At 53.7% G+C, this 69,275-nt stretch overlaps 2 protein-coding genes and 1 long non-coding RNA gene across 6 annotated transcripts in view; 2 read left to right on the forward strand and 1 right to left on the reverse strand.

Annotated features, from left to right (window-relative positions):
- Positions 1-678: 678 nt before the first annotated feature.
- ITGA3 (integrin subunit alpha 3) lies at positions 679-30,883 on the reverse strand. 2 transcript variants are annotated; one of them, XM_078437290.1, is made up of 27 exons: positions 30,666-30,883; positions 30,011-30,218; positions 22,563-22,690; positions 22,155-22,234; positions 20,362-20,611; positions 18,902-18,988; positions 18,304-18,511; positions 17,650-17,846; positions 15,203-15,291; positions 14,939-15,075; positions 14,681-14,767; positions 13,630-13,697; positions 13,420-13,556; positions 12,486-12,635; positions 12,291-12,388; positions 11,810-11,957; positions 11,501-11,569; positions 10,769-10,848; positions 10,583-10,660; positions 9,928-10,030; positions 9,598-9,780; positions 9,277-9,399; positions 8,519-8,632; positions 6,990-7,088; positions 3,332-3,457; positions 2,800-2,943; positions 1,965-2,079 (listed from the first exon to the last, which is right to left on the reverse strand). In XM_078437290.1, exons 1-26 carry the CDS (start codon positions 30,766-30,768, stop codon positions 2,833-2,835), a joined length of 3,261 nt encoding a protein of 1,086 aa, XP_078293416.1. In that variant the 5' UTR covers positions 30,769-30,883; the 3' UTR covers positions 1,965-2,079; positions 2,800-2,832. The 2 variants fall into 2 exon arrangements, with proteins under 2 accessions (XP_078293415.1, XP_078293416.1); XM_078437289.2 differs by lacking the exon at positions 2,800-2,943 and having other exon boundaries at positions 679-2,079.
- Positions 30,884-30,983: 100 nt separating this feature from the next.
- LOC132687814 (uncharacterized) lies at positions 30,984-40,889 on the forward strand. Of its 3 annotated transcripts, none has more exons than XR_009614269.3 (6): positions 30,984-31,099; positions 34,769-34,963; positions 35,066-35,322; positions 35,498-35,655; positions 37,141-37,273; positions 38,042-40,889. It is a non-coding gene; the product is annotated as an uncharacterized LOC132687814 (long non-coding RNA). The 3 variants fall into 3 exon arrangements; XR_013552003.2 differs by having other exon boundaries at positions 31,055-31,261; XR_013552004.2 differs by lacking the exon at positions 37,141-37,273 and having other exon boundaries at positions 31,055-31,261.
- A 28,344-nt stretch (positions 40,890-69,233) lies between these two features.
- The window catches only part of DLX3 (distal-less homeobox 3), a 5,221-nt gene continuing 5,179 nt past the window's right edge, over positions 69,234-69,275 (forward strand). Inside the window, exon 1 of the mRNA XM_078436975.2 lies at positions 69,234-69,275. This exon is cut by the window's right edge and continues 475 nt beyond it. The gene's annotated coding sequence lies outside the window, so the exon portion shown is untranslated.

Below are 69,275 nucleotides of genomic sequence, written 5' to 3' on the forward strand. Positions count from 1 at the left end.
GGGGGCCTTAGGGAGGGCTTGGCCCAATAACGTGGGCCAAGGGGGCTCAGTACCAAAGCAGCCCTGGAGCAGTGGCCACAAGACTAGGACTGCAGGTACCCCTGCCCAGAGTCTGCGCAATAGATACTAGGACCTTTCCATCTTTCCAGTCTTGGGTCCCTGGCTCGCCCTCTGATCTACTCAACATGGTGCCTAGGGGCGGGGGTTTGGGTGCAATTGCAGCAGAAAAGCAGGTTCTTATCTGAATCCAGCCACTGGATGAAGGTTCTTGGCTCTCCGCCCTTGCACTCAGCCTCCCTGCACCAGTATCCAGGACTACCTGTTTCTATACAGCAGAGTAGCTTTCTGCCTCTTCCGGACCCTGCACATCACCACCTCTCCCTCCCTCCTCCTCCCCCAGGGCCAGCACTGTGCACCAAGAAGCCGTTTGGGATTCTCTTCAGTCTACTCAGGTCCTCTCCCTGACTTCAGGTTCTGGATCTCAGTTATATGTCCACGACCATCCCTTAGACCAGGACATCACTGAGAGCAGGGGCTGGTATGTCCCCCTCCCCACCTCTAAGATCCCTCCCCGCACCTGGCTTTGTCCGCCCAGGGGTCAGCTAGATGACATCACTATCCAACAGACCGAACTGGGGTTGGTACAGGGTGGGGGTGAATGGAGGCCGATGCAGTGCATAAAAACTGGGAGCTGTTTATTGGTCGCCTGAGAAGCCTATATACAAAGAAGGCACAAGGAGGGGGAGGGAGCCTCCCGCTACAGTACCATGGAAGGGGACAGGGACTGGAAAAGGGAACCGCCAAGAGGCAGGGGTCAGGAGAGGTTCCCTGGAACCGGCCTCAACTTCTAGACTGGGCCTCAGGACCTACCCACGGGGGAGGAGGCAGAGCTAGGTTGGCTCTGAGAAAGCCAAGGACAGCCAAGAACTCTCCTTCTAGGTCCCCTCCCCATGGTCAGTGAGGGCAGAATAAGTTCTGCCCAGGGGGCAGGGCCAGGGCTCCCTCCCTGTTCTACATTCAAGTGTCGCTCCCTCTGTGACCTTGCGTGTGTTGCGGTGGGGGGAGATGGTCTCTCCAGGCCTTCAGAGGCCTGCGCGGTAGTGGTGGGTAAGAAGTGGGATCTCCTCTACGTCCAACATCTCCTTGGCCCAGGACTGGTCCCCTCCTCTGCTGAGCATTCCACTGAGTTCCCAGGGCAGTCCCGCCGCCACGTGTCGAGCTGGCCAGCGGCTTTTGTCAGTCTTTGTTCCTCCAGACTGCTCTCCTCGCCAGTGCGGGCCGTGGCCGAGGAGAGAGGCTTCACAGAGGTCCGTGAAGGAAAGCCATCTCGGGGGCCTTCCTTCTAGCTCACTCTGCTCTTGGGTCTGAGCACGCCCAGTCCTGCAAACGCCACGGTGGGCAACCTGAGGCAGGCCCCCGCGCCCTCTGGCATGGGTGCCGGGAGCTGCTGCTGGGGGCCCGGCGCGCCGCTCCCTGTCAGTAGTTTTAGACTTAATAGCAGAGTCAATCCAGTGACTATGGCTCAAGATGGGTCCAGTGTGCATGGGGGAGGTGTCACCACAGCGGGGGCATTTTCCTCCTGGCTCTGGTGGAGGCCCTTTGGCTTCGTTTTGGCACAGGCAGAGGCAGGGCCACGCATGTCCACGCGCCAGCCGTGGTGCACAAGCACAGGCCACAAGCAGGGGGGCCCGCGTGTGTCCAGGGCCCAGGGCTGCGGTGAGCTTGGCGCTGCAAGGCCCGCGACCCCGGCCCTCCTGCGGGGAGCCCGTGGCCAGATAGCCCACGCGCGTGCTCGAAGAGGTGTGTGTGCCTGAGTCTGCTGCTGCCAGCCAAAGGCAGTGGCCCCTGTGGACCGTCCGGGGCATAACTTATGATAAATAGAAGGGGGCACCAGGGGGAGCAGGGGTGGGATCGGGGAGGACATCAGTAGTATCGGTCCCGACTCTGCCAGCTGGTGACCCAGTGCTTCTTGGTAGGCACGGTGCTCCCTGGAGGCGGATAGCGCTCCTCCTCCCGGATCCGCACAGCGTGGTACTTGGGCATGATCCGGTAATAGCGGGTCCGCTTAAAGAAGTCGCACTGCATTGGGGTGGGGGGTGGAGAAGACGAAGGGTATCAGCGAACCAGCAATCCGGGCCGCAGGAAGTTGTGCCCAGCCGCTTCCTCCCCCCACCCAGAGGCCCTCAAAGCCGGGACCCCCTGACCCAAACACATGCCATCTCCCTGCACTGTGACAGGGAGGGCGAGGTTGCCCACCCCACGCCCCAGAGGAAGGAGGAGCTGAGGAGGGCAGAGAGGAGAAGGGAGGCAGATGGAGACAGAGGTGGGGCACTGAGATTGTTGATGAGAGGGCCAGGATGGGTGGTGGTCTCCCCTGACCATGCCGTTGGGGCGGGGGGGCTCCAAGGAGGAAAAGTACTAGTTCCCAGGAGAAGGACTCTACTAGTCCCGTCCTTCTCAGGAGGTGTAGACTCACTCCGGAAGTTTGCTGTGTGGCCTAGAGATGGGGCCTCGCCTTGGCCTTGCTCCTTTTCCAAGAAAGCTTTCCCAGAAAGCCAAGGGGCATGGGGAGCATTTTACGGCCCCCTCTTGGGACCCCAAGTCTTCAGGGGAGGCAGTGAGAAGACACGATGAGCTCTCCCAGGGAGTGGAGGGAGACCAGTGGCCTGCTTTTAGGGGTGGTGCTGGGGACAGAGTGAAGTGCAGAGAGGGCCCATGGGGAGGAGGAGCGGATAGGACAGAGTCAGAGGCCCCGGCCAGCTGCGAGGCTCAGGGAAGAGGGCCCGGAGGCCGCGTTACCCGGGTGGGCCGGGGGGCGGGGGACTGCCCCCCTCAGTAGTCGTCGGTCAGCCTCTCTGTCTCTGACGGCTGGCTCTTCATTTCCGCCTTCTGCCTCTTAGCTTCATACAGGGCGCGAGTGCGGGCTCGCTTGAAGAAGCCGCACTGCGGAGGGGAGGAGGTGGGGATGGGCCATCAGGGGGAGCTGGGGGGGTCCTTGCCAGCAGCACTCATGGGCGGGGGCTTAGGGCTGCGGAGCCCGGATGCCTAGCCCCCCGGCCCCAGCCCCAGCTTGGTGGTGTGGCCGGAAGCCAGAGCTTCCTGGCTTCTCCTTTCCAGCTTGCAGGTCCCCCCCCATTAGCCAGGCAGGAATATCCTGGTGAGTGAGGTCAGGATGGGACAGGGGGTGCGACTGGCAGCTGGGGAGAAAGGTGGGGATGACATGGGGGAAGGGTGGGGGAGACGTGAGGAATGGGGTGAAGGGAGGGCTGGCGAGGGTCTGCTGGTGGGAGGTCCCAGAGTGGAAGTCCCAGTGGTGGTCTGGGGTCCTCACCTTCCAGAGCAAGAGGATGATCAGCCCCAGAAGCAGCAGCCCGGCACTCACGGCCACAAGCACCAGCCATAGCTCGATCTCCGCTGGCAGGTCCTCCACCAGCTCAGAGTCAATGTCCACGGAGAACTGGCGAGCGAGCGTGGGAAGAGGCTCAGCCCTGTGTCTGCCCTCTGGGGCCCCACGCTGGGCCCAGGACCCTGCTGTTTGACCTGCTACCAGCAGGGGGCACTCCGGGACCAGAGAAAGCCCCTGCCCGCCCACTGACGGCGGCAGAGGCCTCCATTCTCTCTGGTTTTCCCTAGGTGCAGACCGGCAGCAAAGGACCAGCGTCAGATCTGGGAGGCAGCCTGGAATCTGGGTTTGTAACCTACCCATCCTGGATGAGCTGTGTGTGTGGCCTTGGACAAGTAATTCCTCCCCTTGGAATGTACATTTCATGCTCTCTAATAGGGAGATCATCATGCCTACCCCACAGGACAGCAGAGCGGCCAAGGGCATGGGTTCTGGAACTAGACTACCTGGGTTCAAGTCCCACGTGTGCTATTCCTTAGCTGTGTGACCTTGGGAGAGTTACTTAACCTCTCTCTGTAAAATGGAGACTCTGAGAATGATACCTACTTCAAAGGTTACTGGGAAAGATTAAATGTGTTTGCCGGATACATAACCAGCACTCCACAAATATTTACAAAAAAATAAAGAATGCAGAGCTTATAGCACCATATTTCTTCCCCTACAATGTATATGTATATTATAATATAAAATTATATTACATATATTACAACATGTTATATAATCATACATTATAATATATATTATATACAATGTAAAGTATATATTATAAATTATACAATATTGTTATAATTATATATAACATTATATATAATATGATATATAATACATAACATTATAATATAATATACCATACATAGCATATAAATGTTATATATGGTATTATAGTATAAAATTATATTACATAATGTATATATATTTTTATATATTTATATTTATATATTTATATTACATTACTTATTTATATACATAATGTATATATATTTAAATAGAGAAAATTTTTTTCTGACTATGACTATATATCATTCTTTCTTTTTTTTTTTTTTTTTTTCAATATATTTCTTGGGGCACCTGAGTGGCTCAGTCGGTTTAGGGTCTGACTTTGGCTCAGGTCATGATATTGCAGTTGGTGGGTTCGAGTCCCGCATCACGCTCTGTGCTGACAGCTCAGAGCCTGGAGCCTGCCTCTGATTCTGTGTCTCCTTCTCTCTCTGCCCCTCCCCTGCTTGAGCTCTGTCTCTGTCTCTCAAAAATGAATAAACGTTAAAAAAAATTAAAATACGTATTTCTTTAAACGTTTATTTATTTTTGAGAGAAAGAGAGAAAAAGACAGAGACAGAGTGCAGACGGCGGAGGGACAGAGAGAGAGGGAGAGGCAGAATCCGAAGCAGGCTCCAGGCTCCAGCTGTCAGCACAGAGCCCAACGCGGCTCGAACCCAGGAACCATGAGATTATGACCTGAGCTGAAGTTGGACGCTTAACCGACTGAGCCACCTAGGCACCCATCATCTGTATTTAAACAAAAAATAATCAAAATAATTTTTAAAGAAATAATCATGGGGCAACTTATGGCAGTTACGCGTCGACTTCGGCTCAGGTCATGATCTCACAGTTAATGGGTTCGAAACCCGTATCAGGCTCTGTGCTGACAGCTGGAACCTGGAGCCTGCTTCAGACTCTATGTCTCCCTCTCTCTCTGCCCCTCCCTCACTTGCACTCTCTCTGTCTCTGTCTCTCTCTCTCAAAAATAAATAAACATTAAAGAAACTTAAATACAGATGATATAAAGAAAACGAAAGGTTCCCAGTAATTTTACTTCCTAGAAATAACTCTCCTCAACATTTCAGTGAACCTCTTTCCATATTTTTTAATACATATGTTGAACATACACACTTTTTTCTCCCACAGAAATGGGGTCTCTGTGTGCTGCACACTCTTCTGCGACCTGCTTCCTCTTTGTTTTATTATCATCATTTTGTGATGTCAATTAATAAAGATCAACCTCACCTCTTCTGAGGACTGCAGAGTCATTCTAGAAAATGTACCACAATTTATTGAACCAACATCCTAGCGAAAGACATGCAGACTGTTTCCAATCTCATGCCATTATAAACAACGCTTTAAAATATCCTCGTATATTTATATTCGCCTATTCATCCTGTTAGCTCTTTAAGACGTATTATCATGTGCTGCCTCAAAAGCAGTGTGCATTTTACACTCTAATAGATATTGACAAATGCATTTCCAAAAAGAATCCATCAATTTATACCCTGACCAACAGCATTTCCTTCTACCTCATCAGCACGGACAGCGTTATTCTTTTTAATCTTTGCCAATCTGATAGGAAGAAAAAAAAAAAAACCTTGCTGCTGTTATTTTTATGACCTCACTATTGAGGTGACTATTTCTAGTTCACCCTGTGTACACTGTCCATTTATCTTTATGCTGCCCTATTTACCTTTACATATTAAAAATTGGGCGCCTGGGCGGCTCAGTCGGTTAAGCGTCCGACTTCCGCTCAGGTCATGATCTCACGGTTTGTGAGTTCGAGCCCCGCGTCGGGCCCTGGGCTGACAGCTCAGAGCCTGGAGCCTGCTTCGGATTCTGTGTCTCCCCCTCTCTCTGCCCTCCCCCTGCTCACGTTCTGCCTTTCTCTCTCTAAAATAAATAAAAACATTAAAAAAAAATTTTAAATACATCTATACCAACACTTCACCATATGTGCTAGAAACATTTTTAAAAGCAATCTATCATTCGCCCTTTTAGTTTTTTTATCATCAATTTTTTTTAAAACTTCACATGGTCTAACTTGTCAAATACTTCCTTTGCTACTTCTGGGTGTAGTAAAATGACTCCCTCCCCCCATAACTAAAGATTACTGTTAAATTGTTCTCTGAGTTTTCTTCTGGCGTATTAAGTTTTATTTCCTATATTTAAATATCTACTCTAACTCAACTGTATAGTTGGTTATCATGTGAGGTAAGGGTTTGTCTTTACTTCCCAAATGGGTTCTCCCAACCCAGCTTAATAACCTAACTTCTTCCGCTGCTTAAAAGTGCCGTCTGCGTAATAACATAAATTTCTGTTCTGTTCCATCGGTCTTTCTGGCCCTTCCCCCACTACCTTAATTTATTTTAGGAAATACACCATAATATATTTAGCCAACCCTCCCTTCAGCTCCCGTGTGTATGTCCTCCACTAAATCCTTTTCACAACAAATTGTTAACAATTTTGCCTTTTTTTTTTTCCCCCTCCCCGATGTAGCTTGGAACCAAGCTGGAGAACTTTGTTCTCAAGTCTCCACGGGGATGGCAGGTCTCCCCAGAGAAGCTGTGCAGGTCCAGTAAGCTCAGGCAGGGGTTCTCAACCCTGGTTGCGCATTAGAATCCCCAAGGGGCCTTTTAAACATACCCAAACGGGGGCCCCACCCCCACAGACTCCGATTTCATTGCTTAGGGGTGCAGTCCAGACCCCAGGGGCCCTCCAGAGGATTCCCAGGTGCTGCCACGACTCAGAACCACACAGCTAAAGATGCGCTGTGCTCCCCTGCCCCGGCCAGGTACCCCTGCTCCCCAAAACGCTCACTCACCCACACGGTCTTGTTCTCCATGCTGATGGCCGGGATGCTGGTTCGGAGGAACAGGGTAGCCCAGCTGCTTACCCTGACCCTGTCAAAGTCTCTGTAATCCTGGAAGCAGGAGGAGGGGGAGGGATGCATTAAAAGAAGCAGCTGAAGCCCCTCTGAGCCTCCCTCTTGACCCCGAGCACCCCCCCCCCACCAGGGTACCCTCCCCCGACACAGCATCTTTAAGAGGCGCCCAAGGGACCTGAGAGCCAGGCGTCTCCACACAAATGCACATCACCCATTCATTTCTTTTTTTTTTTTTTTTAATTTTTTAAAGTTTTTTTTTATTTAGTTTTGAGAGGCAGAGAGAGACAGAGCACAAGCAGGGGAAGAACAGAGAGAGAGGGAGACACAGAATCGGAAGCAGCCTCCAGGCTCTGAGCTGTAAGCACAAGCCTGACACGGGGCTCGAACCCACAGACTGTGCGCTGAAGTCAGACGCTTAACTGACTCAGCCACCCAGGCACCCCTCACCCATTCATTTCTGCCTCAGGCCCTATGCCGGATGCTGCAGACAGCAGAGACAAGGAAGGTCACAGTCCAGGTCAGGTCTCTGGGCTAAATCTGGCCCGTCACTTGCTTTTGTAAATAAAATATTTTTGAGACACAGCCATGCCCATCCGTTTAGATATTGTTTATGGCAGCTTGTGCTACAATGGCAGAATTGAATAGTTACCGCAGAAACCGTCTGCCCCACAAAAGCTGAAAAGATTCATAATCTAGTCGTTTACAGAAAAATATGGTCTAGGTGGCCTGAGGAGGCCGGTACAGGAGTAACTGTAACCTAGAGTAGAACGTGACCAGTGGCATGTGCAGCTTCTGAGAAAGTTCTGTGGGTAGGGGGTGTCTGGGTGGCTCGGTCGGTTACCGATTTCGGCTGGGGTCACGATCTCACGGCTTGTGAGTTGGAGCCCTGACTCAGGTTCTGCGCTGACAGCCTGACAGCGCAGAGCCTGCTTGGGATTTCTGTCCCCGCCCCCCCGCCCCTCCCCCACGCTCCCTCGCTCTCAAAATAAATAAATAAACATAAAAGAAAAAAAAGTTCTGTGGGTGTCTAGGGAGAGCGTTTGCAGCTGGAAAAGTCAGAGAAGACCTCACTGGTGGTGAAGCATCTGGGGAGAGCCTGAGGGCCGAAGAGGAGTTTTCATGCAGCGACAACAGAGGGGGAAGGACCAGCACAGCAAAGGCGTGGACGTGGGAAAGGAACACACACACACCCCAAACAGAATGACGGACACACGAGAGAAGGTCGTTTTGGCTGGAGACGGACATTAGGTCATGTCCACAGGCAGACACACGAACTAACGCTGACAGGCATACAGTGACAGGTGTCCCATTCGCCGCATGTTAAATACGATGCTGTCACTGACGCACGCACGCACGCACAGGCACGCATGTGCACCTAAGGCCTTGCTGGGACCCTGGCCTCACCCTCTCCCTGATGCTCTCCCCACCCTGGTAGGGGGCAGTGACCTCCAGATCCAGGCACTGACCTCAATGAAGGTGCTGTTCCACACTCGTGCCTGCACCGTCACATTGGTGATGACGGGGCTATCGGGAATGAGGCACTCCAGCCACACACAGCGGGTGCGGTCACTGCCACAGCTCTGAGGTGGGCAGGGAATACAGGACATGAGACGGTCTGGGCCTCCACCTGAAGTCCGATCCCTTTGTGTACAAATGGGGCCCAACACCCAACACCCCCTTCTCAGCCCCTCCCACACTGAGCCTTTGTTCACGCCAGCTCCTGCCACCTGGGACACCACCCCCTACGTCCCCCAGCTAGTCCTCAACGTGCTTCCCAGGCCTGTTCCTCTCTCCCTTCCAGCAGAGGGCGCCCCGCACCACCCACATCTCCCTGCCGGACCGCACCCCCCCTCCCCCCCCCCCCCCCCCCCCCCCCCCCCCCGCCCTTGCCATTCATCCTGTCTCTCCCCATTCCCCAGTCCTCATGTCCAAGGCTTTAAGCCGCTATGTCACCCTCAACAGGATGGGGCTCTCAGGAATACGGCCAGTGTCTCTTCCTTTGGCCCACTGAATTGGCGGCAAGGAGAGTAGGATAACCACTGAGGCAGGAGATGAGTCTCCTCCCTCCGACTAGGGGCTCCTCAAGCCACGGGGTCACATCACCTCATCAGACTGGGGGCTCCTGGTGACTAGCACCCATCAGCCTTGCTTCAGTGCCCCCTCGTGCCCACATAGGCTGTGATGGGTGGGGATGGTCCCTTCCAACCTTGCCCTGGCCACTCACCAGTTGGGTCTCAGACTTGGCTTTCTTGGCAGCAGCCAGAGTGACTGGCGGGGGACCCTGGCCTCCCCCTGGGTCCAGCTGTCGTCGCCTGCGCTGTGGAGATGGCGGCCTGTCCCCAGGGACCTGAAGAGGGAAGAAGGGGTCGGCTAGGAAAAAGGGGTGGGAGCAGAGTAAGGGGGAGGGGAGGGGGAGAGGTAGGCTCCTAAAGGGGTATGAGGAGAGGGAGGGCAAGACGCCGCCCTTCCTCCCTGCAGCATGCAAATGAGGTGTAATGCAAATGAGATGTAAATGAAAGATCCCCGAGAGAGACGGTGTCCTTACCGAGAGAGTGAGATTCAGAGGGTTGACAAGGTCTCCAGGTGGTTGGCAGGGCCAGGACCCATTGCCGTGGACGGTGATCTCTGTAGGGTACAGCAGCCACTTGCCATTGATGACTTCGTAGGGCCACTCCAGCCCTAGGACCAGGGTCCCCAGGGCTGCCAGCCCTTCCCCCATTGGGCCCACCTGTGGGCACAAGGGGTGTCATGGCCACCGCCTCCTGGAAGACCACCTCCATCTCACCCATCCCAACCCTCACACCCTCAGACCCCAGACCCACCCCCCCACACACTTCCCAGCAGTCCCCGCCCAGGGTCCCAGTGGCCCCCTTACCTGGAACTCATACTTGAGGGGGCTTCCCACATCCTCCACAGTTTTCATGCCAGACTCGCCCATCACTGTTCCCCCAAAGAAGCTTTGTAGCCGGTGACTCACCCTAAGGGTAAGAAAGACGCTGGAGTGAGGGGGTGGGAGGGGCCCTGGCAGAGGGGCTGGGCACCGAGGAAGGTGAACCACAGCTCCTCCAACATCAGGCAGACCTGAGAAAAATCCCTGCTTGGCATTTACTAGCTGTCTGCTAGTTATGCCTCAAGTGAGTGATTTACGCTCTCAGAACCTCAGTTTCCTCATCTGTAAAATGGAGTTAATAACACTTGCTGTATCACGGGGCTGTTGTGGGAAGTCAGTGAGCTGATGTATATAAAATTCCTAGCACAATGAGCTCTCATGAAATGGTAGGGCCACACCAACACCTTAGCCCCAGGGTTGCTGATTCCTCCACTGCTACCTGCCTTGCAAGGAGACTAATAATAACAATAATAATAATAATAATAGTGATTGTTGTTGTTAAAGTAAGGGATGACCCAGGGGAAGTAGAGGCCTGAGGACACCAGGTCGGGAGAGGTGTGTCCGAGGAGCTTGGGAGCCACATTCAGGACACAGAAGCCCCAGCACAGGCACAGCAGGCTGGGGCAGGCATGGTACCCACATGCTGAGTGAGGCCTGGAGCGTGTAGTCCACCAGCAGGGTCAGGGTCATGGGCCACAGGTTGTCCTGGTGACTTGACCTGGGGAGGGAACGCAGGGGGTAGGGGAGATGTGTCGGCTGAGGCTGGGGCAGGAGGAGGCCCCAGGGCGCCTCACTCCTGACACAGACTGGTCTCAAGGTCACTCACGTGGAGAGCTGTAGCTGCGCCTGGAGTTCCCTCGTGTGCAGAGTCACTCCGATGACCTCGAACGTGATGAGCAGCTCCATCTGCCACGAGGGCCGGGAAGGCAAAGAGGGGCATTTGGGGCCGGGCAGGAGCAATGCCACGGGGGACAGAGGGACTGAACCCTACCCTAGGGAGTTGGTTCTCTGGCCGCCTCCCCCCCGTTGTGAGCAAGGGGTCTCCACCTGGCCACCTGTGTCCACTCTTCCGCCTTGCTAGCCTCATCCTGCTTCCCTTTCCCCTTCTTCTCTGTCAATGACATCTCCGATGCTTTCAAGCTACAAGACTTTCAGCAAGTTACTGTACTTTCTAAGCCTGTATTTTCTTTCTATAAAACAGTACCTACCTCCTCAGAAGGTTGTGAGAATTACAACCTAAAAAAAAAACCTAAAAAGGTTTTATTACAACATAAAAAAAGTGCCAAGTGTTGGACTCAGGGCCCGGCACATAGTAGGTGCTCAGCAAAATCCAGTTGCCTCACCTCCACCTGCTCTAGCTTTGTGTGTAGCTCCCTAGTGGCCCCATTTTTCTTAGTCTCTGGGTCTCTCCTCTTGCCCCCCTGTATCTCCCTGTGTCCTACCCTGGCTCTTTGCTTCAAGGAGGCCTGGGAAGCAGTCAGGCACAAGCAAGGTTAAGGTGCTCATCAGAGTAGCAGCCTGGGACCCACAGGGCTGGGAAGGTCTGGCTAGCACTCACCCTCTGGTTCCGTTTGAAGGGGTTCCCCAGCTCACAGACGATGGTCTCATTGGCCTGGCACGTCCCAGACTGAGGAAAGATGACAAATCAGGTCAGCCCCTTCCCTGTGACACTGGGTCTGATGCCGGAGAGGCTTGAGCACCGGGTTCCCCTAGCATTAGGGACGCTGCAAGCACCTGAGGAAGCCCAGCCCAGAGGAAAGAGGGTGGACACACGACAACTAAGAACACATGTAAACGACATGCATATAAGCATGCAAATGCTCGGCGGAGCCCCAGTGGGGCTCTTTGCTCCGCGGAGGGCACTCACGGGGCGCACTGAAGACAGCAGCAGGGCGGGAGGCACCTCCAGGGTGAGTAGCGCCTCGTGGGCGTCTTCCCCAGCCCGCTCCCTGCTCCGGGTGTTGGTCACGTTGATGCTCAGGTGTAGTTTCGGGACGTCTCTGCTGTAGTGCAGCCTGAGGCGGGAAGGAGACCAGGGTGAGCCCAGAGCCCCGCCCCAGGCCAACTAGGTCCCGCCCCCCAGGCCCGCTGGTGAGGAAAGCCCCTTCTCGGGACGGCAAGGCCCGGCCCTCTAGCCTCCCCCGGAGAAGAAAGCCCCTTTCCTGGCCGGTGAAGGCCAGCCTGAGCACCCCCAAGGTCAATTAAAGCCCCGCCTTTCCCTGAGGCCCCTCCCCTCAGATCTTCCGGGGTCCCTCTGATCTCTGACCTAAAGGGCCCCGCCCCTCATCTTCAGTTACCCAATGAAGCCCCGCCCCGCCCTTGGCCATTCAGCGCGGCCTGGACCGCACCTGCTCAGAGGCTGCCCCAGCTCCGACACGAAGGCCGCCTGCATCTGCAAGTTGCTGTCGCATATGTTGTCCTGGCCGCACTCCTTCTGGAAGTGAACCTGGAGGAGGCCGGAGGCGTAAGGGCCCACCACCCATAGCGCTTTCTCGCTCCACAGCCTTCCCGGGCCCCGCCCTTCCGACCCTGGGCCCACCCACCTCGGTGTGGTTCTCCAGGGCCTGTGCCTGGTTTAGGACCGGGTACGCGTCCAGGGACCGCAGCCCCAGCCGGGGGCGCTCAGGCATCCGTAAAGGTAAAGAGTAGTTCATGGAAATGATGATGGGACGGAGTTTGTCGCGGACGTTGTCCTGGGGAAGGCGGGTGGGTTGAGCCTAGGGCTGCACGCCCCTTCCCCGCCCCACCCCCCGGGTTGAACCCTCACACCACACTGAACCCTCAAGGGGAAACTGAGGCCCCTCCGCACTGAAAAACCCCGATGGGACTCCTCCTCCCCAGAGATTGGGGGGTGGGGGGAGTTGCTGAGCCTCCCTTCATCTCCGAGGTCCCCAGGTTGTGCTCTCTGTTTTTTTTTTTTTTTTATGTTTATTTATTTTTGAGAGACAGAGAGAGACAGAGTGTGAGTAGGGGAGGGGCAGAGAGAGAGAGAGAGAGAGAAGGACACAGAATCTGAAGAGGCTTCAGGCTCTGAGCTGTCAGCACAGAGCCCTACGCCGGGCTCGAACTCACAAGCTGTGAGATCATGACCTGAGCCGAAGTCAGATGCTTAAGCTTAACCGACTGAGCCACCCAGGTGCCCCCGTGCTCTTTCAACCACGATATCCTAGAGAAGGGCTGAGCTGGTCCCCCGCTCACAGGCCTCTTTTTCTCCCAGACACAAACTAAGCCAAGAGTCTCACACCCCTCACTTTTCTCAGGGGCGATGAGCCCTTTGGCGCCCATGCTCCCTCCGAGGGTCTCTCTCCCTATCATATGCTGCTCCCTGTACCCCCTGCAGACCAATGGCCTTCCAGGCCACCCTCCCCCTCCTCTGCCTCTGGGGAGATTCCAATCCCTCCCCCCTGACCTGGTGGGACTCTAGCCACCTCCTGCAGAGATCCTGGATCAGTGTCCCACCCCTCGCCCCTCCCTCACCATCAGGAGCAGTTCCAGCTTCTGGCAACGCGTGTCTGGCATGGAGAAGAAGCCATGGAAGACCGCTGACTGGCTGCGTGCAAAGCGAAGCCTAGGCGGCCGGCGGTCCCGGTCGGCCTCCAGGGTGTAGGCCAGGGCTGGAGGTGGATGGGGTGGTTAGCAAGCGGCCAGGTAACCACGCTCCTCCCCGCCCCGCACCCCCACACTCACTGATGTTTCTCCTGTAGTTGGGGTTCCCGGCACTCTGGTTGTAAGCAAAGCACAGCTCCACCTGCACGCTGTTGGGAGGCAGGAGACACATAGGAGGGCCTGCTCACAGCGGGACCCAGTTATCCAGGCCCTGGCTCTCACCCCTGTACTGGGCAAGGGGAAACCAGGGCCCTTAGAAGGAAAGGCAGGGACAAAACTGGGGAGTCCACACAGCTGGTTTGGGGTGTCCCTGGTTTCTTCCCTCCCCACTCCCATTAAAGCCATAGAACACAGGGTTAGAGGTCACCAGTTGGGAAACTGAGGCCCTGAGAGCAGAAAGAGTTGCCTGAAGTCACCCGTTGGTTGGTGCCCTGCCCAGTCTTGTATAGGACCTGCTGTCCAGATCTCTTTCTCCCACTCACCCCTGCTCTCTGCTCTGTGGCCCTTTGCCTTCTGATCCAGGCCTCATTCACGCACAGACCCCGGGGTCATCACCATTGTTATTACTGTCACCATCTTAGCAACTAACACGTTCTGAGCACGTAGGGTGTACAAGGTGCCGTGTGAAGGGCTTTGTGTACGTTATCTCATTGAATTATCACAACAGTCCTGCAAGTTGGTTATTATTGTTAACTTTGTTTTATAGGCAACGACTCTGAGACTCAGGGGGATTAACAGTTTGCCCAAGGTGGCTCTCTGTCCTGTCCCCCTAAGTGTCTCCCTCTCCCCTCCTCCTCTAGGAACCCACTCCCCAGAGCCCACCCCTGTATACCACTGCAGTGGGCATAGCTGGGATTTATTCAAACACTGCAGTCCAGAGCTCCCACTCCAAACCCATGCTCGACTACCTCCCCCCTGCCCCGACCAAAGTGGGTAATTTGCCTATTACCTCCTGCAAAGAAGTCGGCTTTTTAATGAGGTTGGATAGGAGGGGCAATGCTTACCCCAAGAACCAACCCTCTAACGGTGGGATATCAGGAGTTGCCAGGGGAGGGGTTTGGGAGCCAGGGTCCTTCCTGGCGTGCTCATATATAGAGAAGTGGGTGGACAGAGCAGGGGCCGAGAGTCTTACCAGGAGGTAGCTGTGCAGAGCGCAGGGTCCAGCACGGATGGCCTGGCTACCAAGGTCTTGTGGAGGATGTTGATGACCGGTCGCGCCCTGCAGGGAAAACACACAGACACCAGTGCCTCCTGCCTGCCCCCTGTCAGGCCAGGCCTGGGGCTCACACTTGCATGGACCCGGTGCCCAGAGATGGTGGACAGAGATGGGGCTCCACACAGACAGGGCTGGAGGAGAGAAAGGCCCCCATCTACCATTGCCCTGGCTTACCGCAGCAGCACAACATGGTCTGACAGGCTCCCCACTAGGAGGTCCGGGTAGAAGTTCTCATCCACGTCCATCCGTCCACTCAGTGAGTAGCCAAAGGTGGCCAAGCCAGGCAGTCCCAGCTCCTCCCCAGGGATCACCTGGGGGCAGGGGGAAGCGGTAGGGACAGGCTCAGGGTGAGCTCTGGGGAGTGGGGCAGAGGGGGAAGAGGGAGAAGGTGTCTGCGGGGAAGGAAGGCAAGCCCCCTTTGTCCCTGTCCATCCATACCTGCTGCGGCTCTCTGAGGAGCCCCCTGGAGCTGCTGTGATAGATGTACACTTTGCCCAAGCCCTCGAATGGGGCTCCCACAGCAACGTCTGGGGAAGAGAGGCAGGACGGTTGACTCTGGGTACCGTGGGCCCCCTGTCCCTCCAGCCTTGCGCTCCAAGGCCACAGGGGCCAGCATGAAACTGACCTCATCCTGCCAGGCGGTGCTTCAGAACATCAGGGAACAGAGCTCGATGGCTGGGGATTAAAACCAGGACCATCGTGAGCCCAGTTGCTTCCTTTTAAAGTAGGTCTAGGAGAGGCAAATGACTTACCTAAAGCCATACCGCCAAGTTAACGCCAACGGGCAGGCCTAAACTCCAGATTCCTGGCCTAGGGTTTGTTTTTCCTTGTTATAGTATTTTCCATCTCCTCTACCAGCCTCCCCTTCAGATAGCCGGTTCTTCTAATCGCATTTACCAGCAGGGCCACAAAAAGAAGGGTTCCCCATTGGTGACTTTGCCACGTAGTTATCAAGCACTGACCTCATTTAATCCTGACAAGAGTCCTAGGGGGGTAGGTACTCCCATCCCATCTCACAGGTGAGGAAGCAGACTCAGAAAACCCCAAAGCACACAACTAATGAGTAGAAAAGAGGACAGTTTGAGTCCCTGTCTGTCTACCACTGGGGGCTGGAATTTTATTTTTTTTTTAATTTTTTTTTTTTAACGTTTATTTATTTTTGAGACAGAAAGAGACAAAGCATGAACGGGGGAGGGTCAGAGAGAGGGAGACACAGAATCCGAAACAGGCTCCAGGCTCCGAGCTGTCAGCACAGAGCCCGACGTGGGGCTCGAACTCACGGACCGTGAGATCATGACCTGAGCCGAAGTCGGCCGCTTAAACAACTGAGCCACCCAGGCGCCCCTGGAATTTTAATCACACGATAACTTTTCTTGTTAAGATTCGTTAGACTTTAGACTTTTAAAATTCTAACCGGTATTGGGGCGCCTGGGTGGCTCAGGCAGTTGACCGACCGACTTTGGCTAAGGTCATGATCTCACGGTTTGTGAGTTCCAGCCCCGCGTCAGGCTCTGTGCTGATGGCTCAGAGCCTGGAGCCTGCTTCTGATTCTGTGTCTCCCTCTCTCTCTGCCCCTCCCCTACTCATGCTCTGTCTCTCTCTGTCTCAGAAATAAATACACATGAAAAAAAAATTTTTAATTCTAACCAGTATTTCCACAAATAAGCCCCGAATGTTTTACTATCTTAAATTTTACTACACTCTTTCTAGTTTGCTGTTTTTGATCTGACAAGGCCTAGGTACCCAGAAAGCGAAGCTTGTATGTAAAGTATGTAAAGGAAAAGTAAGTAGGTCCTGAGTAGAAACCAGACAACTCTTCTATCAGTAAATGCTTAGGCTTTGCTAACCGAACTTTCTAGCACCTATTTTGGCTCTTTAGAGGCTCCTCTGCCTTCCTTTCAGTTCTCAGGTATGTTCTGGGAAATCAAGGTTGTCAGAAAAAGTGGTTTCCAGATAAGCCAGGTGCTCTCATGGCAACCAGGCTCTTCCTTAATCTGTCCCCTTTCCTTGACACCCCAGGTCTAATTGGTCCCCAAGTCCCGTAGAGCACTGGATACCCTCTATATCTGGGCTCCCATTTTGTCCCAGCCCTTAACACCCCACATTTGACATAATACATTCCTGGGGCACTTGGGTGGCTCAGTCGGCTAAGCATCTGACTTTCGCTCAGGTCATGATCTCACGGTTTGTGGGTTCGAGCCCTGCGTCAAGCTCTGTGCTGACAGTTCAGAGCCTGGAGCCTGCTTCGGATTCTGTGTCTCCTTCTCCTTCTGCCCACCACCCCCCCAACCACTTGCACTCTGTCTCTCTGTCTCTCTCTCAAACATAAACATAAAAAATATTTTAAAAAAAGAATACATTCTTGATCTTAATACCCCAGCCTTGCTCTCCCCCAATCATTCCATATCACCCTCCAGAATCATCTTTCACGGTTCCAAGCTATCAGATCACATCCCTGCCCCAAAACCTTATCTGGACACCCCTCTGCCATTACCCACACGTAAAGCCCCAGTTCCTCCGCCCGGCTTTCACAGCGTCTACCCCGTCTCCACAAGGCCATTCCGGTCTCATCTCTGACGTGAACACCCCACATCCGCTCAATTTGGGCAGATGAGGGCAAGTACCCCATGCTCATGTTGTGCCCCTTCTGTTCCCCTCCATTGTGCACACTCAGCCCAGACTCCGATGCCCAGTGAGTGGTACATCCACTCCTCCAGGAGGTCCACCGAGCTTGCCTCTGGTGGCTCCCTCCGCACGGCCTCTCTCTATGACTGCTGTGAGCTCCCTGGCCCTGGGCCCCAGTCTCCTCTTCAGGCCCTGCCAAGGCTGGTATGCGGCTGGCACTCAGTCAGTGGGTGTGCTGGGGCAGGAGTGCTGGCTCATACCCTGGAATCCGTCCTGGTTGATGTCACCAATGCTGGCCACAGAGAAGCCAAAGGCAGAGCGACTGGGGCCGTGAAGAAGGAGGGAGGGGTGGGCAGGGAAGGAGGTGCCTGCCTGGTTCATGAAGACATAGACGGCACCCCCCACCTCTTCTTTCCGCTCAAAGTAGTACGGGGCGCCCACCAGGAGGTCCTGCCACCTGCACAGGAGAGAAGGAGGGGAAATGGGAGTGTGGGGTCAGCCTCCAATATACAACAGAACTCTTGTTTAGCAGGTACAATTGTGCCAGAACACACGGCTATACAAATGGCATTTCTGGTCACGTGAAGGGCATGGGAAGGCCAGCGTGACCCTTTAAGAGGAACCGTGTGTCCTGGAGAAGCCATGGAGCCGCAGATCACACCCAAACAACCCACATCCACTAGAACCATAAACTGACAAACGGAGATGCAGGTGTTGTGCAATTGACACGTAAATACCCGGAATCGCCTAGTGTCTAATTGCAACTCAACGCGCAAATTTGACTTGCAAATCCCTGTAAACAGCATGCAAACAAATGAACAACCGCAACCCTCCATTTCTCTGCCCTGTGGCTTGCACGAGCCTGCCCCCCTCACCATTCCCCCTGGCCCCCGAGAATGTCCCTGGATTCTCACCCATCATTGTTCAGGTCTGCCAGGGCAATGGCGCTCCCAAAATAGGCGCCCACCTGCGTGCCCTCCAGCACCTGCCTCCGCCGTAGGTCTCCGCCTGCTTCCTGGCTCAGCAAGAAGACAGCGCCCATATGTCGGTGCCGTGGGGCACCCGTCACAATCGTGATGTCCGTGGGGTGCAGGATGGCGCTGCCCACCTGTACTGTGTACCCTGGGACGAGGGGAGGGTGGTCAATCAAGGCTCAGTACACTTTGTCCCCTTCCACTCTGGACCCAGCCCCCCCAAATCCCCCAAATATCTTCTATTCCTCTATCCCAAGTTGGTAAAGAAAGTGGACTGTGGACGCCCAGCCTCCAATCCTGCCCGCACACTGGACTGTGACTTCCATGAAGGTAGAGACCTTGCATCTCGGGTGCTCAGAACAGGCCCGGCATACAGGCGGTGCTCAACGGGCGTGTGCTAGTTGAACTCAATGGCCCTCCTCACACCTGCACCGTGGCCTCGCTGTCGTACCAGGCACTGAAGGTGAGGGGCCAGCAGGCTAGGAACTGAGCCCCCTTCTTCCTCTACCACCCAATGAGCCACCACAGCTGGACTCACCAATATAGAGGTTTCCTTGGTCCTCTGGCTCCTTGTAACTATATTCGGATAAATCCCAGTCCTTCCGCTGAATCATGTAGCTGTTTCCTTCACAAGAATTTCCGGGAGGGGGAGGAGAGGAGTTTAGATCACCACTGTCTTCATCCTCCCTATCTAGGTCCCCCTGCCACCCCCACCCCAATAAGGACAATAATAACCCCTTCTATTTGTGAGCACTTTGCCATTGGCAAAACCCGTCCCCTTTATTTTAATAATTCTGTGAAGTAGAATGATGATGCCCGTTTTACAGATGAGAAAAGCAAGGCTCAGGGATGGGAAGCAGTTGCAAGAGACACGGCTAGAATCTGGTCATCCAGGCTCCTGGATGCTAGATGACTCTTCCCTCATTCTAGACCCTGAGGCCAGATGCCAGGCTATTATCTCCCGGTTCTGCCCCCAAACTCAGGCTGCCTCCCTGTCCCCTGCTCCATGGGTCTGCTGCTGGGGTGTAGCCACTGCCCTGCTGAGGTTCTAAAGGACCAGGGGGCAGGGGAGGCAGGACCAGAGGACTGAGCAGAGGCCTCAGTCTCAGATGAGTCGAGCTACAACCATGCCCTGGGCTACCTGTTGGTCAAGAGGAAGGCCTCTCTCTGCCGGTTGATTCTACCATAACAAGGACGCAGTAAGGACAGAAGCCTCACTGAGGCTACAACGTGTGTGGTAGAAAAGACATCTGCATATCCTGGGGGTGCCTGGGTGGCTCAGGCGGTTAAGCATCCGACTCTTGGTTGTGGCTGTTGGGGCTCAGGTCATGATCCCACAGTTGTGAGATCGAGCCCCACGTCGGGCTCTGTGCTGTCAGGCGGATTCTTGGGATTCTCTCTCTCCTGTGTCTCTGTCCCTGCCCCTGTTCACACGCGCACGCGCAGTCTCTCAAAATAAATAAACATTAAAAAATTAAAAAAAAAGAGAGAGATCTATATATCCTAAAATAAGTTGGCGGTTCTGTGAGACACTTAGTAATCTGCCCAGGGAAACAGGACGAGGGAAGTGGGTGGGAGAGGAGGGGCACTTAAACTCTTTGTTTTACCAAATCCTTCCGCCCCAGTCAGCAGTCGTACCAGGAGCGTGTTTTATGGTTTTAATAAGGTTTCAAATTCTTGAAGTGGAGTCAGATGGACCCGCGCCCCAGTCCAGGTTTCGTAACTTACTGTTGGCCTTGGGCAATTTACCTTACTTCTCGGAGGCTCAGCTTTCCATGAAATGGGTATAATGATACCTGCCTCATAAGAGTATTTTAGGATTACTTAACATAATACGTGTAAAGCCTCTGGCACATAGTAGGCGCTTTAAAATAGTAGAGGTGCTGGCAAGAGATCTCTTCTGCCCTCTGGTGGGGAGGGTCTGGGCTGGCTGTCCCGGGGTGGGGGGGGAGCTGGCTGGGAGTGGGTGCTCCTCCTTCCGTCCCCCTTGGTCCCCACCTTTCCAGTTATAGGCACCCGGAGCGCCGAAGTACACAGTGTTCTGGGTGAAGCCACCGCTGGTGCCCAGCTGGCACATGCCCGTCTCCAGGTAGTCCGTGTTGCTGTTACACATCTCATTGTGGTACGTCTGCCAGTCATCAGTGGGGTCCAGCTGGAGGTCATTGCCCCGCACATAGCACTTGCCCACCATGCGTCGCTGGTCCTCGGACCCTGACCACAGCACCTGGGTGTAGCGGTGGGCGCAGACCTGGGGACACACCCCCCCCGCAACACACACAGCCTGAGCCCGTAGCAGGGACCGAAGACCCGCTGTATCCTTGGCCCTGTGCACCTCTGGCTTTGCTAGGGAGGACTTGGAAGAGGTCTCCTGGCTTGTTTTTCTTCCCACAGTGACACCTGGACCTGCGTCTCCTTTCCGGGATTTGGAAATCTGCTCTGAAGGTTGGGAACACGTTTTGGAAGGCTGGGAGGTCCTGGGCGGGAGAGTGGCTTACAGATCTCGGCAAAAGGAAAAGGGGAAAGGATGAGGGGATGTGGGATCCAGGCTCTCGGGTCCCAGACAGAAGCAGAGAATACTCCAACCAAGGCTGTCAGGCTCCTGCGTCTGAGCTCCTCAGTACTGGGCTAGACTGCTCTGCCCCTGTCATACCCTCTCCCAGCACACTAGAGGGGCTCGACAAAGAGTTGTGGGGCAAATCGATGAGAACAAGGTGTTTGTAAAACAGCCAGGGGTCAGGTGAAATCCAGAACTAGGCCTGGGTCTCGTGTGCTTGCTTTCTGTGTCTCCTTCCAGCCATGGGCCTGAGTCACTGCTAAGCCTCTGGTGCCAGCAAACTGCGCGGCACACAGTAGGTGCTCACTAAACATTTGTGGCATGAACAGACGGGTCAGCGGACAATTGTCGAAGGGCCCAGGATCTAGGACTGCCTTAAATGGAATCCTAGACCACACCATCCATAACATGGTTCTAAAACGGCGTCTCAGTTTTAAGCTCCGACATTTGATGCAAACCCAGAGTTTAAAACAGTGTTCAAAGGTAACGGAAATTGCAACAGGGATGACTATGGGGGTGGCGATTGATTGGAAGGGGACATGCTCTCCGGAGTGATGTAAATATTTCTTTAATGGGTATCTGTTGACACAGGTGTTTAATGTGTCAAAACTCACTAAAAGGTAAAATCTGTACATTTCACTGTCTGTAAATTTCACATCAATATTTTTGAAAAAAAGAACGGTCTATCTGGGATTCAGAAATTGAGACCCCCCACCCCCACCCCAGGGACCGACACTGAAGAATGCAGCCAGGAATTGGCAAGTGACAGCAGGGAGTGGCCCCCAAACCCCAGCCGGGTGAGCTGGGGTCAGCAGGGCTGTGCCTCTTCCGCCAGCAGCCTGTCAGGAAGGAGCGGGCCCAGGCCGCACTGCCCCAGGCCTTCTCTGCCCTTTCCTCCTCACAGTTCCCTCAGCTCGTTCCCACGAAGGGTGAGCACCCCGGGGGGAGGGGTGGCGGTGGGGATGGGGGGAGAGGAAGTGGGTGATTCAGACAGGACCCAAGCCATGCCAGGCCCTAGGCGCATGCCAGCACCCCTCCCCCCACCCCACTGCCACATAAGAGTAGGATCGAAGGGACACTCAGGCCCCTGGAGACATACAGGCATAGAAATGGACATCTGCAAGGTCCCAGCTCAGTTACCCAAGACCCCTCCCCTGCCCTCTGCTTCCCTCCCCAGCTGCTGGGAAATGAAGGAGAGGGCTGGGGTGGGGGGAGCTGACAGTGAGTACCCACTTACCAGGACTCTGCCCGCAGGGCCCTGGCTGGCCACAGTCACCCCGAGCCACATGTCCTCAATAATGTGATGATCAGGGTCACCTGTCGGCATGGGAGGGATCATGAGCCGGGGCACTCATCCTCCCTGTGCCTGGAGCCTCCGAGGGCAGGGGTTGGTCTTTCTGGACCTCTACTCCTGCAGACAGCATCCCCCCCCGCCCCGTGTCCCTCCTCCAGCCCGCCATTAATTTCAGCTTCACAAATCCCATGTGGTCCCACTCTCCTCTAAGAGCTCCCTCCTCCCAGCTGGACAAGAAGGGAATAGAAACTGCCCAGGTAAGCCTGATAGCTCCTCCAGATCATTCTCTCTGTGCTACCCCCCTCCACCAGACCCCTGACCCAGCGCTGATCCCCAGAGCCTTCCCCTCACTTTTCTCAGAGATGTTCATCCGCACACAGTCATTCTTGTAGGCAGTGAGCGGGCACAGGTACACAGCACCGGTCCGGTTGGTATAGCCATCAGGCATGGCGAGGTCCCGGGGAGCACCAGCCAGGAGCCTGGGGGGCAAGGAGGTTAGTGAAGCCGAGCTCAGACTCCCCAAGGCCTGCTTCAAACAACTCCCTGTTCACCATGTTTCCAGAGCATCTGCTGGGTCCCAGGTGCCAGGCTGTGTGCCAGGATCTGGGGTCAGGAGATGAATGGATGCTGGCCCCCGCCCTCCAGGAGTGGCCAGTGCAGGGGAGTCCGGCAAGAAAACAGACATCTGAAGTAAGTGCCTCAGGAGACGAAAGCGGGGAGCAAATCTGCCCAGATCCAGTGTGGGGAGCAGTCAGGGAGGCACACAGAAGGGGGAGCCCGACCTGTGCTGATGACGATGAGGAGTCGCCAGGAAGAAAGGGAGGGAGGGCAGGCACTTCAGGCAAAGGTGTGACATGTGCAAAGGCCAGGAAGTATGAGCAAGCAGGGTGACTCAGAATCCACAAGGCTCCTAGTACAGCGGGGGGCAGGGGGCGGGGTGGGGCCACACAGGAGGACAGGGTGGAAAGGGCAGCCACAGAAGGATTTTTCTAAACAAGGGAGTGACAGGAGCAGATCTGGGTTTGGGGAGGAATGTTTGGCATCTGAGTGACACGGTCGGATCTGGCTTCTGGAAGGAATGCTTTGGCTTCTGAGGCGAAGGTAGACCGGAAGAAAGTCTGGAGGAATCCTGGCACAGGTCAACTTCCGGGGGGCCTGAGGGGAAACCATGTGAGGGGTGGGGTGGGCTGCTGGAGGCCTGGGTCCTTCCCCTCTAAATGAGGGTCTTCGGATGGAGACCGATGAGGACTTCGGTCCAGGGGCTGGCACCAAAGAATAGGAGGTAACGAGTGAATGCAGCAAGTGTCCCCTAAACCACAGCCAGATGAGCCGAGGTCAGCAGGGCCCTGAAGTGACTTGGGTGATACCTACTCTCCCCCCACACGGCACCACCACCACCTTGAGACGGGCATACAAGGTGCGGGGGGCTGGGTCCCTGACACTTTGGACAATGGGGCCGCAGGGCAGAGTTCTTGGCAGTGGGCACCAGCGTGGGGATGGGAGAGGACAATCACGTTGCCCCCAGCCTGCCTAGAATCCGTCTTTGGGGATGCTAACCGCAAGTTCCTCCAAGGGTGCTTTGGGCCCTGGCCACCCATCCCGTCCCAGAGAGGTGGCTATTGGAGAGGAAGGCAGATCAGCCTGGAAGCAGGATCTCAGAAGACGGTCCTTAGCCCACCAGCATCAGAAATCTCTGGCATGTTTGTTAAAACAGCAAAGCCCTCAGCCGACCACAGACTGTCCAAATTGCATCTGGGGGTAGAGCCCTGGAACCTGCATATCTAACATGGGCACCTCAGTTTGAGAAGACAGCTCTACGTCCCCCTTGTTCTTGGGGCATCATCTCCTGGCAGCCTCTGGACATTCGGCCAGGCCCGCCTCCCAGACCCTGATGGACGCAGCCTTCTGGGTGAGGGGTACCACCTAGGTACCCCTCCATCTGGCCCCGGCAACACTATCACCCTGAGGCTTCCGCCTCAGAACTTGGGCTCTGGGCTTCCTGCCAGAGTCTGGAGGTGCACAGCAACGGCCCCACCTGCAGCTCCTTCCTGGGACCTGTAAGCAAGGGCTGCAAGGAGGGGGCAGGGCAGGGCCCGGGCATGCCGGGACTGGGGTGCCTCCGCCCACTGATGTCAGGAATGCGCTGCCTGGGGGTGCTGGAAAGGGGGTGGGGCTTCTGCCTGTACCTCACTCCTCGGGCTCAGACCTCACCCTGGGAAGTGTGGCTGGGGGCGGGGGTGCGGCTTCTTTAAGCAGAGCAGTGCTAGGAGGTGCAGGCAGGAAGGCTGGCAGGGTACCAGGGTGGCAGCCAGGCCAGGTTAGTCATCCACTGTCTGGGCCGGAGAGGGTGCCCGGTGAGTCCGCTGCCTGACCACCCATGGACATCTGCCCCCGGAGCAACTGACAGGTGAGAAACAGAAGCAAAAGCCCGTGGGAAAGGAACATTCCAGCCAGCCTATGGGGAAAAAAAAACCTGACGGCCTGCTCACGGGGTTTGTTCCGCCTTGTGCGGCAATTTCTTTTCCCTCTCTGAGCTGTGAGTGCCTCATCTGTAAAATGGGGACAGCAGCTGTCCCACCAACCCTGGAGGGGGGACAAAGGGGTTCATTCTTCAAGAGGGCTTTCTGACTATGAAGTCATGGCCAACGTGAGCACTGTCCGTCTGACTCCTTGTGGCATCAGGGACTGGCCTTAACTTACTCCCAGGTGTCCCCCCTCCACCCAAGCACCCAGGAATCTTTGCCCCACCGGGTTTAGGGGACCTGGAACCAAGGGCAAATAGCAGACTAGTTCGGTTTAGAGGGAGCAGAGGTCGGGACCCAAGTGGCACTTCCACGGGGGTGGAATCACTAAGGTGGGGGTGGGGCATTCTAGCACGGTCGCTCAGGTTTGGCTGGAGGTAGAGGCTGAGGGATGGCTACCGTGACCTTGAAGGGGTAGGTCCAGGCCTCGGTGGGCGAGGAGTCCCTGGGGAGCCCCGGTTGCAGTCCAGGGCACGAAATGCAGTGGCGGTGTTGCTGGACCCCCGCTGAACCCTGACCAAGTTGTTGGGGTGGGGGGGTGGGTAGTGAGGTGGCTGAGGAGCCGGGTGACCGTGACCTCCTAGCTTTGCTCATCTCAGAGGGCATGGGCGGAGGGGCCCCTCCTCTTAGCCTCCTGGGGTACCGAGCAGGCAGAGCCAGGCACGAATGGCAACTAGATGGAAAGAAATCCCTTTGCCATCTATACCCGTTCGGCCCTCACCCTGCACCAGCCTTGTGCCCACTCATGGGCAGTGGGGCAGGGCTGGTGCCCTAATTCCAGCCCCACATCCTAGGCCCCTCCTTTCCCAGAGATTCCACAGGGAGCCCCCCCCCCCCAAACCCTTTCGAGTATTTTTAGCTCCTACTTGGCCTGCTCGGAGGCCCTTTAAGGCCCTCTGGCTCCCAGCCCGGGATCCAGTGGGTCTATAGCCAGAGGACTGGGAGTTGGATGGGGGAAGGCTTGTGCTGAAGGTCAGGTCCAGCTTCCTCTAGCCACAGCCAGGTGTGGGAGAGACCTTACTGGCACGTAAACTGAAGTGTGAAATACCATGCAAATGAGCACCTCTGCTACCTGCTTTTGGGTCTGGTCCAGATCAGTGAGTCCAAAAGCTGACCCCTCCCAGACCACCCCTGAGCCCACCCTCTGGGCAGCAGTCAGAAGAGAAGGGAAGCTAGAGGGATGCTTTACCTAGCTCTGGGAGCACAGAAGAAAGGAGGGAGATCGGACAGCCCCTCTCCTGGAGCCGGGCTGGGGCCCTCTGGGAACTAGGGGGTTGGATGAAATGACCTCTCAAGGGCTTTCAAAGAGCTGCCTCCTCAGCCTCTCCTTTGGCTCCAGCCAGACAGCCCCCTCCTGGCCTCTGGGGAGTCCCTCGAGCTCCAAGTCCCTTCAAAGCACTTCCTCACCCCCATCCCATCACTCTTCCCAGAGCGGTTCAAAGCTAATGCAACAGCCAAGCAGAAAGCAGCAGAATGGGAGGAAGCTGGGGAATGGGATCCAGGAGCAGTTAAGGCACCAGGCTGGCCCCCTGGGGGGCCCTGGGGTGGGCTGATGCTTAGAGAGACCGCCTGTAAGATTCAACTTCCCAGGCCCCTGGCTTCAGGGGGGGGGGGGGCGCTGGGGTGACTCAAGTGGGAAGCTTTCAGTTACCTTGGAGGAACCAGAGGGGCCAGCACTCAGACCACAGGCCCGGTGCCTTACTCCTCAGGCCGGGAAGCGGGTCGTGCAGGGCACCCCCTCCCCTTTGAGTCCCGCGGGGTGCAGGTGGGGGCAGCTCCCAGACGCAGGATCCCAGCTCTGCGCCCATCCTGCGGCCCGAATTAGCCATCTCCCCAGAGGCCGCTCCTGTGGCAGCTGAACTGTGGCCCTCTCCGTTCTCCCCCTATGTCTGCCTTACGCTGCCCCCTCTCCCTTCTGGTGACTCAGCCCTAGAACCAGAGCAATAAGCTGGAGGCAGCGAGACAATGAGAGAGGACAGGAGAAAGAGGCCTTGGCCTGAAACAAGGAGTCTTTCTCATTTCATCTCCTTCTTGCTGGCTCCTTAGTATTTTTTCCGTATTTGATTCCTTAGGGCGTTCTTCGTGCCATCTAACCTCAGTCCCCCGCACTGTGTCAGACATCCCCTTCCTCCTTTGTTTAGCTCCGGCCAAAGCCCTTCTACTTCTTTTTGTACCAGATCAGTCTTCCCCTGCCTCCTGCCCAATTTTAAACCTCCTTGGCCTGGACTGGTCACTGGAGAGAGCCAGAGGAAGAGGGTACCACGCGTGTAGGAATTCTCCCGCAGCCACGGCTGCTCTGCCCATTTCCTCTGGCACGAGGCTTGGAAGCTGCCAGGCATCTGCCCTGCCCCGGGACACATGTTTTAGGAGAGCACAGCAGGCAAGCCTGGTTCCTACCTACCTACCTCAGATATGACCTCATTTGCCGGGAGCCACAACCACCTCTGCTGCCCCAGGCTCCTCACTTCCAGGCAAGGGCAAAGGGGAGAGAGAGCCCCAGAGGTATCTTCCATAGCCCACAAGGTCAGGCCAGACCAGGACAACTGGATTCCCAGGAGGGAAGTACAGAGCAGGTGCAGGGGGCTGGGGGCAGGGGCCATCTCCCAGAGGAATAGTCCCTCTGCTTCCCCCGGGCTCCTCATGCGTCTCGCCAAGAAGCCCAAAGTCCTTAGTCCTTGGCCCTGCTCCACACCCCTCACTTCCAGAGACTGGGAAGCTGGGTTGGAGAGAGCTCTGATGTTGCAGGCGGGGAAATCCGGTCCAGAGATAAAGGTGAACAAAGAGGTCCACACCTGGGTTTTTAACCGCTTCTGGAATAAGGCCTTCTTTGAGAATATGATGAAAACCACGCTCCTCCCCTCCTTCTGCCCCCAGAACAATGCACAGGCACATGATATTTTCAGGGGCCCCTGCATCTCCCAGAAACCTTCTAGGAACCCCAGGCCAAGACTTTTTTCAGGACCATGAAACCTCTCCCCTTTCTGAGGGGCTTTGCAGCTAACAGAATATAAGACTTGACTTGTCGGTTCCCCTCAAGCAGCTGTTCTCATCTGGCTCCACAGCTGGCTGCAGCTAAACCCAGCTGGCCCGGCTGGCTCTCCCCAAGGGCCAAGGGGCAGAATTCAGCGAGAGGAGGAGAGATGAGCCAAGATACAGAGCCACCCCCGGGAAAGACAGGACATCCGAGAGACTGGCCCAGAACTCTATCTAGAACTACCTGCCTCTCCAAGGTGCAGTCGTTTTAGAACTTTCTGGGCTCCTGGCACGCCTAATGCCATCTCCAGCTGCCCAGGAAGAAAAGTAGAGGTCCTCTGCTCAGCCATCTTGGTCAGTGAGGGCCCGGCTCTGGCACAAGAGCCCTAAACTGCTCCTTGGAGATGTAGGCATTCACAGAGCACAGAGATATACACACTATCTCACGAAAGCCAAACTAGAAGTCATGTTGTTCTCCCCCTGACATGCAGAGAAATTAAGACTCAGATATTAGTGACAGATCCAAGACCGGAAACTGGCAGTGGGACTCTGGCACCTTTTCTCTCTCCTCCATGCCAAGTTGCCTCTTATAGGCCAACAGAAGCAGGAAGGAGCATATAGATCCAGGTCCAACCCCTCTTTGGGGAAAACTGGCCCAGAGAAGGGAAATATCTTGCCCAAGGCCACATGGGGGTGGGGATGGGGTGGGGGGGTGGGGCTTACAGAATCCATTATTTACTCCAGCTTTTCATTATTTAACCTTGCCTTCCTGATCTTCTCTTTACACTATGCTGCCTTATATCATGCAGATTCAGGATTGAAAAATCCGAAAATCTTTTTTGGGGCTGGGGCGGAAAGAGCACCAATATGGAAACTTGTGCCGATGGTCACTTAGGGTCTCCAAAAGACGAAGGGCTCGCCACGAGCAGCCCGAAGTTGCTGGCGCTGTGCTGGGAAGGGTGTGGTGGACTGGGCCCCTGCAGAAGCGACCTGGAGGCCAAGGAGGTAGGTAGACTGGGCTGGGGCTGGGCCGGCAGGGGCAGAGGCTGAGGCTGGGGCAGAGTTTGGACTTTGGATATTCCAAGCTTCCTCAAGTTTCTACTACTATGTAGCAGGCCCCAGCCAGCATTGGGAAAGGCTTCAAGAACACCCTGTATGTGCCTATGTCCTCTCACTCAGCTGGAGTTGGACACCAGGTGGGGGTAGATGTCTGGCAGGTCCCCCAGCCCAAAGAGGTCGGGGGGGGGGGGCTGCCCACCTGTCATAACTCCTTCCCTCCTGGGGTGGCCTCCCCTGCCCCAGCTGCCTTTCTCTCCCAAATGCCAACCCCAGCACCGGAGCCCATGGCAGAGAACCCTCCGAAACCTGCACACGCCCCTCTAGACGCGAGCGTGCACCACGGCAGGGGGGATGGGGGGAGGAAACACAAACAGCTGGATGCAATCTCCCTCTCTCCTCTCCCCTGTGGCTAGCTGTTCCCCCTCCTTCTCCTTACAGCTGTTGGGGAAGGCGAGCAGAAGAGAAAAACACTCTTTCCCTCTTCAAACCAAAACAAACACACTCAGGGTTGAAGATTCAACATGAATCTGTGGAATGCAGGGAAGATGTCTGGTGGGAGGGCGTCCCTGCTGGGGGTGGCTTGGGGAGCGGGAGACCAAGCAGGAGGTGGGACAGCTCCCTCGACTTCCCCATCCTCAAGGGGTCAGAGGGAGCTCCTGGACAGCTCCAAACGCCCACACTGGCCCATCACTTCACCCAGCAACTGCCCAGCAGCTGAGGAGGCCCTCCAGTCCGGCTCTGCAGAGGGAGGGTGTGGCTGGCATGGCCGGCCGACTAAAATGCGAGGTGTAAAGGCCCGGGAGGGCTTAAATACATACGCCCATGGGTTCTTCCCAGGAACGGGGGAAGAGGGATCCACTAGGTGTTTATTTTCCCCAGGTCCCAGCCCTGGAGAGAAATATTCGGTACATGAGGTCCTCGGTTTACAGAATGGGAGGGTGCCCAGGAAAGGGGGATCCCACTTCTAATCAAGAGAGGTGTGAAGAGCCCAGGGGCTGAGTTTAGGCAGGTTCTGGCCCGGTCAGCACTTGCCAGTGATTACCGACCCCATCCCCTACCCAACCCCTCCACTTCCCGCCAGACCTTGGCAACAGAAGGGCTGCCCGGGTCCCCGCCCCCTTAATCCCGGCTCCCTAGAGCCGGCGGCGGCCCCGCGGGCCTGGAAGCCCGGCCGCGCCTCGGCTAAGGATCCGCGCACCCTGCGCACACACTCCCTCCCACCCCACCCCCGCCAGCCTCACTTACAGGTAGCGCTGCTGCCGCTCCGTCTGCCGATGGAGGGCGACCGAGTAGCCGAAGAGGCTGCCCGGGTTCCTGGCCTCCTTCACCACCAGGAATCGGGTGTCCAGGTTGAAGGCGGAGGCGACACGGCCCCCGGCGGCCACCATCAAGGCGAGCGCGCAGAGCATAGGGCGCGGGACGCAGGCGGCGCGGCGGGGGCCGAGGCCCATGGCTGCGAGCGGGAGCGGGGGCCGGGGCGACAGCGCGTGAGGGTGCGGAGCTGGGAGTGAGGACCTGTTCACCTGCTGCCCGCGCCACCGCAGAACAGTCGCGCGGGCCGCGTCGTTGAGCGCCGCAGCGCCGCGCTAAGTTTCTGGCCCCCGGCCCCGGTCAGTCTCACGTCCTCTCAGGGTCTGCGCTCTCAGATTCCTCTCCAAGGTTCGCGGGTCGGTTCTCCCGCCTGCCCGGCCGCCGGGTCACCGTCCCCCCACCCCCCACCGCCCCGGGCACCCTGCCCCCAGCTGGTCCTGGCCGCGCCCCCTTGGCCGCACTGTGGCCCTCGATCCCGGCTCGGCGGCGGCTCTGGGCACGCAGACCGGTGGACCGCAAGGAAGACCGGAGGGAGGGGTTCCCTCCGCGCGCGCCCCGCCTCCCCACGCCCAAGCCCGCACCTCCCCACCTTGCGCGCCCAGCCGGGGCTCCGCTTTCCTTCCGGGGAAAGAGAAAAGGTCCCGGCTCCGCCACCGCCTCTTAAAGGGGCAGCATCGCCCCTCCCTCCTCATCCTCCCTCACCAGGCTCCGCCTTCTGCCCCAAACACCTGTCGGGAGCCCCCAAAGGCTTGGATTTCCCTTCCCCGCCCCATGCTTCTCCCAAGAAGCGTCACCCACCCCCCCCCACCCCACCCCCAAGCCCGAGCAAGATGGATTGGACGGGCGGGGCCGGGGGTGGGATTTGTCCGGCCGCTTTGCTCGGGTTGCTACTGCTGCTGGAAAGGCAGTTCCAGGCGCGGCCACCTCTGCGGGCCCGGCTGGAGAGCCCCGGCGTTGGCGTATCTGGGAACCGACGTCCGCGCGCCGCTGGCTGGAATGCGCCCGGCTCGCCTCCGCGGCGCTGTGAGTCCCCGAGAGGCGGCTGGCGGTCTCTGGGCGTTCTTCCTCGCACCCAGGCCCTTCGCTGTCCTTGTCGAGATTGAGTTCTCTTGCCTACCCGCCCTCGCCCACCCTGATCCGGGTGGGAGTGGTCCCTCAGCAAAGCCAGACGGATATTTAGCAGTGGTAATAACCAAGCATTGCTAGTTGTAGTAAAGCCACAAGACAGCAGTTCCTCCAAAGGGCTGAGCCTTCTCGTCTCCCTTATAAGCTCGTCGGGGTGGAAATGAGTCCCTTCTCCTTAGAATGCACTGTGTGGCCAGGGAGCTGGGCCCAGACCGTACACGTATCTCATCCACTCCTGCCTTCAGGGCCCAGCCCAGCAGAATCCCAAAGGTCTCCTTCTCCTACCCGGGCTCAGACGGAGTGTTTGGAGACTGGGCGGGGACGGAGCCCCCATAGGTGCGTGATGGGTGGTGCCAGGTGGAGGTAGGTGGGCGGGGCCCAAAGGTCTCGTTATCCTCAGAAGAATCTAACCGAAAGGGAACTTCAAGAGGTCACTATCTACTTTCTTGAATCTGACTCAGATTTCTCATATTGAAGCACAAAGACCCACTTCCGCTGAGCATTCTTTTCTCCAGGCTGAAGGAACGTTCTTATTTTGGCCCAGAAATTCAGGCCTCAGCACTCGCTCTCTTGAAATTTGACTTAGAGGGCCTATCTCTGAGAGTTTATAATAGTAAGAAGAAAACTACTATGTAGCAAATGCTCATGCAGCAGGAACTATGCTAAGTGCTTTACAAAGATTATTAAAGTTTTTTTTTAACATTTATTTATTTTTGGGACAGAGAGAGACAGAGCATGAACGGGGGAGGGGCAGACAGAGAGGGAGACACAGAATCGGAAGCAGGCTCCAAGCTCCGAGCCATCAGCCCAGAGCCCGACGCGGGGCTCGAACTCAGGAACGGTGAGATCGTGACCTGAGCTGAAGTCGGACGCTTAACCGACTGAGCCACCCAGGTGCCCCTACAAAGATTATTAGATTAAAGCTTCGCAACAATCTTCGAAGATTATCTGTTTTAAGATGAGGCAACCGAGGCTCAGAGAGGTTAAGCAACTTGGTGAAGACCACACAGCTCGGATTTTAATCCTATATTATCTGGCCTCAGAGTCCTCCTTGACCACTTATGCTAATCATTAACATTTGTACAATACTTGGGGCAGCTCTAGGTTTGGCCGGGGGGGGGGGGGGGGAGCCTGAAGCCTGTACAATTTGGACCCCTCTTTAAGGAGAGGAATAAAGAGCTGGGAGTACAAAATCAGATTCAGAGGCTGGAAAGGGGCTTGCACGTTATAGTTTATGAATCATTTCACATGCAGACTTTTATTTCACCCTCCTGGCCTCTCTGTGAAATCAGGATTATCATCCTCACTTGACTTATGAGGGAGTCTGGATGTCCAAGGTCACACAGCTCATTTGAGTCGGAGCTAGGACCGGAAGCCCCTGACCATACCTATGTCTTTAAGAGACGAGTCCCAGGCAGATGTTGGTCAGACAGCCAGATGCATCTAAATGAAAGCAGCTGCAGTAACAGCATTCTCTGTGATGTTCTGCGAGACGACATCCATCCCTGTCTGCCCTTAGGACAGCATCTGTTCCCGGGCTGTGACTCCCAGAGCCACCCAGCCTCTCCCCGTAGTCTGCCTTCTAGTCTAGCGTCCACAGGGCCATCTAAGGTCAAGGAACAAGAAGCTGACCGGGATGGAAGTTGACCAGTTACCTTGTTCCCCTTTGGGCTGGCTACTGGGTCCTCCACTGCATTCCTGGAGGAGGGGAGACGTCCAGGGCCAGGAGAGCAGGGGCCAGGGTGGCCGCTTAGTGTGGGCAGGGGTCCCACCTGACACAGCTTTGAGCGTCCTGTGATGACAGATGGGCTCTATGCTAGGCATTATCTCTTTGGCCATCCCAAACAGGAATGACCAGCATGTCCGATCCCAGGGCTGGGAGCAGGAAAGGGAGGAGGGATGGTGTTTCCACTCTAGGGGAGTATCCTGAGGGAATGTGGGAGCCAGAGCAGGGCGCCTGGGGGGGGGGGGGAACTCCAGCTAAGGAATGTGGGGGAGTGTCAGATAGGTCTGGGGGAGACAGAGCAGGGATGGAGGGAGACGTGGACACTGGAAGGGTCTCTGGGCTAGAGAGATGCAGAAAGGGAAACCGTAAGTTCATGACAAAGTTCTGAAGTCCTCTGGTTCCAGTGATGTGTCATCCACGGCTTCGTCTCATTCGTCAGTTGACTTTATCGTGTCGGCTCTGCTCTGTGGAGAAGGGGCCCTAGTAGCTACAAAGGTAGAGAAAAACAGAGACACATGAATGACATGCCTCAGGAGGACCCAGAGTCCATTTTTTAAACTTTTTTAAATGTTTATTTATTTTTGAGACAGAGAGAGAGAGAGCAAGCAGGGGAGGGACAGAGAGAGAACGGGAGACAGAGGATCGGAAGTAGGCTCTGTACTGACAAGCAGTGAGCCCGAGGCAGGGCTCACACTCACAAACAGTGAGATCATGACCTGAGTCAAAGTGGGATGCTTAACCGACGGAGCCCTCCCCCCCCCCCCCAGGCTCCCCTCGGAGTCCTGTTTTTGATTGGCTGCTGACAGCTTGCAAGCACCCCCTCTCCCTCTTCCCCTTTGCCCCACACCTGGACAAGCTGATAATAAAACTGGGGGGCTGTGTTCCCTCCTTTGGCATCCATGGAGGATTCGAACTCCGTCAGGCCTTCTCTGCTCAAACGCTCACTTTGATCTCACTCCCCAACCACAAGAAGGCAATCTCCTTTCCTTGCTCTCCCTGGCTGGTTCAGACCTTGCTCCACACGCCAGCCCTGCTCTCCCCCAGAGACCTCAATTATGTAAATAACAAACCTTTTCATGCCCTCTTGGCGTGTGTGTGGCGTCATCAGTCTTGAGATCAAGCAAAACCTTGGGTGGGGTCCGTCTGCCTCTGGGGGAGCCTGGCAACAAGCCAACTCTGGGTTGTGCTGTAAAGGCAGGGAGGCTTCTTGGAGGAGGAGTATCTGGACAAGGGAGAAGGGAAGGACTAGCAAGATGGGGGCCTCGGGACAGAAGAGGGCAGAAGAGCCGGGGCCTGGTTTGGGGTGAAATTTCCTCAGTCGCAACAATGACAACGTCAAGATTCTATAAAGGTGCCTCGGTTTATTTAGCGCTTGCTGGGTTTGCGCTAGCCTTCCTCTGGGTGACCGCCCCCGACCCCATCTCGCTCGCCCAGAGCCCCAGGCTTGCTCAGTCCTCACAGGAAGGTCAGCACGCAGATGGGGTGTGCACAGGCAGCTGGGGAGAGAGGTGGAGCAGAACTGGGGTGCCATTTGTGTGTGTTGAGTGCAGGCTCTTTTCGGCCTTCTCACCTTGGGCAAGTTACTTTCCTCCTCCGAGCCTCGATTTCCCCATCTGTGCAACGAAAGGGCTGGAGGAGATCTCTCATTATTCCCTCGCCGGCATCCCGTGTGTCCTAAGGCTCCTAATATTTGTTGAACTAAGTGGATGAGATCTCTGCTATTGAATTAAGACTCAGGTCTCTATCTCTGATCTGAATTGGAAATGCAAATTACTGAGGAGGGAGGGAGGAGCCGTGAAGCATGAATGGGTTTATCAGATTTCCTTTCTCCTGTGACCTAGATACCGGCAGGCGCCTGGTCCCCGGCTCAGAATCTGTCAGCCTCAAACATTCGTTGACAACCTACGATGGCCTGGCACAGAGCTGAGAACCTCCAGGGGTGTCAGAGACGAACCAGAACATCTTCCAGGGAGGCCTTCACCTTGACCCCCTATTCGAGCTTTCACCTTGACCCCACATTCAGAGAGCTCTCAAATGTAAACAGCCTAAGTCTGTACCATATTGTATTTTAGGGCTGGGGAGGGGGGGGGGGTGGACGGGCAATGGGGGTGCCACGCAGTCACTCTTGAATCTTCCAGGCCTTACGGTGACTTCCAGTCTGGGCTTGCAGTGTGATTATAGAAACCCGACGCACAGGTTTGGTGGAAAACAGTAGAGCTGAGGCCCAGAAGTCGCTCACTACAAGATAGTTGTGCTGCCTTGTTGATTACGCTTGTATTCCCAGCACCTGTGACGGTCACTCACACGCGGTAGTGCGTCTTCAGCCACCGTGTGTCCAGCTGAAATCAGTTGGCCACATGCTCCGTATGGGCCTAAATCAGAGAACACAGTAGAGGTGAGTGGGAGGCCAGCTCGGTCTCGTAAATATCCTCTTGCTCCTGTCCCCTCCCCCACCCTGGGATCCTGTTGGGACAAATGTCTTGGCTCAGTGGGTTGAAAAGGAAAGTCAGAATTCTGAAGCATGAATTGCTGTGCCCACTGACTCACTTCCTCCTCCCCACCCACTGCAGACCCAGCCGGGCCCTGAGTAACACAGGTTGCAGCCTTCTCCCTGCCTGTGCCCCTCATCCAAGCACTCCACCCCCCAGCCCTCACTGCGGACCTCACCCGTGAGTGGAAGGGCAGTGACGCCAGCTGCCCCTGATCTGAAATGCGCTTGCAAGTTTTGGTGAGCTAGGGGGCACGGGGTGGGGGTGGGGACGGGAACAAATTCTGCTCTCAGGACCCCGAGCCTGATGTGCAAGGCAGAGCACCCCTCTGGAGTTTGACCTGGGAGGCACCAGAAATTCCCCTCCTCATAACGGGCGCTCTCCTTTCCTGCCAGGATCACAGAAATTCTCACCATGATGCAACCTTCCTGTTGCCCTAAGGCCTTGTCTCCCGAACGTTCTTATTAAAAGGCAGGGAGCTCACCTGGCAGGGTAGCACGTGGGCTCCCTGGCAGGGATGGGGCAGGATGTTACCGCATCTCCCACAGAGCCCAGGGCCCTGGGTTATAAATGATTCAGGCAGCAGGAAGGTAGGGGGAGGGAGGGAAGAGGCCAGGGCTGGGACAGAGAATGATTTAATGGAGGGGGGTGTCAGGCAGGCCCCTGGCACTGTCCTTACTGGTTCCCAGTTAGCATGATGGGCAGTGAAGAAGGGATTTCACTTTCCTGCAAAACAGTGCCCCCGAGTCTTGGGCTTTTCCCTCTGGAGGTCCCTTCCCTGCCTTGTCCTGGGATCCTCTGATGGGAAGAAGAGTTGTAAGGGCTTGGGGGACGTCACAGCCACTCCTCGGTGGCAGAACTGCTCTGGGCAGCACTCCTGACCGTGGCTCGGAGGCGGAGCGCGGGCACAGCCCATCTGGACTGCCGAATGAGATGGAACTCAGGGGTACGGTGTGGGGGGTGGGGTGGGGGGAGACAACCAGATGTGCACAGGGACACGGGCCCAGCGAGGGGCCACGGGCGGGGCAGCCGGGCAGCAATCACAGAGGCTGCAAGGGACACGCTCAGGAAAGTCTTCGGCTTGCCGGCCTTGGAACTGAAGGCAACAGCTGGGTTCACTCACCCCTGGGAGTGAGCCGAGAGCCTTTGCGGCTTCAAAAGACCGATCCGGGGCGGATGCAGGGATGGACCCGAGAAAGGATGAGGACCTGCCCTGCTTCAGAGATGTACATGGACGTGAGAGATACGTGGATGGGGGCGGGGGCAGGAGCTGGTGGCGCGTCGGTGCAGGGGATGCGGGGAGAGGTCAGTAGCCAGTAGCTGGCGAGTCCGCGGGACCTCCGGGGCCTCCTAGGTGGAGGTATGTTCGGCGATCTGCCAGAGGCCCCGGGACAGGGGTGGAGGCACACAAGGCCAGAGTCCGGGAGGGCCCCCCAAAGTGGCGCGCTCCAAACCTTCCGGCAGAGGGAAGATCCTAGAGGCCTTTCCCCAGAAGCACTAGCCTCAGCTTGGATGTCAACCGGGCTCCTTGGGGTCAGGCTTGGCCCGCAGCAGGCTCCCCTGAGATAGTTCCCAGGGTCTCTCACCACCTGCACCCTGGACTCCAGGCCTCAGCTCTGTCCTTTCTTCCCTCTGGCCCCCTTCTTGTTCTAACTCTCTTGGTTACCACCCCAGAGGCCCCCGCTTCATTCATTCCCTGCCTACCCTCTTCTCTGCCCCCACAGACACCCTTAGACGTCCGAACAATGCACAGCTGTCCTTGCTGCCAGTGTGCCGGGCAGTGGAGCCCCTACCCCAACGCGCATCAGCCTCTGACTCACCTTTAGTCATCTCTGACCCTCATTTCTTTGCAAAGAGGTGACGGTCATGCCCAACTCTGGGAATAGTTGGGACATAACTGAGATCATACCTGAGGCGCCTGGCATGGGACCACCCCCTGTGCCCTTCCCTTCTCTTCCCTTGGACAATCATTACCTGGCCCCCGGGCTTTACTACCCTGACCCTATTCAAAACTAACCTTAGACAACTCGCTGCTCAGCCCGGGGCTTGAGGTTCCTCCACGACCACCTGCTTCCCTTTGGTCCTTGCACCCCCCACTCCCATCCTTTCCCCCTGGCTCCAGCCCGTGGGGGAGGGAGATCATCCCCCAAATCCTGCTCGCCCCTTTCTCGAGACCTTTGCCCGGAGTGCCTGAAAGCAACATGCCAGCATCTCCCTGCCCATCGACAGCTCCCCTTCCATCAAGGTCAATCGAGGCCCACTCCCAGCAACCCGGGCCTCAACGGATGCTTTCTGCTCTGGCACAGCCCTGTTTTTCCCTCGGATAGAGCGCTCGCCATATTGGGCCATATGTCACTTATTAGCTGGGGCGAAGTTGCTTAAGCTCTCTGTGACTCAGTCTCTCTGTCCGCACTGGAGCTAATAACTGCACTCTAACCCTAGAGTCGTTGCGGAGAGTAGATAAGAACGTGCACAGGGCCCGCCGCAGAGTAAACAGGCCAATAAATGTTATTTTTTTTTATTGAGATGGTTGGGGGTGGGGGGTGATGACAGGGCTCCCAACAGCCCTGACTCTCAGAGAAGGCAAGCCCAGACCGCCCCCCTCTCTCTCCACCCTGCCCATAGCTCCTACGACACTGCTCTGCTGGGAGTGGAGGTCAGTGATATGCCTCAGATTGAAGCTTCTCTGGTCCATCAAACAAATCGCAGTGCTCCTTTGTGGGTTCCCTTCGGCTCCATTCATTGCGGTGCGTGGACGTTTCTGTGCCTGGGAAATGGACCCCCAAGAGCTAGTGGAGGTATCAGCCCCTGGGGAACCCCCATCACAGAGGAGCCTGGCTGGCCTTCCCCGGGGCTCAGAGTGGGACTCCAACACAGAGATGGGGACCGGTGGAGAGTGGGCATCCTGGAATTCTTCCTGGAGGAGGAAAATGGGGAGAGCTAGGCTGAGAAAAGGGGTGACAGGTTTCACGGGGAGTCTCATTGCGCCAAGCTCTTTATGTAGATTGCGACCTTTATTTTTCATGAGGAGCCTGTGAGGTCAGTCCTGTAATCTGCTTTTCCAGAAGGAAGCTAAGGCCCGGACTGACAAAGCGACATGCCCAAGGTCACACCATTCCAGAGGGGAGCAGGATTCTAGTCCTGATCTGCTGGGCTCTGAGGGGAGGGCCGGGCCGAGGATGGTGGGAGAATTCCAGACTCTGGCCAGCTGCCCCTGCATCCAGGGAGGCTGTGGGTGGGGTGGAAACAGCCACCAGAAGCCAGGGGCACGCGGCAAACAAGGGTGCCAGGAAATGAACCGGACCCAGGGTCCTTCCTCCCGGCCCGCCCTGTGCCCCTGGCCAACTGCCGCCTCCCTTTGAGCCTTCTCCCTGCAAGAGAACAGAGAAAGCTGGGCCGGAGCCCAGGGATGGCCCTACATGGGGGAAGGGGGGGTGGACCAGGAGGGTCTTGAAGCCCAGGAGGAGCCCTGCCAGGCCTAAGCCCCCCCTGTCCTGGGAGGAGAGATAGAGATCCCAGGGGTCTCATCCTGTTTGTCTCGGATGGAGCTCAGACTGGGGCCTCGCACAGAGAAGGCGCTCAATAAATGTGTGTCGAAAGGAGGTACAGCAGGTGTGCCGTCCAAACTGCGAGGCTGGAGGTGAAGAGGCCGGGTCCGGACACGGTTTCTGCCCCGCCTCGTGACCCTGGACGAGTCTCAGAACGTCCCTATCCGTCAGATCAAGCTGTTATCCTGGAATGTGCACCATCGCTTGGGTCCCTTCCAGCTCTGACAATGCAGTTCTATTCATTCTTTTACTCACTCGCTAATTTGTTATCTCAGCGAAATACATCGTAGATCCCGAGAAATATACTTTGGTACTAATGAGGCCGGGGGCAGAGTGGCGGCAATCGGCAAAGCTTGTGGGGGGATAGTGACGGGTCCCCCTCTTGAGCAGGGACTCTGGGGTCAGATGGCCTGGGTTCAGATTCTCCCTCCATGACCTGCTCACTGAGTAACCCTGGGCAAGAGACTTACTCACGTTGAACTTGGAACTTCCTCATCTGTAAGATGGAGATGATAGGAGGATATACTTCATAGGGTTATTGTAAAAATTAAATGGGATAATACAAATAAGTTGCTTAGGGAAATAGTACACAGCAGGCGCCCAACGAGTCTTAGCTCTTCCCGTTCCTTAGAAGGCGAGCGAACTCCAGCAGACAAAGGGGGCTGCTGTGTGGGTGCAGGGGTAGGGGTGGGGGGAAGCATCAGAACAGCGTGTGCTTAGATACAGAGGCGGGAAAATCCAGTACTGCCGAGGAGCACCAAGAGACCCGTCCAGACTAAGCGGGAAGAGGTAAGTTGGGTGCAGATGGTGAGCGGCTTTGGTCAGGCTAAGAAACTTGGATCTGATCCTGTAGGTTGGCATTTCCCAACTGCTGCTCCCCAGAATTCCATGAGCCGCTACTGGATGTTTTATAAATATTTCAGGGCACCCGGGTGGCTCAGTCAATTAAGCGTCCGACTCCGGCTCAGGTCATGATCTCGTGGTACGCAAGTTCGAGCCCCGCGGTGGGCTCTGGGCTGACAGCCCAGAGCCTGGAACCTGCTTCGGATTCTGTGTCTTCCTCTCTCTCTCTGCCCCTCCTCCGCTCACATTCTCTCTCTCTCTCTCTCTCTCTCTCTCTCTCTCTCTCCCTCAAAAATAAATAAAATTTAAAAATTAAAAAATAGGGGCGCCTGGGTGGCTCAGTCGGTTAGGCGTCCGACTTCAACTCAGGACACAATCTTGCGGTCTGTGAGTTCGAGCCCCGCGTCGGGCTCTGGGCTGACGGCTCAGAGCCTGGAGCCTGTCTCCCTCTCTCTCTGCCCCTCCCCCGTTCATGCTCTGTCTCTCTCTGTCTCAAAAATAAACGTTAAAAAAAATAAAAATTAAAAAAATATATATATATAAATATTTAAGGGGTGGGGGATGGGGGAGAGGACAGGATGACTGGATGTCCACCTGCAAAAGAATAAAGCTGGACCCCTACTTCAGATCAGGTACAAAAATTAACTCAAAACGGATCAACGATCTAAATACAAGAGCTAAACCAAAAACTCTTAGAAGAAAGCAGAGGGGTAAATCTTCGTGATCTTGGATTTGGCAATGGATTCTCAGATGTGACCAAGGGAAGCAGCAAAAGAAAATATAGGCAAACCCAATGCCGTGGTCTCAATGTTTAGGCCCGTCCCCCTCCCCACCACATCTGTATGTGACAGTGCTGATCTCCAAGGTGGAGGTGGGGCCTTTGAGGGGTGATTAGGTCGGGAGGTCAGAGCTTCCGGATTGGGATCAGTGCCCTTATAAAAAGAAGCTCCCCAGAACCCCCCAGCCTCATGTGAGGATACAGGGAAAAGTCTGCAACCTGAAGAGCATCCTCACCTGACTGTTGTTGTGCCCTGATCTTTGACTTCCAGCCTCCAGAATAAACGTCTGTTGTTTATAATCTACCCACTCTGTGGTATTTTGTCGCAGGAGCCCGAACGGACTAAGACACTGAACTTCATCACAATTTAAAACTTCTGTGCTTCAAAGGACCCCTTCACGAAAGCAAAAAGATAAACCATAGAATGGAATAAAATATTTCTAAATCATAAATCTGATAAGAGATTGGTTTCTAGAATATATAAAGAACTCTTACAACCCAATAATAAAAAGGCAAGCTTAAAAATGGGCAAAGGATTGGGGCGCCTGGGTGGCTCATTGGTTAAGTGGCCAACTCTTGATTACGGCTCAAGTCATGATCTCAGTTTGTGAGTTCGAGCCTAGCATTGGGCTCCGTGCTGATGGTGCAGAGGCTGCTTGGGATTCTCTCTCTCTCCCTCTCTCTCTCTGTGCGTGGATGTTCTCTCTCCCTCTTTCTCTCTCTCTCTCAAAATAAATAAATAAACTTAAAAAAATTTTTTTAATGGGCAAAGGATCTGAATAGAAATTTTTCTAAACAAGACATACAGATGGCCAACAAGCCTATAAAAAGATGCTCAACATCACTAATCATTAGGGAAATGCAAATCAAAACCACAGTGAGGGGCACCTGGGTGGCTCAGTCGTTTAAGCGTCCGACTTTGGCTCAGGCCATGATCTCACAGTTCATGAGATCGAGCCCCGTGTTGGGCTCTGCGCTGACAGCTCAGAGCCTGGAGCCTGCTTCAGATTCTGTGTCTCCCTCTCTCCCTCTCTGCCCTCCCCCACTCGCATTCTGTCTGCCTCTCTCTCAAAAATAAATAGACACTTAAAAAAAAAAAAACCCACAATGAGATATCACTTTATACTCCCGAGGATGGCTTGAACCAAAAAGTCAAATAAATAAGTGTCGGTGAAGGCGCAGAGAATTCGGAGCCCTTGGGCATGGCTGGTGGGAACGTTAAATGATGTGATTGCCTCAAAAAATAGTCTGGCATTTTCTCAAAGAGCTAAACATAGACTCACCATTTGACCCAGCAATTCCACTCCCTGGTATATACCCAGGAGAGATGAACACATATGTCTGCACAAAAACTTGTACGTGACTGTTCGTGGCAGCATTATTCGTAACAGCCCCAAAGTAAAACTCACCCAAATGTCCGCCAACTGATGAACAAATAAAATGGATCACATCCACACAGGGGACTATTACTTGGCCACAAAAAGGAATGAAGCGTTAATACACATTACAGTATGACTGAACCTTTATGATACACGAATTGTATCTCAATAAATTGTAAAGAAAAAGGAAACACAGGCAGGGTGTGAATCTAACATCATATTCATTGGGGGAAATTCTGGGTCCGGGAGGGGATTGTTTATGTTTGTTTGTTGGTTTAGCTTTGGGAATTCTCTGAGCTAACACGCATTGATTGGCAAGCTTGGACCACGTCTGAGTGTTGTGGCATCTCCCAAAATGATGGCCATAGTTTAACCACAGAACCATTTCCAGAGGAACGTCTCTTTGCTTTTCCCAAAATGCTTTTCACAGAACACAGTATGGCAAGTTTGGCCATAAGCAATGGGGAGCCATTGAAGCTTCAAGCAGGGGGGAGGGCCTGGCTAGAGCTGGGCTTAGAGGGAGAACAGGCTGCGGTGGGGGGGAGAAGGGAAGGAGGAAGGACAGCCTAGTGACCTGGGGCCAACGAAGTGGTTAAAACGCATGTGAATAAACTTTTCTGCAAAGAAGATACACAAAAGGCCAGATGAGCACTTAAGGAGATGTAGTCATCAGGGAGATGCAAATCAAACCCACAATGAGATACCACTTCTCACCCACTAAGTGTGCAGGCAGGGTGGCAGGGGTCTGAACGTGGCCTTCACTGTGGAAGGGGTGGGGAACACCATCCTGCCTCACCTCTCTTTGGCTCCTGGAAGGTGTGCTTCCCTCCTCCCTGGGCTCCCCCACCCGAGCCCTAGGAATTCCCAGACCCTCCCTGACCCAGACAGGAGCTCCCCACCACCCTGGTGCTTCCGGAGAGGATGCTAGGGACTGTCATTCATCCCAGCTGTGCTTATGTCCCTTTTCCTGGAAGGGGGATGGGCACCAGCCTGGCAAGGCTGGAGGGGGTCCGGGGAAGGCACCAGATCTAGAGACACACAAGAGCCTGGCGGGCGGAGAAAAATAGTGGGTAGGAGCAAGTTGACCTGATCAGAGCCAGGCTGGAGCGGGAGTCTGTGTGGCCTCAGAACACATTATTTCCCACAGAGCCTCCCTCCCCCAGGCCGTGAGAAGCACACCTAGAGCTCAGGGCCGAGAGAACTTGGAGAACTTGGCCTTTAAGTCTTAAAAGCCTCAGTCATAATGGTTCATGTTTATTGTGTCCTTAGTCTCTAGCCCGTGCTAAGTGCCCCGCCTGCATGATCTCATCTGATCCTTAAAGCAATCGTATGAAGCAGGTGATATTATTGCCTCCATTTTACAGATGAGGAAACTGAGCTCTAGAGCCCTGCAATGACTTGCCTGATATTACACAACGCGACAGTGGGCCAAGGCAGGCTCATGGAACGAGGTTAGATATCGAGCCATAGACACGGGAGCAAGGTTGGAAAAGTGCACGTGGAGGCCTTCCCAGCCCTGACTCCAGCGCTCCGGTCCCCCAGCCCAGCCCAGAGCAGCCCTGCATCCACGGCCTCTCCTGAGGTCCTAGGAACTGGGACAGGGAGCACCCCTGAGACTCTTCAGCCATCCCGCTACAGCAGGTAAATTCACAGCTGCCTGGTGTGGGAGTTGTCCAGAGATGTCCTTCAAAAGACAGAGGCCACGGGAGGGTGGAAAGGTCACAGGCAAGGTTGAGGGCTGTGTGTCCCCCTCCAGGCTCCCGCTCCCAGTGGGGCAGGGAAGGGGACCCCCCACGGAGTCTCAGGGCATCCTCCCAGCAGCACTCAGCCCTTCTAGCCAGGGTGACGGCCGGTAGACAGCTCTTCCAGAAAGAGACACGGTAGAGCAGGGCGAGGACCGAAGTTTATTCTCCAAAGGCCAGAACAGGAGTCACTTCCATCCCAACGCCAAGTCAAGGGCTCCCAGAAGCTAGATTTCAGAAAGAACACCCATCAACAAAGGATTTTGGAGTCGAAAGAGTAAAGGCTTGGGGTTTCCCGGCTGGGCCAGACTCTGGTGAGCATAGAGGCAGGGGCGTGGCTGAAATGGTACCACCGTGGGTGACGAAGAAGATGGGGTTCCTGTCTGTGGCCAGACCCGCTCGAGGGCCTAGCAGATCCCTGATGGCGGATCTGAGGCAGAGGGATGGACACCGTGGCCTCCCGCTCCCGTAAGCCTTCTGTGGCTGCAGGAAAAGAGTTGGCTGTGTGCGGAGGGGCGGGTACCGTTCACTCCCCAAATATTTACGGACAGTGTTCTTAGTGCTGGGCCCAGAGCCAAGGCTCTTGGGTCAGGCCCTGGCTGTGTCCATTACTCTTGTCTCCCTCGGGCAGGCAGACCCTGGACGCAGGGAGGGGAAGCCGGAGGAGGCAGGAGCCTGGCTCACCCTGCATGGGGGATGGGACCTGTAGAACAGTGAATACGGCCTACTGATCCCTCCCACAGCCCACCCTCCGGCGGGGATCTGGCTGCATCCCAGAAGGCTCAGGCCTGCTCTCAGAGGAGAGGCTGGGAAACTGGGGGCGGGAAGGGGGCCTCTCGGGCTCCTAGGATGGGGGGTGGGAGCTGTCTCTTTGGTCTCTCTGGCTCCCATCATCCAGGCCCCCCCCCCCAAGAGCAGGAGCTCCCCCAGGGCTAGGCTGGGTCAGATAAGCTGCTGCCTGCCTTACATCCTGGGCGGGAGGCAGCCCCGGGAGGCAGAGCTGACAGGAAAAAATAATCAAGGAGCTTGACAAGAGTGGGGGGGTGGGGGGGAGAGCCGACAAGCCCCCACCTCCCAGAGTACACCGTAGCTGGTTCTGGGCCGTGTGCAGGGGCCAGGAGCTCTGCCCCCCCTCCCAAGGCCCCCGCCCAAGCCCCTTCTGGAAGCTTCTCCCTCGCCCCCTCCTCTGGCTCCATCACCCTACTTCCGCCCTCTTGTCCCGTCTCTGTCTCCCTCCGTGTCTCTGTCCTCTGAACCCTCATCTCTCCTGTCTGCACAGACAGGCTGGGACAGGAACCCAGGGGCCTCCCACTGAAAAAGGTTTGATGGGAGGAGTGGGGCGAGGCCAGGAGGGGTTGCGGATTCTCCAGGGGAGTTGAAGACCCAGACCCTCGGCCTTCTCTGTCCCTGCCTGCCACCACCCCCACCACCCCCCACCCCCCCGCTCTGCCATGCCCGGGAGGTTTGGGGCTGCAGCACAGGAATAAACAGCGTGTCTCTCCCTCGTGGTGTGCGTTAAGTAGCTAAATCTGAACTTCACCCAAGCTTCTCCTGACCAGGTAAACACCTGCTCCCCTTTCCCACAAGGCCACGCTTTCCCCACAAACACGCCTGAAGACGGGGGGGAGGCTTCCTACCTCCCCCCTGAGGAGCCCGTGTCTGCTCAGGTCAGTGCTGAGAGGGGCGTCAGCCTTCAGTCCTGACAGGCTCAGGTCCCGTGGGGGCCAGGACTCCCGTAAAGGACGGGCCCTCTGCCCCGCCACCGCCTCTCCTTCCCCAGTCCCCGGCTTCCCTGGCTGGGACCGGTCAGGGAAGTGGGCTTGTCATTCCACTCCTTTTGGGGGTTCCTGGCCAGGGCAGCCAGGACAGGTCAGCCCTACAATTGGGGTCTTCTCAGGCTGACTCACAAAGTGCTAGTGAGCGCCTCGCCTCCCCTGTGCGAAGCCCACACAGGACTCCTTAGGAGAGACCCAGAGGAGCCCCCACCCCTGCCGCTTCGTTGTCAGCCAGCTGCATGGGGTACAGGCAGAGCAGGCGCCCCGCTCTCGCTCGCTCAGGTTGGAGGGCTGGTGTGGTCTAGATTTGGGGAGGGTGGGGGGATAGGGATGAGACTAGGGACAGCCTGATGAAGGCATCCAGGAAGGCTTGCTCTCTTCAGGGCTGCGCCCACCCCTGCCGCCCCCCTCACCCCCACACCGAACAGATTACCCCCTAACCGCAGGGGCAGAGCGTGCTTTGGGCCCTCCTGCCTACTCTCACCTAGGACGCTGCCTCTTCCCTACAGCTCCCCCCGCCTCCCCCGCCCCGTCCCCCCCTCCCAAGGCCGCCCACTCCCATGGCTTCCCAGCCGTGTGCCTTGGGCCTGTGATAGAGGCTCATCCGTGTACTTGAGGCAATAGGACGTTGTCTCCCGTGGTTTTGCTGCTGACCAACTGGGGCCGTGCTGGTGACAGCTCCGTGAAAGGTCCGGTCTTGCACCATGTGCCTCCAGACAGGCCAGACCTACAGGGAAACAGCATAAGCAAAGGCTGCAAGAGGATCGGGATTTCCAAATTGTGCGAGGCAAAAGGAACCACTGTCGTCCTTGTCCTCCGCCAGCCCTGGGGAGTGGGAAGCAGAAGCCCCCTGTTCTTTAGTGTCGGCTTCCCCAGAGCCGGCCCCTGATTTGCAAGGCAGCCGGTCACTCGTTCCCCGCTCCCCAGGGCTTGCTGACTCTCCTTGGAGCCTGTGGCCTGCGTCTAACCCCTTGGCTCTTTGAAGGTCACAGTCCTTCCACCCAAAGACTTGGGAGGGAGGTGGGGGGGGGGGTGTCTCTCCTTCAAGCCTCTGGATATCAGTGGGGTGATTCTTCTTGGCCTCCTCCAGCCATCTCCACATTGGGCCACTGACCTTCTCCACGTGTCTGTGTCGTGTCCGGCTGAGAGAGGCTGATTTTCGGCAGCCCAGCAGCCCTGCACCAGCGCAGGAAGGGGTGAGGGGAGTCCGCGGAGCAGATGGCCCTACACCACATCTAATCTCCCCCTGCTCGCTTCACATGAAACCCCAGGGTGATCACCTGGGGTCTTGAGCTCTCCCGACTTCCAGACTCCGTCTTCCCCTCCCACGTGAAAAACCATACTGGGTTTTTTTTTTTTTTTTTTTTAACATTTATTTATTTTTGAGACAGAGAGAGATCATGAACAGGGGAGGGTCAGAGAAAGAGGGAGACACAGAATCTGAAACAGGCTCCAGGCTCTGAGCTGTCAACACAGAGCCCGACGCGGGGCACGAACCCATGGACCGCGAGATCATGACCTGAGCCGAAGTCGGCCACTTAACCGACTGAGCCACCCAGGCGCCCCCATACTGGGGTTTTAAGCTTTAGCCCTCACCCCAAGAGTCCCGGCTGCTCCCCCCTACCTCTGCTTTCTGCCTTTTGCCAAATTCTCCATGTCCTCTTTGCCCCTCACCTGTGGGCTGTTGGCTCTGTGCTTTAATTCCTCCCTAAATACTGCTCACCGAGCAGTGAGTGGGGTGTCACTCCTCCTGAGAGGTGGGGGTGATGGAAGAGGGAGGTGGCCTGTTTCCATCCATCACCACCTACCTGACACTGCTCCAAGCACCCAGCCGCCTCTCCTCCCATGGCTGTTCTCCTTCTCCCCCTGGTTGCCCAGCGCCTTGTGACCTTGGTTCTCTGTTCTCTGCTTTGTCTGTCTCTGTCTCCTCCCACTCCCACTGCCCAAGATTCATCTGTGTTGTCTCTTACAGTTGTAGTTTGGTTTGTTCCTTTGCATTGTGTAGTACGCTATCATATGAATAGACCATCCCTTATTGATCTAGTTTGTTGCTGATGGGCATCTGAGGCTCTCAGTTTGGAGCTGCTGACTATAGTGCCGTGGTGAAAATCCTTGTGTGTGTCTTTTGGAACATAATGTATGCTTTTCGCGTTGGACACGTGCCCAGAGATGGAAATGCTGGGCCATAGGGGCTGAATATGTTCAGCTTTAACTGATCCTGTCATAAAATTTTCCAAAGTGATTCTGCCAATGGACACTCTTACCAGCTGGGTATGAAAGTGCTATGTGCTTCATATCCCTACCATATTTAGTTGGCCTTTTCATTTTAGCTTCTAGTAGCTTTTGCATTTTCCTAGTGACAAGATATTGAACACCTTCCCGTACGTTCACAGGCCATGTGGAAAGCCTTATTTGTGAAGTGCCTGTTCAAGTCTCTTGCCCATTTTCTATTGGACTGTCCATCTTTTTTGTATCGATCTGTAAGAGTTCTTTCTATATTATGGATGCCATCCCTATGTATTGCAAATATCTGCTCCAACTCTGTAGCTTTGCTTTTCCCTTTCCTGATGGTGACTTTTGATAAACTGAAGTTCTTTATTTTAATGGAGAATAATTTATCAAGTTGGTTCCATTATGGTTAGTGATTTTTGTGTCCTGTTTAAGGAAATTTGCCTACCCCAAACTTATGAAGATATCTCAATGTTTCCTTCTAGTTGTTATACCTTTTTCTTTTTAGATTTATATTCTAGCTGAAACTTATTTCTGTGTGTGATGTGAAGTAGGGATCAAGATACCTTTTTTCCATGTGAACATCCAATCAACCCAGCATCATTTATTGAGAAGACCATGCTTTTCTCCTTAGAGCAAAGCAGCAATATCTGTGTCAAAAATCAAGTGGCCATTTTTGTGTGGACCTGTTTCAGGGATCTTTATTTTATTCTACTGGTCCACCCTTGTACTAAAACAACACTGTCTTAATATCTGGTGCTAGAAGTCCTCCAACTTTTCTCTTCTTCAAGAGTATCTTGGCTATTCTTGGTCTTTTGTATTTCCATATAAACTTTAGAGTCAACTTGTTGACACACACACACACACACACACACACACACACACACACATTCCTGCTAGGTTTTGATTGGGATTGCATTGACTCTATAGATTGATTTGTGGAGAATTAATACCTTTACAATCTTCCAATTCATGAAAATGGTATACCCCTCTGTTAATGTAGATATTTTACGGTATTTCGCAATATGTTTTGTGGTTTTCTATGTATTAAGTAATCATGTACTTTTTTGGTTAGATTTATTTCTCAATGAGAAATTGATGTTTTTAAGGTGTATAAATGGTGTTGCGATTTTTTTAAAGTTTTTTTTTGAAAGAGTGCACTTGCAAGTGAACAGGGGAAGGGGCAGAGGGGGAGAGAGAGAGAGAGAGAGAGAAAGAAAGAAAGAAAGAAAGAAAGAAAGAAAGAAAGAAAGAAAGAATCCCAAGCAGGATCCACACTGTCAGTACAGAGCCTGACATGGGGCTTGACCCCATGAACTGTGAGATCATGACCTGAGCCTAAATCAAGAGTTGGATGCTTAACCAACTGAAACACCCAGGAGCCCCAATGATGTTGTCTTCTGGGGTTTTTGTTTGTTTGTTAGATTGATTTTTGTTTTAATATATTTTATTTTTTATTTGCAAATATAATTTATTGTCAAGTTAGCTAACATACAGTGTATACAGTGTGCTTTTGGTTTGGGAGATAGATTCTCATGATTCATCACTTACAAACAACACCCAGTGTTCATCCCAACAAGTGTCTTCTTTAGTGCCCATCACCCGTTTCCCTCCCCACCCCATCACCCCTCAGTTTGTTCTCTGTATTTAAGAGTCTCTTATAGTTTGCCTCCCTCCCCCTCTGTTTGAAACCATTTTTTCCCCTTCCCTTCCCCCATGGTCTTCTGTTAAGTTTCTCAAGTTCCACATACGAATGAAAATGATGTTGTCTTTTGAATTCCTTTTGCTAATTGTGCATTGATTGTATATTGAAAAGAATTTGGGGGTGCCTGGGTGGCTCAGTCGCTTAAGCATCCGACTTTGGCTCAAGTCATGATCTCATGGTTTGTGAGTTCAAGCCCCACGTCAGGCTCTGTGCTGACAGCTCGGAGCCGGGAGCCTGCTTCGGATTTTGTGTGTCCCTCTCTTGCTGTCCCTCCCTTGCTTGCGCTCTGTCTCGCTCGCTCTCTCAAAAATAAATAAACATTTTTAAAAAATTGGAAAACATTTGATTTCTTATCCCAAACTTGTATCCAGTGACCTTGCTAAATTCACTTATTTATTCAAATAGTCTGTACATTTTTTGGATTTTCTCTGTATACCATTAAGTCATCTAAATATTGGCCGTTTTATTTTTCCCTTACAATTCTCAGAACTTCTTTCTCTGGCCATAGTGTCCTGTCTGGGACTTCCAAGTGTAGTGCTGGACAGAAGTGGGGATAGTGAGATCCTTTTCAGTAGAAAGGCTTTCAACATTTTACCATGAAGTTTGACGGTGGCTGTGTATGTTTGGAGATACTCTTCATAGTACTACTCTTTTGGACATTTTGCTGATAAGAGAATGGGCTAAGGGCTTGGGGCAGGGAACGCTACCGAGGAGGGGAGTCCCTAGGGATAGCCTGCTCCTCACTCAAAAACCAAAAAGGAGTTGTCTCCAAAAGGGACACACCTCCATGATGACTCCCCTTCCCATCCTCTATGGAAACTTCAGTCTAGTCTAGGTCTCTCACTGTTCCTCTTTGGCTTTAGAACATGAGACCACCAGTCTGGTCTTGTCATTTCTCAGGGAACCTAGAGCTCAGAGTAAGGCTTCACGGTAGGTTAGTGGTAGACCCAGAATTAGAACCCACGGTTGCCAGATCCTAGCCCCGTTTCAACCACCTCTGTGGTCAGGAGTTGGGAGGTGGCCAGAAGGTAGAGGCATGTGTGTGTGAGGGTTTTAGGAATTGGACAACTTTGTCCAAGTTAGACATGGTGACCAAGATGCAAGGGGCCTGGGAGGCACAGGGAGGGGTCCTGAGCCCTGGCGGGGGGGTGGCAGGGGGCAGAAACTGGAGCAAACCAAGACCTGGGATATTGAAGTCAAGCAGCATTCTCCTCTTCTGGCCACCCCCTCCCCCGCCCACAGGGAATGTCCGGAATGTGATGAGCTGCTAAGATTGGGACTCCCACTCCACCTGGCACGGGGGGCGGGGTGCTTTGCCACCTCCAATTCTCCGAGGGGATTTTTCCAGGGATGGGGTGGGACATCAATGGACATGATCCTGATGGAGGAACTTCATGGAAGGTCTGAGGACACGATGCCTCTCATGCAAGACCAATGGGCCAGATGCCAAGGCCATGGGCATGGCCAGATGCTTTCCAGCTGAGCTGCACAGTGAGTCAGAAGGCACGGGGCCTGGGTTGAGGGAGGGGGTTCCCGGTTGCCAGGGAAGCGGGGCAGGAGGAGAGAGGAGAAGGAAATAAGGCAGAACAGTGGCTGGCACTCTTCCACAGGATGGGGCCCTATGGCTGATGGTTGAGGAAGCCATCTGGGGGCCCCGTCCAAAGAGCGACCCCAATAGGTGCTGCCCCATCCCTGCTGGGTCTGGTGTCACCGTGGATAAGGAGCAGCCTGGGTCCTCATTGAAGCAGTTCTAGGGGGTCCTCTGATTCCATTCAGGGCAGTTACTCTCGGGCATGTTCTTAGCCTCTAGGCTTACCCCTGCCCACCCTGCCTTTTTGTGGATCTGCGGGGTCTCCCTCTGAAGACCTCAAAACTTATGCAAAGCTGCATCCCCTCACCTCCACCGAGTGACTCAGCTGCCATTTGTTCAAACCTACTAGGTGTCAGGCATTGTGTGGGTCCTGGAGCTTTGACAGTGAACAAGAGGTCCCTGCCCTCCCGCGGCTACACTTCAGGTGGGGTTGGGGTAAATAGCCAAGACATGGGTGCTTCCGGCCCATGGGAGACAGGCACTGGTGTTAACACTGGCACTGGGAACCCCGGGGGCGGGGGCGGGAGAGTGTGGCCCGGAAAGCAGGAGCAAGGGTGGAGGAAGGCAGAAGGGGTGCCGTGGCCCCAAGACCCGCAGGACTTGGTCCTGCTCCAGGCCCCTGCTTCCTGCGGGTGGACATTCCTGGACATTCTGGATGGACATGCCTGAGAAAACCTATCAGAACAGAGCAAAGGGAAGGGAGGAACGGGGGAGGGGAGGGACTGGTGGTTTGAGGTTGGGCCTGGTTGCAAGAGGATCAGAGATGGAGAAAACCTCAGCCCTGGGGACCAGTGTGCGGCTGCACCTGAGACCTGTTGTGGGCGACCTGAGATCGGGGCGGGAGGCGATCCAAACCTTGCTCAGGGCCCGCTGCCCGTTGGCTCTCGCTGAACGAGAACAGAAGGCAAGGGGCACCATTCCACGAGGCTGCAGTGGGAACAGATCCAAGCAGCAGGCCTGTCCCACAGACACCTGGTCACCACTGTGGACCCTTATCTGGGCGTTTGCCCTGCTGCTGCGTAGGGAGGAGGTAGGCCACGGGCCTAGAACCCAGACTTAGTCTTGGCTACTTGCTTCCTCCCCACACGTAGCACAATGCCTGCTGGCATTGTAGGAGGAGTCCAAAGTGCTTGGGGAATACAAATCATAAATGAATAAATGATGGATAAATAAACAAATCTGTCAACCAATTTGAGTCCCCAGCTGCCAGAGTCCTCAGCATTTAGGAATGGGCAGGCCCGCCACCTGGTGGCGATTGAGCTAACTGCAGCCCATGGTCAGTGCCCAATGCCCCTCTCCAAAGGGCAGAAAGAACCCCGGATTGTAACAATCATGACTGATCCAGGGGCCGCCTTGTCCCTCCTCCTACCTCCAGGCCACACCACCTTGTGTTCCGGCACACTTGGGCAGTTTCTCATCTTTAAAACCTCCAAGTAAAGAGATTCCTCCCTAACCTCTTCTCCTTGGAAAATCCGACCTATGGTCTGACCTTCATGTTTTTCTCCTTTCCCTCTTGTCCTCAAGGCAGAGAAAGTATCAGAGGGCTCCCCCTACCCCCCACCCAGGCTGAAAGATCAGCCTGAGAGCGTCAGCCTGATTTTGTAAGTTACAGTGTTATTTACATATCATCTGTGGTTGCTTTCTTTATCGGAGGCCACGCTACCTGCAAAAGCTAAAATAGTCTCTATCCGGCCCTTTTCAAAGTTTGCCAATCTCTGTTGTAGCTGCCCTGCTGACTCGCTCACTTAACAATTGATGAGCACCTACTATATTCCAGCCCCGGGGTGACCTCTGGCCAGGGTCACAGAGATAAAGGACATCGCGCCTGCTCCCTTGTCACTCGCAGTCTCTAGGGAGAAATGAGTAAGTAAAGCGACCACCTGTCAACCGCAGAGGCTTTACCACAGGAAGCCAAATTACCCTCAAGTACAAGAGCGGTCGCACAATTAAATGCACCCCTGAAAAGGGGGCTGGATGAATACAGGTGTTAGAAGGCAGGGAAGAGCAAAAACATGAGGGCTGAGTCCTCATGGAGAACTTCTTCTTGGAGATAAGCTGGTTTCCCAGGACAAGGAGAAGTGGACACCACGAAAGCCTTGGGCAGGGCCGGGGTTGCAGAGTTGAAGGCTTCAAGCTGCAGGCTTGAAGGTGAAAGTGACAGGAAACACCAAGGAACAGCCTGAGGCAGGCCTGGTACCGGATGCCTGCTGTATCATCAAGGAGGGGTGCTGACGCCCGCCAGTGGGATGAGGAGAGCGGGGGCACCGAGAGGTATCTGGGAGGGAGAATCAATAACACTTGGGGATGGACGGGTGGTGGCAGGTGAGAGCAAAGTAAATCGAATGACGGGGGGTCGCTGAGAAAGGGAGCAGTGGAGGAGAATCTTGAGCGTTTAGGGATGAAGACAGCAAGTTCAATTTCCAGTATAGTTTGAGCTGCCTGTGGAACGTCCAAGTTAGAGCGTCTGGAAGACCACGGGATGCCCGGCTCTGGACTCAGGGGGAAGATCTGTGCCAGAGCTGTGGTTGAAAGTCATAGGAGTGGAAGAGAGTGTGCAAGGAACGTGTGAACCGAGGACAGAGGCAAGAACAGAATCCCAGGGCATCTCTCAGGTGCCTGGCCGAGCGCAAGGTGCAGGGGACGGAGCCGGAATCAGTCATGGCCCCTGTCCCCGAGAAACGCGCTGTCCGACCAGTAAGAGAGACACAGCAACAGATCATCTCAATATAATATGGTAAGTGATCAAATGGATGCATGTTTGTGTGGCTCCAGGGAGCTGGCCCCAAACGACTTAGCGGAAAGCACTTTGGCTGGCCGCCGACAGAGTAATGGATGGTTGAGGACGCTTTCGCCGGCACAGCATCTATTCCCTCTTCTGGGAAGAGTCCCAGGCTTCCCTTCGGGGAACCACTTCTCCACTCTCAATTTGTTTTTGAGGGAACTGGCTCCTTCCAGCTTCCCTCCCACTCCGGGGTGAGCTGATAACCCAGGCTCCACCGCTTCCTTTGGACACAGTGAGTGGTTTGGGGACAGGCGTGTGAACTAAGGGCACCCACTGAGACTCAATCCCAGGACTGTGTCTGGGGAAGCGCTTTCCTGGCTAAGATCGTTAGGTGAAGGTAATGTAAGCACAGGCTGGGGAGGGGAGGGAGGGCAGCCACATGGAAAGCAGACAGATAGATAAGTAGACATGATGACATCCTTTGAGGTCTGTGAAGCTCTGGGCCCAGGCTTTCAGAAGTCCCTTACCCACAATGACCAGCTTTTTATTTTTATTTTATTTTTTATTTTTATTATTATTATTTTTTTAATGTTTATTTATTTTTGAGAGAGACAGAGACAGAATGCGAGTGGGTTGGGGGCAGAGAGAGAAGGAGATACAGAATCCGAAGCAGGCTCCAGGCTCTGAGCTGTCAGCACAGAGCCTGATGCGGGGCTCGAACTCACAAACCGTGAGATCGTGACCCGAGCCAAAGCCAGACGCCCAACTGACTGAGCCACCCAGGCGCCCCAATGACCAGCTTTTTAGAGAGCCAATCTTGTTAGAGGGACACAGCCATACCAGACAAAAAATTAAAACTCAGTAATACCATTTGTAACCTAAGCATGTTTTATGACCTTAACATAAAAGCATGAAAGTAGTTATTTACTCAAAATTGTGTGATTCTTTTATTATTTTCTTTCCTCGTCCATAAATGCTGTTATTTAAACAAAACAACAGGACTGCTTGAAAGAGGTAATTAGTACTGATTGATAACAGGGCCAATTAAGGAATACGTGTAAGAAAAATATAACAATATTTTTAGGTCATCTCTTTTCGTCTGATGTAGGAAAATTTATTTTAACTCTTCAGAACTCTTTGCTGGACATTTAAATTCTGTGAGCTACAGGATTGTATATTCTGTTTTTATTTTTTAAGTTTATTCATTTATGTATTTAAGAATCTCTACACGCAGGGCGCCTGGGTGGTTCAGTCGGTGAAGCGTCCGACTTCGGCTCGGGTCACAGACTTCGGCTCGGGTCACAGTCTTGCAGTTTGTGAGTTCGAGCCCCGCGTCGGGCTCTGTGCTGACAGCTCAGAGCCTGGAGCCTGCTTTGGATTCTGCATCTCCCTCTCTGTCTGCCCCTCCCCTGCTCACACCCTGTCACTTTCTGTCTCAAAAATAAATAAAACGTTAAAAAAAAGAGAGAGAGAGAGAATATCTACACCCAACGTGGGGCTTGAACTCACAACCCCAAGATCAAGAGCCACATGCTCTTCTGACTGAGCCAGCCAGGTGTCCCTGATTGTGTATTCTTAAGATACATAAACGTAAGACGGCAAAAAGAAAAAGATACCTATAATAGGACAAATTGAGGCGATATTGCTCGTATTAAGTTATAATAATAACAATAATAAAGCAATGGCATGTTTCTGTCTGACCCGTGACATGGTAGCATGATGTGAGTCTTGTTTTTCTATTCCAATAATACTTCTCTGAACTGCCTGCAGCCTTTATTTAGGAGAGCTTCATCTTCTTTTACGCAGCGCCGAAACTTCAGAGAGTCACATGTCAAGTTCACTCGGCCCCACAGCTCTGTTCCCTGTGTCGGTCCAGTGTGACGACATCCAACTAAATCTCCCCTCAACAAAACCCGTGGGCACGGAATGCTTAGGATTTCACCTCCTTGCCACGGCAGGTTTTTAGACCTCTGGGAATCCATCCCAGCTCCTCAAAAATGTCCCTTGCTTTGTATCTTACAGGCTTGTTTTGGTAAACCAATTGTTCATCAGTTGGTCCTTCGCATCTACGGATTTATCACACAGACCAGCCGTGTCTAAAACGTCCATCGTGTTTAAATACTCAGGTGCCAGCAAAAGGTTGACTTCCTTCTCGGGAAAGATGGTTTTAAGGCACAGAGGTGATCCAGACTGTGAAATCCAAGTCGGATTCTGTGACGGTTAATTTTATGTCGGCTGAATTGGGTCATGGGGTGCTCAGGTGTTTGGTTAAACATTATTCTGGTGTGTTCCTGAGGATGTTTCTGAATGAGACTAATGTGTGAATCAGTAGACTAAGTAATGCAGACCACCATCCCCATTGTGGTGGTTTTGGGGGTGGGGTGGGGTGGATATCCAATCTGTTGAAGTCCTACATGGAATAAAAGGGCGAGTAAGGGAGAAGACATTCTCTTCTGGCTGTCTTCATGCTGGGACACCAGTCTTTGCCTGCCTTCACACTGGAACTTATATCAGCCGTGCTCCCGAGTCTCAGGCCTTGGAACTCAGGCTGGAGCTGTACTACCGGCTCTCATGGGTTTTCAGCCTACTAACCACAGATCTCGGGACTCCAACCTTCATAACCACATGAACCAATTCATTGTAATAGATGACAGATGAGAGAGAGACAGGTTAGCTCGCTAGATAGATATCTCGTATTGGTTCTGTTCTCCGGAGAACCCAGACTAACGCAGATTTCCAATAAGTTACAATTTTTATTTTAAAAAAATTTTAAGAAAGTCTTGGGGTACCTGCGTGGCTCAGTCAGGTCAGTGTCTGGCTCTTGATTTCAGCCCAGGTCATGATCTTATGGTGTGTGGGTTCAAGCCCTGTGTGGGGCTCTGTGCTGACAGCGTGAAGCCTGCTTGGGATTCTCTCTCTCCCTCTCTCTCTCTCTGCCCCTTCCCCCCAAAAAATAAATAAACTTTTTTTTTTAATTAAGAAAGTCTTGTTTAACTTGACTGCCATTTTCTGGTGACTTCCCCCCCCCCCTTTTTTTTTTAAGTCTGAGGCAGTCTTATTTCCTAAATATGAGTCTTTTTTCCCCCCTGTGTGAGCTTTTCTCACAATCTACACGTGATGCTGAACAACTCAAATGCAGTCAGTTTATTCTTCTCTCGGCTCCCTGTGACCTTTCCAAAGATCACCAAACAGTTTTGGAGAAATAGCATATAAATTTCTGTTTATTGTGATCCCTTTCTCCATTTTTATCTTTCATCTACGTCCAAATTAGAGGAGGACATTCCTCTTCTCTCACCCTTTAAAAAAGACTTTACAGGGGTGCCTGGCTGGTTCAGTCAGTGAAGCATGCAACTCTTAATCTCAGGGTTGTGAGTTCAAGCCCCCCCCCCCCCCACTTCCCCGCACTGGACGTGGAGTCTACTTAAAAAAAAATTACTTTAAGGGTCAACATTCTAACATCTCTGCCATGAACAGCAATACTGATAGTCATCTTGTAGGTAGGCATGTGTCTAAGGAGTATCTCCTTCCATGTGTATAAAGTCAGTAATCTCATTAAATGCTTCTGCACATTTTTTTTTTTAATTTTTTTTTCAACGTTTGTTATTTATTTTTGGGACAGAGAGAGACAGAGCATGAACGGGGGAGGGGCAGAGAGAGAGGGAGACACAGAATCGGAAACAGGCTCCAGGCTCCGAGCCATCAGCCCAGAGCCTGACGCGGGGCTCGAACTCACGGACCGCGAGATCGTGACCTGGCTGAAGTCGGACGCTTAACCGACTGCGCCATCCAGGCGCCCCTGCTTCTGCACATTTTGAGGAAACGGAAACATGGCTAAAAATGTTATGAAAGCTTCAGCATCCCAAGTAAGTACATCATTCCCCTTCCAGCAGCATTGTGCACAGGATTCACTGTGCACAGCCTCAGCGACCACACGTGACAAGGAATATAGTCCTTGCAAAAATAGTTTGGAAAAGTCACTAAACAAATGGATGAATGCACTGTATCCCACAGCAAGCAACAGCAACAACCCTGGATAGGAAGAAAGATCTGATTCCCAGACATACCACATTATAAAATTCAAAATACCTAGTTTCAACAGCAAAATTACAAGGCCTATAAAGAAACAGAAAATATGGCCCATTCACAGGAAAACAGAAAGGAAGCATAGATACTGGACTTACTGAAACAAACAAACAAAGAAAGACATTGGACTTACTAGACAAAGACTTCAACTGTTTTTAAAACTTGCCCAAAGAGGGGGTGCCTGGGTGGGTCAGTTAGTTAAGTGTCCAACTTCGGCTCAGGTCATGATCTCACTGCTTGTGGGTTCGAGCCCCACGTCAGGCTCTGTGCTGACAGCTCAGAGCCTGGAGCCTGCTCTGGATTCTGTGTCTCCCTCTCTTTTCTTCCTCTCCCCCACTCACACTCTGTCTCTGTCTCTCTCTCTCTCTCTAAAATGAAGAAACATTTTAAAAAATTAAAAAAATATATTCCCAAAGAGCTAAAGAAACGCATGGACAAATAACAAAAGGAAACCAAGGGAACGGTGTCTGAACTAATAGAGAATATCAATGAGATAGAAGTTATCAAATGAAACCAAATAGAAATTCTGGAGCTTAAAAGTACAATACCTGCAACGAAAAATTCATTAGAGGGGTTCAACAGTAGATTTGAACAAGAAGAAGAATCGGTGATGGAAAGTCGATTGAAATCGTCCAGCCTAATGGACAGAAAGAAAAAAAGAAAAAAGACAGAGCCTAGGAGAACTGTGGGACACTATCAAGTTCACCAACACATGCACCGTGGGAGTCCCAGACGGAGGAGGGGTGCAGAAAGAGTACGTGAAGAAACAATGGCCAACTTTGATGAGAGGCATGAATCTACACCTCCAAGAACCTCAAAGTGTTCCAAGTAGGATAAGTTTGAAAAATCCACACCGACACACATTCCAGTAAAAAAGAAGTCAAACTGTGCCACTCTTCTGTTCTGATGCACCGCATCTCACTTTGAGTAGAAGTCAAAGTCCTTACGATATCCTGCAAGGCCCTACGTGATCCCTCCATATCCATCACGTCACCTCTTTGTCTTCCTCTTCTGGTACTCTTGCTCACTCTCTCTCCAACCCTACTGGCCTCCTTGCGGTTCTTCAAACCCATAATTCAAACTCAACCACTAATGAAGGTGTGTTGAAGTCTCCAACTCTAAGAGCGGATTTGTCTTTTTCCTCTTGTAGTTCAATTGCTTTTTGCCTCGCATGTTTTGACACTCACGTTGGGTGCGTATACATCAAAGATTGTTACGCTTTCTTGGAGAATAAACCCGTTTATTATGTGATGCCCCTCTTCATCCCTGATTATTTTCCCCACTCTGAAGTTTGCTTTGTCTGAAACCAGTAAAGCTCTTCCAGCTCTCTTTTTTCTTTTTCTCTTCCTTTTTTTTTTTTTTTCTAGTGAGCTGTACGCCCAATGTGGGGCTCAAACTCATGACCCTGAGATCAAGAGTTGCATGCTCCACCAACAAAGCCAGCCAGGTGCCCCGCCCCACTCCAGCTTTCTTTTGATTAGTGTTAGCATGGTATATTTTTCTTGATTCCTTGACATTTAATCGACTGTATCTTTATATTTGAAGTGGGTTTCTTATAAACAACGCGTGGCTGGGTTGGGTTTTGTTTTGTTTTTTATCCACCCTGTCAGTCTTTTCATTGATGTACTGATATCATTCACATTTAAATGATTGTTGACAGAGTTGGATTCATACCTTCCATTATCAGTGGCTGTTTTCTGTTTACTGCACTTATTCTCTGTTTCTTTGTTTTTGAAATCTGTCCCCCCTTTTTCTACCTTCTCTGGCTTTAGTTGAGCGTTCTATAATATTCCATTTTCTCTCCTCCCTTAGCATACCAATTATACTTCTTTTAAAAGTATTTTAGGGGGCGCCTGGGTGGCGCAGTCGGTTGAGCGTCCGACTTCAGCCAGGTCACGATCTCGCGGTCTGTGAGTTCGAGCCCCGCGTCAGGCTCTGGGCTGATGGCTCGGAGCCTGGAGCCTGTTTCCGATTCTGTGTCTCCCTCTCTCTCTGCCCCTCCCCCGTTCATGCTCTGTCTTTCTCTGTCCCAAAAATAAATTTAAAAAAAACGTTGAAAAAAAAATAAATAAAAGTATTTTAGGCGTTGGGGTGCCTGGCTGGCTCAGCCAGTGGAACGTGTGACTCTTGACCTAAGGGTCATAAGTTCGATCTCCATGTTGGGAGTAGAGATCACTTCAAAAAATACTAAAATTAAATTAAAAATTTTTTAAATATTTTGGGGCACCTGGGTGGCTCAGTTGGTTGAGTAACCAGCTTCAGCTCAGGTCATGATCTCATGGTTCGTGAGTCTGAGCTCCACATCAGGCTCCCTGCTATCAGCATGGAGCCCACTTTGGATCCTCTGTCCCCACTGTCTCTCTGACTCTGTCCCTCCCCCTCTGGTGCTCTCTCTCTCTCTCTCTCTCTCAAAAAGAAACATAACATTAAGAAAATGAAAAAATTAAATTAAAAAATATTTTAGGGGTGCCTGGGTCGCTTAGTCGGTTACGTGTCTGACTTCAGCCCAGGTCATGATCTCACAGTTCATGAGTTCAAGCCCCGCGTCGGGCTCTGTGCTGACAGCTCGGAGCCTGGAGGCTGCTTAGGTTTCTGTGTCTCCCTCTTTCTCTGCCCCTCCCCTGCTCATGCTCTGTCTCTCTTTCTCTAAAAAGTGATAAATAAAACATTAAAAAATATTTTAGGGGCTCCCGGGTGGCTCAGTCAGTTAAGTGTCTGACTCTTGATCTCAGGGTTGTGAGTTCAAGCCCCATATTGGGCTCCATGCTGAGTGTGGAACCTACTTTAAAAAATATTTTTACAGGCACCTGGCTGGCTCAGTAGGAAGAGCGTGTGTGACTCTTGATCTTGGGGTCATGAGTTCAAGCCCCACATGGGGTGTAGAGATTACTTAAATAAATGAAAAAGCCTTAAAAAATGTTTTTAGTAGCATCCCTAGAGTTTGTGACACACACTTAGCCTGATCTAGATCCATTTTCAAATAATACTATTCTCCTTCATGGCTAGTACTTTTAAGAGAATATTCCCTTATTTCTTCCTCCTGTCCCTTATCACTTTGATGTAACTCATTTCACTTATCCATAAGCTATAATTACCCAATATATTTTTGCTATGATTATATGAACATTTTTCTCTTAGATAAATTAAGAATAAGCAAAATAAAATATTTTATTTTCATTTATTCCTTCTCTTAAGCTCTTCCTTTCTTTATGTGGAACTTGAGCTTTTGACCTTTACCATTTTCCTTCTTTCCGAAAAACTCTTTTACCATTTCCTCCAAGGCAAGTCTACTGGCAACAAATTCCCTCAGCTTTTGTTTGACTGAGAAAGTATTTATTTATGCTCACCTTTGAAGGATATTTTCACTAGATGCAGTATTCTATGTTGGTTTTTTTCTTTCAACACTAAAGATGTCACTCTACTCTGTTCTTGCTTGCGTGGTTTCTGAGACATCCAATACAATCTGATGTACTTTTTTAACTTTATTTTTTATTTTATTTATTTATTTTTTAAAGTAAGTTGTATACCCAACATGGGGCTTGAACTCGTGACCTGGAGATCAAGAGTTGCATGCTCTACTGACTCAGCCAGCTAGGCACCCCCATAATTCATATAAATTCTTCTATAAATAAGGTGGTGCTTTCCCTTCCGGCTTCGTTCAAGATTTTCTCTTCTTCGGTTTTCTGTAGCTTGAACAAATTCCAACCTCCTGCACCCTGACCCCAAGAGTGCTCCCTCCGTGATGCCCTCGCGGCCTCCCTCTTATCTCATGGGGATCTCCAGCCTGGACTTCTCTTCCACTTCTCCACCAATCACCCCACTCTTCACTTCCTCCTTTGCTCAACTTGGACTCCCCTACAAACCACTTCAGTTACCACTTATCTAATGGATGCTTCTCCCTTGCATGGCCAACAGACCTCCATCCTGGTCGACCCAACTGTCTGCTCATAGCCTGTCATGAAGTCCAGCTGGAGAGCAGGCCACCACCTGGGATGGTCCCCACCATGTACCCTGGGGTCTCTACAACGTCATAGACTCCCTCCACAGAGAGGGTTGTGGCAGCCCAAAGTTCTTCCTTTCCCTGGTCAGTCCTTTCCCTGGTCCCCATGGCAGAAGCTACACGTAAGCCTTGCTCACCTTTCTGCACTTTCTTTAAGCCTCTGGTCCCATCACCTTCCCTGTCCTCAGCTATTAACTTCACACCTACCTTGCACACACACCCATACAGGAACTCCCAAATACCTCGAGTCATTCTTTTTACTCTGAAATGTTTCAAACACCCAGAAAAGTACAAAGAATGGCGTAGTAAGTACCCATGTGTCCTGTACCCCACGCTATCAGATTTACTTCTGTATTGGGCGCCTGGGTGGCTCAGTCGGTTAGGTGTCCGACTTCGGCGCAGGTCATGATCTCACGGTTTGTGGGTTCGAGCCCCGCGTCGGGCTCTGTGCTGACAGCTCAGAGCCTGGAGCCTGCTTCCGATTCTGTGTCTCCTTCTCTCTCTACCCCACCCCACTCTCACTTTGTCCCACTCTGCCTCTCAAAAACAAATAAATGTAAAAAAAAAATTTTGTTTTAAATGTACTTCTGAGGGGCACCTGGCTGGCTCAGTCAGTAGAGCATCTGACTCTCGATCTTGGGGTCTTGAGTTCGAACCCCACGTTGGGTGTAGATATTACTTAAAAATTTTTTTTTTTTTAATTTACTTCTGACTCCAAACCTGCAAGCGTACCTCCACCCCATAGAGATTAAAAGTCAGACTGCCTCGGGGAGCCTGGGCGGCTCAGTCGGTTGAGTGTCTGACTCTTGATTTCAGCTCAGGTCATGATCTCGCAGTTTATGAGTTCGACCCCCATGTCAGGCTCCATGCTGACAGCACGGAGCCTGCTTGGGATTCTCTATCTCCCTCTCTCTGTCCCTCCCCTGTTTGTGCTCTCTCTCTCTCTCTCTCTCAAAATAAATAAATAAATAAACATTTTTCAAATGTTTTTTTAAAAAATCAGACTACCTGAGCTCAAATCTCGAATGCGCCACTTACTTAGCTCCTCTGTGCCTCCGTTTCCCCCTCTGTTAAGAGGTAGACATGTGACTGCCCACCTCAGAGCAGTGGGATAGTAAATGAACTCATGTGTAGACTGTTTTTTTTTTTTTAATTTTTTTTTCAACGTTTTTTATTTATTTTTGGGACAGAGAGAGACAGAGCATGAATGGGGGAGGGGCAGAGAGAGAGGGAGACACAGAATCGGAAACAGGCTCCAGGCTCCGAGCCATCAGCCCAGAGCCTGACGCGGGGCTCGAACTCACGGACCGTGAGATCGTGACCTGGCTGAAGTCGGACGCTTAACCGACTGCGCCACCCAGGCGCCCCGTGTGTAGACTGTTTTGAACAGCGCCTGGCACCCAGTGAGTGTTCCATGAAAGCCAGCCCTTATCATTTCATCTCCCCTCTTGACTCAACACAAGGGAGAATCTGCTGTGAGGCTAACCCCTTGGGTGGGGTTCCAGATCCTTCCCCTCCCACCTACTCAGGGATGGAAGTCTTGATTAACCTGTCTCTACTGGCTGTCATCATTGACATCTAAACAAGCTTGCTTCCATTTCACACACACACACACACACACACACACACACACACACACCCTTCCAGCTTCCCCTCCACTGAACCCGCTCTCCCTGATATCACTGACTGCTCCCTTGAAATGTCATCCAAAGGGCACATCTCAGTCCTTATCCTGCCTGGACCGTATGTCCACAGCAGGATTTGACCTTGCTGACCGGCCACTCCCCCTTCTCGAGACACTCTCTCAGCACTCCCCAGCACACACTCAGGACCACTTCCCTCTGCGCTGCCTCCCACCCATCTGGCCACTCTCTCACAGGGGCCACCCAGAACCCTCCTTGGCTCTCTTCTCTCCTTCCCTTCCTGGACCATCGCACCTGCACCCGCTTACCACAGGATGCCCCAAACCCTCAATGTGCATCTCCAGTCCAGCTTCTTTATTGATTTTTCAGATCCATGAAGGCAACTGCCTGCTGGACAGCTCCTCGTAGATGCCTCAAAGACGCTCAAACTCAACATGGTCAGAACCGAGCTAAGGGCCCAAGCGCTTGGGAGAATGATTTGGCAGTATCTTCTGAAGCCAGACAGACGTCCTTATGGCCCACAATTCCACTCTTAGGGACCCAACAGCAGTGTGCACATGTGTGCACCGAAAGACATGTACGAGAATGTTCACAGTGCTACTCATGATAGCCCCCAACTGGAAACCACCCAAATGCCCATCAACAGGAGAACAGATAAATAAATGGCGGCATGTTCACATGACAGAAACCTGCATAAGACAGTGAAAATGAATGATCTACAAATATATCCAGTAACATCAAACCCACACAAACATAATGTTGAACAAAACAAGCCAGACATAAAAGAGTATACACTGTTTACTTCCATTTATTTAAAAACAAAAAATAGGGGCGCCTGGGTGGCTCAGTCGATTGGGCGTCCGACTTTGGCTGAGGTCATGATCTCGTGATTTGTGAGTTCGAGCCCCGCGTCGGGCTCTGTGCTGACAGCTCAGAGCCTGGAGCCTGCTTCGGATCCTGTGTCTCCTTCTCTCTCTGTGCCCCTCCCCTGCTCATGCTCTGTCTCCGTCTCTCAAAAATGAATAAACATTAAAAAATTTTTTTTTAAGTTTTAAAAAGCAAAACAAAACCGGAAGCACCCTCTTCTTCATCAAGGAGCCCATGGTTCTCTCTCTCTCTCTCTCTCTCTCTCTCTGAGAATGGTCTTCTCTTTCCACTTAGTTACCCAAGTCAGAAGCCTGGGGCTTATTCCCCCACTGTCTCTCAAACGGATCTGCTTCTCTCCACCCTCATTGCCACCTCCTTCACCTGGACCCAACTGCCTTGTCTCTTGGACTCCTTCAGGAGCCTCCTCACAGTCCCCCAGCCTCCAATCTTGCCCCTCTGACTCATCCTTACATAGCAGCAAGAGGGATCCTTCTAGAACCAAAATCCAGTCATGGCTCTCCCCGATTAAAATCTTTCAGTGGTGCTCTGTAGCCACTAAATGAAGCCCACTCTTCTGCTCTGGGGTTCTAAGGGCCCTGTGTCCTCCGGCTCCCCTCCAGCTTCGCCTTTAACCAACCCTCCCCAATGCCACGCCCCAGGCTGGCCCATGAGCCTTTGCGCAGACTTGCCCCTGAACTCTCCCCCTTCCCCGTATCCCTGCTTCTCCCAGCTGAGTCTCACACATGCTTCAGGTCTCAGTTCAGAGACCTCCCTGCCTCCATGTCACAGCAGCCCCTGCTACCCCTGTCCCATTACGTGTCATATGGTAGTGAAACTGGCTGCTTCTCTGTCCACTTCTCCTGCTGGACTTTGGGCTCCTGCTCCATGGAGGGAGCATTGTGTCTGTCTTGCTCAGCGCTCCATCCCCGGCACCAAGTACAATAGAGGCTCAGGAAGGATTTATTGGATGGATGATGAAGAATTCCAGAAGGCCTCCAGGTTGCGAAGTTCTGGACGCCTGGGATGTATCTCCAAGGCAGCTGGTGAGAAGGTGAAGGAGAGTTCCCCCTTGAGTGACAAGAATCTGGGAATTTACAAAGCTTGAAGGGGCCTCAGAGGCCATCTAATAATCCACTGTAAAAAAAAAAAAAATTTTTTTTTTAATTTTTTTTTTTTAACGTTTATTTATTTTTGAGACAGAGATAGACAGAGCATGAACGGGGGAGGGGCAGAGAGAGAGGGAGACACAGAATCCAAAGCAGGCTCCAGGCTCTGAGCCATCAGCCCAGGGCCCGACGCGGGGCTCGAACTCACTGACCGTGAGATCGTGACCTGAGCTGAAGTCGGAAGCTTAACCGACTGAGCCACCCAGGCGCCCCCAAAAAAAATTTTTAACATTTATTCAGACAGAGAGAGATAAAGCACGAGTAGAGGAGGGGCAGAGAGAGAGAGAGAGAGAGACAGAATCTAAAGCAGCTCCAGGCTCTGAGCTGTCAGCACAAAGCCCAATGCAGGGCTCGAACTCACAAACCAGGCGCCCCTCCACTTTTTGATTTACAAACGAGAAACCTGAGGGAAGGAGCCACAGGTTGGTCAAGGATGGGTGGGTGGGGAGAGAGGCACCCGCTGCGGAGTAAGGCAAGGTGATGATGAAGAGTGACTATTTAGTGCTGATAGGGCTCCTAAAACCAGTAAGAAGAATATTCCTTCTGGGTCTGAAGGTGGGGGCTTTGCACGTGGCCCCCTGAGCAGGTCTCCCCAGGGGAGCCGGACTCTGGCCTCCTTACATTGACCACTAGATGGCGTCAGCTTCCCAGGCAAAAGAGAGAGCAAGGGCTGGGCTCCGTCTTCCCGAGTTCCTCCCCTCAGACCCCGCACCCTGGACGCCCAGTGGCTGTGCCATGCCCAGAGAGCACGACACCGGGCTCCAGGAGACAGCCTGCTTCAACAGTATGCCTTTTCTCGTGCCCAGGGAGAGGGGGGACGATGGAGTCTGACCTGTACATTGGCCAACCCTGCTCCTCCGTCCTGCCAGCCTCCCGGAGGCCCCTAAAAGGCTGCATCATCCCTCCCCCCCCCCCCCCCCCCCCCCGGGGAGCAGGACTCCGCCCGGCGGCCACCTGCTCATCTCATCGGCCCAGATGAGGTGCAGCAGGTGGCAACTGGTCCCACTGCATCCTCTGGCCACCTTACCACCCTGAGCCTGCCAGCGGATGGCCCTCTCGGGGAAGCTACTCTTGCTCTTATCCTCGAGCCCGGGGTAGCTTCATCCCAGTGCCCGCTCCGTGCCTCCCCTCTTCCTACCCCTGCGCGCACACTCAGCCAAGATGCTCAGCCCCTCTCCAGTACCAGAGGGTCTCCGTTATTCATTCAACAAACATCAACTGAGCGCTGAAGTGGTGTGTGTCAGGGCTGCCGTAGGTATCTGGAAGGTGGTAGTGAGCTGGGAGATACAGTCCCTGGCGGCTCGGAGCACACAGTGCAATGGAGGACCGGATGCCAATCGCACGCTCCCCAACTATTGTTTAATGGCTCACCTCAGTCTTTCATGCTGCAGCTTTTGTCCATTTCTTTCAGACCTTCAGAGCAGAATGGAGCGTAGAAACTATGCTACTGTCATCCGCCACCACCACCACCCTGTCGTGACTCCAGGGTTCCGGACTCCCAGTCCAGTGCTCACTCGCGGAGCTCAGGAGCCGCAGGCTGGGGTGGCGACCAGGAGGGAACGGGAGTGAGGCTTCCGTGAGGACTCACCTGGGCCCTCTTTCTCGGTTGTGAATGAATGAATGAATGAACCCCCGAGAAGGGGCTTGCCAGACGCTGTCCCCTTTCTGTGGGGAGCAGGGGGCTCCAAAGCAGGCCCTGCCCGCCTCTCCCTCTCGCATTGTGGGAGGGGAGCCGGCCGGGCCAGTGCCCTCGCTGCCCCCAACGCCTCGGGCTTTCTAGGCGCCCTCTTGGCAACAGAACAGAGGGCATCCCGAGCGGGTGGCAACTCGCCCCGCCATGGGCTCGGAGCGGCGGGCGATAGGCGCTGGGGGGACGCGGAGATAGACGGGCAGATAGCGCTCCCCTCGCCCGGCCCCCGCCCCCACCTTTCCCACGCTGCGGCCTCCCCGGAGCGGTTCAGACCTGGCGGACACTCCTGCCCCTCCGCCCGGGGACGGGGGCCTTTTGCCTCCGCCAGCTGCAGCTCTTAAGTCCCGGGGATTTGCCTGGCATCCTGTCCGCAGGGTCTGACTTTGGAAGGGGCCACAGAGCCCCCTGCATCCTTCCCTGCGGGACGTTAGGAGTCTAGGTAGGAAGCCCCTCCCCCGGACTGGCGAGACGTGGGGAGGCTGCAGAGCCCAGAAATGACCACAAGGTGGCGCGCTGGCACTGCGCGTCCTGAGTCGCGTTAGCACCGCCGGGCAGACTGAAGGGACATGAGAATTGACGAGGCTGCCCTGTGTGAAGGTCGTATGCGGCCAGGAACTGAGAGTTGGAGGAGCTCCCCCTCCTCCCCCCCCCCCCCCCCAAAGAAAGGCGGAGAGCAGCATTGGGGGTGGCGTGGAGAAATGCTGTAGGCGTTGGGAACAACTTGGACGACTTTGCGGGCCAGACGGGACTTAGGAGCGGCCCGTCGGCAGGAAGGGGAGCCTCTTTTCCAGGGCCTTCTTGGAGGGACAGGACTCAATGGAGCATCATGGGTCGACTGAGAAGGTGCTAAGAGTTTTATACACATCGGCATACAATGACACATTCACACGGAGACATCCCCCTCCCGTGGCCCTCCACTCACACTGCTTATACCCTCGCGGTCGCGGGTTCACACACACATACACACACACACACACACACACACACACACACACACGGGCCTGCTCTCATGTGCATCGCTGTATACTGCAGAACACGTGTAACCCTCACACCACATACCCCAACTACACCCGTCCCATATACCTCATCTCTAAAAATGCCCACATTCCCCCAGTGTTGTCCCCAGTGCACAGATTCTGACCCCAAACTTACTAAAGCACAGAGAGCCAGCCTCTTATCTCACCCAACCTCATGGGGACCCCAGATCCTCTGCTCCCTCTAGCAAGCCTGGGCCATTTCTGAAGCTGCACCACGGGCAGGTTATGCACCTCCAACGGCTGCCTAAGCCCCTAAATCCACACACCCCTGCCCCCGCCCCCAAAACAGGACCCTCTCTGGGCCCCATTAGGACTTTCACAGGCCCGAGGCACTTTTGCCTGATGGGCCCCTTCCTCTATAAAGACATTCAAGATTACGTTTTATGATTGCACTGCTGTAAATATATTAATCTCATATACTGAAACATTTTCCTCAACCTAAAATGTCTTCCCCTTTTCTTCTGATTTTAAAAGAAATTAAAATATTTTCCAGAGCCCTGGGGCCTTCCCACGCTGGGCACATTTGTCTGCCTGTCATTTGCACAGGGTACACACACACACACACACACACACCACCTTGGACCACCTCCCCCCACCCCCCACCGCGAACACCCAATAGGCAAATGCCCCTGCCTCCCCATCGCACCTGAGCCCACCTCCCAGCCGCAGCCAGGGAGACAGACAGACTGACAAATCCTGGGGGCCCGCAGAGACACTCTTCCCCCCAACTCCTTCCTTCAGAGACGCTGGGAGTTATCTGGACTGGGGGCGGGAGCCACAGGAGGGGGAACGAGGGGTGTGTGTGTGTGTGTGTGTGTGTGTTTGGGTAACAACAAAGAATGGGGGGGAGAGAGGAGAGAAAGAGAACGAAAGAGCGCAAGAGCATGTTTTGCCTCGAAGGCAAGACTTGCAGCCAATCAGAGCGCTGGAGCCTCCCTCCGAGACTCCACTATTGAGTCTATAACCGGCTGGCCGGGCGGAGCTGGCAGCATTTGACTGTGGCTTGGGACGCGACGAGAGGCGCGCAGCGACCGCCCGAAGGCCTGCCATGGTCTAGGCGC

The sequence above is a fragment of the Panthera onca genome, chromosome E1 (genome assembly GCF_046562875.1).
Source record: "Panthera onca isolate mPanOnc1 chromosome E1, mPanOnc1 haplotype 2, whole genome shotgun sequence".
Taxonomy (NCBI): Eukaryota; Metazoa; Chordata; class Mammalia; order Carnivora; family Felidae; genus Panthera; species Panthera onca.

What these genes read in the sequence shown, in the direction of transcription:
- ITGA3 (XM_078437289.2), bottom strand. Translation starts at nt 30,768, where the DNA reads ATGAGGAGGGAGGGGCGATGCTGCCCCTTTAAGAGGCGGTGGCGGAGC. An exon ending in GATGAACATCTCTGAGAAAA is followed by an intron (nt 22,235 to 22,562) that starts GTGAGGGGAAGG and finishes CCATGCCGACAG; the next exon opens with GTGACCCTGATCATCACATT. An exon ending in CCAAGGAAACCTCTATATTG is followed by an intron (nt 18,512 to 18,901) that starts GTGAGTCCAGCT and finishes CCCTCGTCCCAG; the next exon opens with GGTACACAGTACAGGTGGGC.